Source organism: Carassius carassius, chromosome 25 (genome assembly GCF_963082965.1).
Source record: "Carassius carassius chromosome 25, fCarCar2.1, whole genome shotgun sequence".
In the NCBI taxonomy this organism is placed as follows: Eukaryota; Metazoa; Chordata; class Actinopteri; order Cypriniformes; family Cyprinidae; genus Carassius; species Carassius carassius.
In genome coordinates this window covers 27,692,545-27,764,633 of record NC_081779.1, presented here as the reverse complement: position 1 = coordinate 27,764,633, position 72,089 = coordinate 27,692,545, and the positions used below count along the sequence as shown (strand labels likewise).

The following is a 72,089-nucleotide window of genomic DNA, read 5'->3' as shown; positions in this document are numbered from 1 at the left end:
CGGCCAGGAGGCCCCTCAGGGTGACCTGGCCGGACATCCTTGAAATCCCCTGCAGTGCTGTGCCAGTTCTGATGATCAGCAAGGCTCCCGTAGAAGCCTGTGATCTCGGCCGACTAATACCAGAGCACGAGGCCGGACGGTCGTGCTGACGAGTGTTCGTAAACGCTGTAACTGAGCACTGTAAAGGAAACTCACAGTGAGTTTGTTAGTAGACACATAACCACCAGCAATTTAACCCATAAGTATATACAGAAGGGGTTACATACTCACCCACCCTCCTGTACTGGAGCCCCACTCACGGGGCGCCTCCTTATATTCCGGACCATCAGTAAGGTGGTTACTATGAATATAGTACCAACCAAAAACATCATAGGTCCAGCATAGGAGACTGTTATGTGAGAAATTTTACACCTAACATCGATCAGCTGGAGAGGGGGAATTAGGCAGGGGAGGATAAGAGCAGAAGTTAAAAACACCCAAAGGAAATGAGTGGCTACCTAGGTATCGCTCCAATTCGGACGAGAATGCTGCCTCGTCTGAATCACATCCCTCAGGTCCTGCTTACCTCCTCGTGACCCACGATTCGTCTTGCCCCTGCCCACAGGTGGCCCTCGATGTTAGCATAAACCGATGGATGCGAGAAGAAAACAGCCTCTTCCATTCTATTTTGACTTCTGCATGTAAATCAGGCAAGAATGGAAGGCTCATCTGAGCTGGAGGGCTATGGTCAGACAAACAGCTCATCGAGGCGACCTCGTCGCGTCACTTTGCTGGCACGCTTCCATAGCAAGTCCAACTTTGACCTGGCGCGATCCATAACCTCTAACAGCTACACATACGCAGGGCAGGAGGATTGAGAAGGCTCAGCCTCAGCTTCTTGGCCACCCTCAGACATCTCCTGCTCTTCCTGGGCAGAACCCAGCAGAGCACTAACTGATAACAGTATCAGAAAGTAGGGCTGCTCCGATCACGATCGGCCGATCGTTAATGCGCATCTCGTCAGTAAAGCCGGTTCTCTAATCAGCGGTAAATTTCATCAGGTGCGTGATTTCACATAGAGCAGCTGTTACTACACAGAGCCGTTGTTAACTGAGAAGATGCGCAAATAAACGCTGAAAATGAAAGTGGATTTGTGCATCTTCTCAGTTAACAACGGCTCTGTGTAGTAACAGCTGCTCTATGTGAAATCACGCACCTGATGGAATTTACCGCTGATTAGAGAACCGGCTTTACTGACGAGATGCGCATTATCGATCGGCCGATCAGGATCGGAGCAGCCCTATCAGAAAGGGTTAATGACAACACATCTTCCTCCTGAATTTCACTCTTGTCAGCCACCGAAGAGCGTGAAAGGGAAAGTCCGTCGCTAAACTCCTCAACGAGATCCACCTGTGATCCCCACCAGCTCATTCTCCTCTGTGCCTCAGCTGAACTGTGGGAAGCAGATGGCTGTCCCTCTTTCTTTGAAAAGAGAGACAAACGAGAGCGAAGCTTTTTCATAGAAAAATGCTCACAATGCATGCAGATCGCCCCCTCAAGGACATCGCGCATGTGCTCTTTGCCCAAACAAGTCAAGTCAAGTTAAAGGCAGTTCATCATTGAATTCAGTGATGTCATCTCTGTTCAGTTTAAATAGTGTCTGTGCATTTATTTGCAATCAAGTCAACGATATCGCTGTAGATGAAGTGACCCCAACTAAGCAAGCCAGAGGCGACAGCGGCAAGGAACTCCATCGGTGACAGAATGGAGAAAAAAAACCTTGGGAGAAAACAGGCTCAGTTGGGGGGCCAGTTCTCCTCTGACCAGACGAAACCAGTAGTTCAATTCCAGGCTGCAGCAAAGTCAGATTGTGCAGAAGAATCATCTGTTTCCTGTGGTCTTGTCCTGATGGTCATCTGAGAAAAAACAAGACCAAACAAGAGACACAAAGACTGATTGTGTCATCAAATGTCAAATAATGCAGACACGGATGTACACACTGTTTAAATGCCTTGCTAGTGGATGCCATGATAAACAAAGAAAGATCACTCTTACCATGGTCGTTTCTCAGATGCATGCTTCAAACAAAACGTCAGATAAATGACGTGCTCTCCTGGCGCTAATTTATAGTCGCGCTGGTAGTGACGTCAGAGGCTGGCGCCGGCCAATGCGTTGCTGTTTTCAAAGTATGCTTCAGACACAGGTCAGGACGAGGTGTTCCCCAAAGTGCCCCCTAGAGGACGCAGTTCAAAGTTCCCTTAAAAGGGAACTACTCGTCAAAACCACCTTTTTACTACGGAGGAGACGACTCACGCCATGTCCCGCTGATTGGACTGCTACCAAGATTCCTGAGGTAAGATGTCATGAATGATGTCTTGAAATCATATTTTACTTACATTTATTAACAAAAGCAATATTTCCTGCTGTTATCTTTTAAATACTGTTTTAAATGCATTTACAAACATTTTCTAATTATTATGTTGTGTGTGACGAGTGGGGCGGGGGCCGAGGGACGTGGGAGCGAGGCCGGTGGAGTGATTGGAGATGAGCTACACCTGTTCGACCCGCCGGTCTCGAGGCCCACGGAGGAGATGGAAGGATATAAAACTGGAGCGACGACAGTGAAGGACGAGAGAGGACCAGGCCTGGGCGTTATTTTAGGTTTTGGTTTTATTTTGTGCGCATCAGTCATCCGTGAGGGGCTGGTGCGCTGTTTTGTGTTTATTTTGAATTATTAAAGTTTCATGTTGATTGTCCGCCGGTTCACGCCTCCTTCTTGCCGACGATTACAAAGGTTGTAATTCATTACATTGTGTAATCTATGAATTGATGTGTTCAGTTTTCTGTGCTCATTGGTAAAACTTTGCATGGATAAAGAACAGTTGTAATGTGAAAATTTTGTGTCAGTAACATTAGCTGAAGCACATTCACGTAACTTTAAAATTACGTTACTGTAAATCAATCAGCTTTCTGTTGGTTAGCACGGTGAAAACGCATTGAAAACTGATTTCAAATAGACAATCTTTTCCCACTTTCACTTGAACTTCCCGAGAGTCAAGAGAACTTTAAAAATGACTGAATTTAGGACGCAGGGTTTTGTCTAGCATGGTTAATTAATGTGACCGCACTTTTAGACTATTCTATTTTACTCTCTTTTTGTCACTAAAGAAATGGTGCTAGCAATGCTACTTATTTATTATGTCTAAAGTATTTAAACGTTTGCTGAAATGATTAGCAATATGTTATAAGTGCTGAGCCACTGGTGCAGATCAGATAACATTAACTTACAATCTAAACTTGCTAACATTAACGTTACATTAAATATGTGAAGTCTAACATTATATATATTACACAGCAAATGAATCAATCAGAAGATGGACCGTTTTCTGTGTTCACCATTCAGGTAAGCACTGCAATAAAACTCACACTAAATTATTCATTCATACCAAATCAAGAATTCTTTAGTTTATATTTTAGCATTATTGATATAGATCTTTTATTAGGCAGAAGTCCCATTGCAGTCCCACACGACCAGGAAGGTACCTGATATCAGTGCACAGGTGGATAAACTACTGTAGGAAGGAGAAAGATAACCACAGAGTGATTTCTTGCATGTGTCTTAGTGTGTTTTTTTTCTCTCAAACAGCTACCCCTTCACTGCAGACAAGCTGAAGGCTAAATCCTCAGAGTCTTTCTCTCTATGGATCTCATCATTTTTGGACAGAATTGAGGATATGTAAGTATTAAAGTTAAATCTGCTATAATTTAGTTTACGGTTCAGCTGAAATGTTTGTATATTGACAGGCTGTCACTTACACATATTCTTATATTAGAGAAGAAACGTTTCAAAATGTAGGTTAAAAATAAATTGACTTTAATGTGGAAGTTTTTCCTCTCTCTTTCAGTTTTAATGTAGTATTGTATATTGATCTCCACTGAAGGACTGAGTGCTTTTGTGTTTGTGGACACATACACAGACCAGGGAACATTCAGATCAGGAGCCAGTCTTCAGAGAACTTACGTTATTCCCAGAGGTGGACAAAAGCATTGTGTTGGTTTTTAAAAGGCTATTTTGATAATGACTTTTACTCCTATCCTGTGGAAAAGATGGAGGAGTACAGACATTGATAATAATACAATGTTTTTTAAGCATTAAAGAGACTTCTTTCAAAAGACTTTTGGCCACCAGTGTAATGATTATGAAGGTGAGGTTATGTGTCATGTTATCTAATGAGATGAATAGAAATGTTTTGGCATGTGTTGGACATTTCCCTGGACTGCTTGGACTGTTTAAAATTGTATATATATATATTCTGCAGTTTTATGAATGTAATTCTTGATAATTCATCATAATAAATATTTTGACAATAACCTACACAACCAATGATTTTTCCATTCATTTTGTCAACTGCAAACATTTGGTTTAGAATTTCATGAATGGTTTTTTACAATGTAGTGAAGGACAGCACATAATGTGTAAAATTATACACGTTTACACACCTTTGTGCAAACCTTTCTGACACCTTTACTGTGTTAAAATTATTAACAAAATGAATGAGTTAAAATTAACATGCAAAATGTAACATGCAAGTCCACAAGTTCTGTCTTAACCATCAGAGATAGACTAAACCTCAAAACTGCTTGCCTCAAATTTACATTAGGATGTATTTTATAAAGAAAGATATCTAAATGTCTCCAGAGGCGTCATGCCCATTCGAAGTGAGGGGGCATGTGCCCCCTCAGATTTCTGATCCAAGTGGATTTTAAATGCAGCTTCCAAACGAAAAAAAAAAAATAAATAAATAAATTGGATGAATAATCTTTTTAATATATTTGATACATTATCACACCGGTGTGATTAGATCATTCAGTGCACAGCATCAGCTGCTAAATTCAAATCTGCGTTCGTACAACGCTTCATGATAACCAATCAGAAACATTTCTGTTGCACTTATGACTGCAATGGCCAATCAGAGACGTGCAGAAGAGTCATCACTGAAACACGGTGTTTTGTTCACTTGCTTGCTGACTGAATTATTTAGCGAATTCTCTCATCAGAAACAACAAAAAGTGCAGATGTGCATACGAATGTAAGTAAGATATTCGTTTCAGAATGTAAAGTGCTTCAGTGATTTTAATGGGAGTTTTTGAGAGTGCCTGAACTCTGGCTAGACTGAATGAAAATGTTTTTTGATAATGTACATTTTCTTAACTCTCTGTAAAATAAAAGTGTTAATATAAGTAACTTACAATATTGTTATTAAAATTTACATTAAATTCAAATTCAGTCGTATTAAAAATATTTCATGGCATGATATGGCACTTAAGTAAAAAGTCTGGGTTTTATGTGTAGTTAATAGATTACACTACTTTGCCCAACCCCATATATTGATCAAATAACAATCTATAAAGGTGCAAAACGCGTTAACCTACACATATTTGAGAATCGAGATATTTCCTGATATATTAAGCATGTTTGGAATTCTTTGGATAAATAGGAAAAATAAATAAATAAAACATAAGCCTATATCAGTTATACAGTGCTATCGTAGCTGCTGACATGACACGCATGACTTATATCCCCCTCCATGTGCCCCCTCAAAAATCATGAATGCATTACGCCCCTGAATGTCTCCTTAGTTTTATCAAGTAATATGAACAGATTTGCTGTAAGGCTTTCTTTTCTTCATATAAATGATGTAATGTTGTTTTCCAGGTTAAATAGACAGGTGGCAGTGTTCCCCACATTATTACACAACTTTTCTAGCTATGACACTGACCTTGAAATGTGCTGCCTGCACACTATTCATGCTCTTCTAAGTTAACTTCAACCCAAACTCAGCTAATAAGGCTTGCCTTGACCACCTAAAAACTGTTAGTTTATTGTGAACAACCTTTCAGTTTATAACAACTTAGAGAAAAAGGTCCACAATTAAAGCTAAAACTAATCAAGACTGGCTCTTTAAGACATGGTAAGGAGCCAAATTGCCAAATTGCCTGGATTTCTATAGATGGAATAAAAAGGCTTAAAGTTAACCTAAATAGCATTCCCTCAGCTCATTTTCACAGTAGCCCAGAAGACACATATTGTCCTCTTTAACCCTTATCAGATGATACACTCATTTATACAGGCTCTGATCTGCTGTTGCCACTCTAGAAGAGGTGGAAGTCAAATGTAGAGAAATACAGGGGCAGAGTGATATGAGACTCATGTACTAAGATGAACGCTGGGGTTAGGCTCTTAACTGTACGTGTGGAAAATGGTCACCCAACACAGTCAGAGTAAGCAATAAGACTGTTTTAGTTCATCTCCGACAACAAGGATGATTTAATTAACTCTCCCCCTTTTTACCAGCAGCAGCAGCTCTCTAGTCATTTCCTCTAATTAAAACTCAACCAGAGGAACCATATTCGGAAAGATACAGTCAGACAATCTGACACACTACATCAGTCGTGCACATACTCAACAAAGAGAGCAGTTCTAAACATTGATGAATACAATGATGTCCTCTTTTAAGATACAGTACATCAATCTTGCTGAGATCTAACTTCTAATGCCTTCACAGAGAAATGCTCACTGAAAAAAAAGTTGCTGGAATGAGTTTAGGGAAAATATTAAGTTTACTAATATTTATTCACCGCTGAAAACTATTGATAAAATAGTTAAATCCAATCAAAAATAGCAGCCCAAGCTAATTGGAAAAACATGCCTGAGGTGACGTTTCTGCAGAATGGTATTAAAGTGGTCGTATGATGTGATTTCAAGTTATCCTGTCTCTTTGGAGTGTTACAAGCTGTTTGTGAATAGATAATATCCCTAAAGTTGGGATCAATGCTTTTCAGAAAGGCATGGCACATTTCACTGCTGGTTATATATTCTCTATATAATCAATAAGTCTGTACTGCGTTTGAGCTCCTTCACTATATTCTTTTTATCGACTATTTTTATTTTAAAAATCAATTTTATACACCATTGTTTACATTTCTATAACGTGTGAATATATCCGCTATCGTATTCTACAACAAAAACAATCAGAGCGCCTCGTTATCACTAGTTTTATTTTGATCTCCTGGGTCCACTATTAGCTTATAGCCCGTTAGCATCAGCAGCGTGGTTGCTGCTAACCGCGCTTGCATTGCTAAAACTCTATTTACACACATTACCATTGCTTTACTCACTGTTACTTGCTTTAATGGCGAATGAATTTTGATTTTGATTGCAGGTGAGGACACATTCTAGCTGAATTCAGTGCACCTCGAGCTGGAGGCAGTGGAGAAGCAGATTCGCGGCCTGGAGGTGAGGCAGGCCCAGCTGAGAGAGCGGAGAGCCGCGCTGGAATCATCCCGGGCTGACGCTCAGAGGTCCAGGGTAAGTATACAGCGTGCTTTTAACAGTCCCACCACGTCTACTCAGTGTGTTTCTCTGCACAGGCTTTGTGCACCCAGGACGCGATCTTCCCAGATGTCCTTCACTCCGGCGCCGGGACACCACGGACCCTGGGTGCATCTACAGCGGAGGACGCGAGCCAGGCCTGGGGTGACGACTTCTCCCCCTCCGGTCTACGAGATCTCCATCCGGAACCGCTTCGCTCCCCTCCGCGAGACAGGACGCGACGCTGTGATCATCGGAGACTCCATCGTCCGACACGTCCGTGCTACGTTTGCCGAAGGTAATGTGCACACTGATTGTTTCCCTGGTGCTCGTGTTCTCGATGTTTCTGCGCAGATACCCGCGATCCTGAAGGCCGACGAGAGCCCCAGAGCAGTCGTGCTTCACGCCGGGGTTAACGACACCATGCTGCGGCAGATGGAGACGCTGAAGAGGGACTTCAGCAGCCTGATCGAGACGGTTCGCAGCACAACGCCCACGGCGATGATCATCGTGTCAAGGACCACTGCCCACATATCGACGAGGACACGAAAGGTTTAGTAGACTTTTTGCTTTAAATGAATGGTTGTTGTCATGGTGTAAAGAACAGAAACTGCTATTTGTCAATAATTGGGATCTTTTCTGGGAGCGTCCTAGGCTGTTTCGCGCTGATGGCTTTCACCCCAGCACGACACTTCGCTCCATGTGACTAGTAAGACAATTCTCAAATAACTATTATGATGAGTTTTGTTCCACCCGCTTAAATGATAAAAGTACTTGCGCTGTACAGTCTATTAAGACTGTGTCTGTTCCCTGAATAGTGAGGTCAAAATATAAATTTAATGTAGGATTTAGAAAAAATCTTATCGTGATTAAACCAGAAACATGTAAAGTAAATGAACAAAAACAATTTTTTAAGTTTGGGCTCCTAAATATTAGATCACTCACACCCAAAGCAGTTATTGTAAATGAAATGATCACAGATAATAGTTTTGATGTACTCTGCTTGACTGAAACCTGACTGAAACCAAATGATTATTTTGGTCTAAATGAGTCTACTCCACCAAACTACTGTTATAAGCATGAGCCCCGTCAGACTGGTCGTGGCGGAGGTGTTGCAACAATATATAGTGATATTCTCAATGTTACCCAGAAAACAGGATACAGGTTTAACTCATTCGAAATACTTCTGCTTAATGTTACACTGTCAGACATGCAAAAGAAATCTAATGTATCTCTTGCTCTGGCTACTGTGTATAGACCACCAGGGCCATATACAGTATTCCTAAAAGAATTTGCAGATTTCCTCTCAGACCTTCTGGTTAGAGTTGATAAGGCGCTAATCATGGGAGACTTTAATATTCACGTGGATAATACAAATGATACATTAAGACTTGCGTTTACTGACCTAATAAACTCCTTTGGAGTCGAGCAAAATGTCACCGGGCTCACTCATCATCATACACTAGATTTAATTATATCACATGGAATCGATCTTACTGCTATAGATATCGTACCTCAATGTGATGATATTACACACCATTTACTTGTATCGTGCATGCTGCGTATCACTGATATTAACTAAATGTCTCAGTGTTACCGTCTGGGCAGAACTATTGTTCCAGTCACCAAAGACAGATTCGCAAATAACCTGCCTGATCTATCTCAACTGCTATTTGTACCCAAAAATACACATGAACTAGACGAAATTACTGACAACATGGGCACTATTTTCTCTAATACATTAGAAGCTGTTGCCCCCATCAAATTGAAAAAGGTCAAAAAAAAAACGTACTGTGCCATGGTATAACAGTAGGCTAATACTCAATCTCTCAAGAAAGAAACTTGAACGCAAATGGAGAAAAACTAACTTGGAAGTTTTTAGAATTGCATGGAAAAACAGTATGTCCAGCTATAGACAGGCTCTAAAAACTGCTAGGGCAGAGCATATCTACAAACTCATAGAAAATAACCAAAACAATCCAAGGTTTTTATTTAACACAGTGGCTAAATTAACAAATTACCAGACGCCACCTGAATCAAATATTCCACCAACGTTAAATAGTAATGACTTTATGAATTTCTTCACTGATAAAATAGATAACATTAGAAATACAATAGCGAATGTAGATTCTACAGCGTCTAACACTTCAGTTTCATCCATCGCACCCAAAGATAAACTGCAGTGCTTTACAAATATAGGACAGGAAGAGCTAAATAAACTTATCACTGTATCTAAACCAACGTTTATTAGATCCTGTACCCACTAAATTACTGAAAGAGCTGTTACCTGTAGCCGAAGAACCGCTTCTCAATATCATTAACTCGTCGTTATCTTTAGGTCATGTCCCAAAACCATTCAAGCTGGTGGTTATTAAGCCTCTTATTATGAAACCAAAACTAGATCCTAGTGTACTGGCAAATTATAGGCCTATTTCAAATCTTCCATTTATGTCTCAAATTTTAGGGAAAGTTGTGTCTGCTCAATTGAGCTCCTTCATGCAAAAAAAATGATCTGTATGAAGAATTTCAGTCAGGTTTCAGGCCCCACCATAGCTTGTTAAAATTACAAATGACCTGCTTCTTGCGTCAGATCAAGGCTCCATCTCATTGCTAGTTTTACTTGATCTTAGTGCTGCGTTCGACACCATAGATCAGTGGTTTCCAACCTTTTTCACCTCGCGGCCCACACAACCAAACATATGTTTGCGCGGCCCACTGCAAAAAAAATTAACTGACCTGCTATTGTTGGGTTAATAACTTAGTACTCAGAAGCTAGATTGGTAACTGTATTTACTGAATGAATTATGGCTAAGGGATATTAAAAACAAACAAAAAAAAAACCTATTGTGATTTCTTTGATAAATTTTGAGATTTGGATTTTAATCACAATTTTGACACACACGGATATGCTTTACAGTCATAAATGCCTTCAGGATGATTTTTCATATAACATATTTCCAAAAGAAAACCAAAAGATTAATCAAAAAGTTGTAACATCTCTAGAACAGACATAAGTCAAAATAATCACCATAGTAAAGGTATAACAAAATGTATAGACTTATGGCAAAAAAATTTAAATAAATAAATCCAGATCCAGTGTCCAGGGACTTTTTTTCTTTTTTGCCATGCATTGTTCATAGAGCTCAATAATTGTAGCGGTGCCCAGGGGCGATTCTAGGATTTTGATTTTAGGGGGGCTCAGCCCCCAATAAGAGTATGATTAAAAAAATATTATTTGACTATTAGGGTAGGGTGTTATGCTACTAACCTTACTGCAATCCACTATTCCATTGTATTCCCTGTATTTCATATATGGGAGTAGGAGTACTGAGTGAGCCATATACAACACTGTAATGAAAAAATAATTATTGGATGTGACCACTAGAAAATAGGGAATGACGATTTTTTTTTTATTTCAATGAAGACCTCCTGATTCATTCACTGTACAAACACACGCACACATGTTTCCAGTACAAACACAACATTTTACTGTTTGCATTTCTATGCTCACATACAAACCTCAGATAGGAATTTTTTCCCTTTGATGATACCACTGCTTTTTCTTATAAAATGTACAGGGAAATTGGCAGACAATTAAAACAATGTCAGGGTTCAATGACTGAAATGAATCTTGGGAACACAGTGGTATTGTGTGTGTGAGAGGCTGTCTACGTTCTATTCTCACCTGACTTGTTGCTCATTTGCAGACCTACTCCCGCACGACAAGAAAAAATGTTGTATATCCATCTACAATAAAATATAAATTATTTTAGTTTTTTAGCTTTTTAGCCTTTATAATCAACAATACGGTTGGATATTCATAAAGTCACCCCATGAAAATTGATGCCATTTTAAGTATTTTAACTAACCAGCTAATATTCATTAAGAATATAGACAAACCATGTATTAATGTAATTGTCTATTGGCAATATGATTAAACTGTTCTATATTTATTTCTATTTATTAAAAATAACAACATGAATTATCAATTTGCCACTTCTATAAATCAAGTACAAATCTAGTATAAATAGTATAAATCAAGAAAATCAAAACTCCCTTTACTCTACGCTTACTCTAATTTATGTATCATGACACTCCTCCTGATTCATTATTACTTAATACAAAACTATATTTAATAATACAAAACAAAATAACTCCACATTCTCTCTCTGGGCCATCTAGTGCTTTCAGACAATGATGTGTGTCTTTAATCATTTCTGTGCATGGCTGCATAATGTAATGTCAAAATACATAATAATATGTCTGTAATTTTAAAAAGTAAATGAAAATAAATCATGATCGTTTTCTGAATCTAAAGTATGTTTTCATGGGTGTTAATCACTTCATTTTTGTAGGAATAAAAAACAACTATCTCACAAGGGCTGAAGGTGAACGCAGCGAAACGTATTGGTATTGGATGAGAAACCGAGCCGTCCCGTGTGCTCCCAATGCTCCAGTAACATTACATTATGTAAACTGCAATGCATTTATGACAAAGAACTGCACCGATGCAGATGTAATATCATAGCATTAGCAATCTATCAATAAATGCACGCACACACGACACACACCTTGTGCTCTCTGATGTTCGCTCTGCTCGGCGCCCCTGCAGATTGAAAAATGTGCTAAATCCAAGCAGACTCAGATAAGGGGAGGAGCCGAAACTTGACACAGCTTGCTGCCGTTTCAAATAAGTTTTTTTAAAGGGGACTGAAGCTATCAAAAATGTATTAATCAAATATTTTTTTAGGCTGAAGCCCCCCTAAAAAGAGCCTAGTGGCGCCCCTGGCGGTGCCTCAGGTGCTGAAATATATTTTTTATTATACATTATACCAGGGGCGAGGCTACATAAGGGCCAGGGTTGCACTGGCCCACTCAAACTGACGGCTGGCCCACCCAATCAGAACAGACAAAAAAAAAAAAAAAAAAATGTGGGAAAGCCGAAAAAAAAATCATGCATATGTGACATACTTAACACTTAAACACGTACATTAAGTTTCATAAAACAATAACTACTGTAGAGCGAAAACCTTTTCATATAATTGCGTTACTGCAACAGTCAATCAATAAGCTTATTAGTACTGTTTAGCCAATCGCGTATTGTTGGGGGGGTGGGAAGATGAGTTTACGTCTGCTAGTGAAGTAAACTTTTAACACGCATGACACAAGACGAGCATGTCGAAACAGACATATTTAATTAAATATATATAAAAAAAACAAGAACATAACCTGAAACATCAACATCAACCCGGGCTAATCGTCGAGAAAAGCAACATACCAGCTGATTTATCCACACTTGATGAACCACCTGCTCTGCCCTATTTACGGAGTAATATTGCATTTACGCCAGTTTTCGCGAAAAATAAACGGCAAATCTAGTCTTTTTGCTGCTAAGTGGTACACAAAGTCTTGACGTGTCCCCCACACTTTTAATATCATGGAAATTCGTCCCCCGCACCTTTTCAGAAGGCGAAATGAACATCACGGAGAGCTAAGCTCTCCTGCAATGTGTGTTTCATTCATACTCGAAGCTCGAGCGCGCTCTCGCGCTGAAAGTCATAACGGGAAACTCCTAATATGGACAACAGCGTCCAGCTATCGCTGTATGAAAACAGTTGTTTTCACTGAAAAACAGACACTTTTGGAAACACGAAGACATTTAACATACGACTGCAACAATATATGGTTTTTCAACTCATCTCCAGCAGGTGATAAAGTATATGAACAATGCAGTGCTAATTGACATAGCATTTATTACAGTATAGAAACTATTATAACTTATGTGAAAAAAGTGTTTGTAGTATATAAAAAAATCATTATTATTTGTTATTGTCCAGTAGTTATAGATTTCTAAGACAATTATCAATGCGCATATCCACTACCTGTCAAGTCTCTTCTGTTCACCAAGCCTGTATTTATTTGATCAAAAGTACAGCAAAATAGTAAAATTGTGAAATATTTTTACTAGACTATTTAAAAAACTGTTTTCTATTTGAATATATTTCAAAATGTAATTTATTGAGATTTCAAAGCTGATTTTTTAGCATCATTACTCCAGTAACACGATCCTTCAGAAATAATTCTGATATTCTGATTTGCTACTCAAAAAAAAAAAAAAAATAATAATGATAATGTTGAAAACAGCTGGGTAGATTTTTTTTTCCAGGTTTCTTGGAAAGTTCAGAAGAACAGCATTTATCTGAAATATAATAATTTTGTAAAATGATGTCTTTATCATCACTTTTGATCAATTTAAAGAATCCTTCGTAAATAAAAGTATTCATTTCTATAATATCTTTTCCAAAAAATATAAATTATGCTGACTCTAAGATTTTGAATGATACACTGTATAATGTTGCAAAGTCTTTTTATTTCACATAAATGCTGATCTTTGGATCCTTCTATTCATCAAAGTACACTGAAAAAAATGTACTCAAAGTGTTTTAAATCTTGGTAATCAGCATATTAGAATGATTTGATTTCTGAAGGATGTGACACAGAAAACTGGAGTAATGATGCTGAAAATTCACCTTTGATCACAGGAAAAATTGTAAAATATATTCGAATAGAAAAGTTATTTTAAATAGTAAAAATATTTCACAATATTACCTTTTTTTTAGATGTACTTTGGATCAAATAAATGCAGGCTTGGTGAGCAGAAGAGACTTCTATAAAAACATAAAAAATCTTACTCTTCAAAAACTGTTGACTAGTAGGCTATATAGATTACAGAAATGTTATATTGTAATGTTTTATATATATATGTAATTTCTGTCCCCCTCACGTTTGAAAAGATGGTTACGCCCCTGAATGTAAGCAACATCTGATCGCTCTCAAAGTATAATGCTGTCAGAAATTTGGCCGTGGCACAGTAAGTTAGTGAACCAGGTTATTCCAGTTTAAAATGAACACAATTACTGAACACTGATGTCTTGCTACAGTGGTCATATAGCAGTACAATATCTATATTTGTCTTCCTTGTAGCTGCTTGTTATAAATGTATTTTGTTGTATATTCATGAATTTGTTGGCTAACAACAATCAATCACATTTAACTTATCTGAACTGTATAGGGATTTTATCCTATATTGTAAAATTTGTGTAATTTGAGAGTAGTCATTCAGGTCCACCCTATTCCACCAAGGTCCACTCAGTTTAAAATTTCTGACCTCGCCACTGCATTATACAGGTTCACACGTACTCCGTTTGCAGTCTGTGTAAGCGGTGCAGAAGCAGCAACGAGAGCACGTTATTATAACGGGAGAGCACATTAAAATAATGCGTGAGCGCGAATCTCTCCGTTCGCACGCAGATTTCCTTTGCTCTGTCACAAAACCAGATGTATACTTGCTCAGATACACGCTGCTCTGCGCGGAGATAGTGCTAGCACTTAAAACGTGTCTCCTCTCACTTAAATTGCGTCCTGTGCACTCACAACTCTCTCTATTCTCATGTGCTAGATATTAATTTTTTTTTGTTTCTAGCCTTTTATCGCGTGCAATGTGACGCTCTGATCCGTTAACATGGACCTAATGGAATTATTCCTTAGTTACAGTTTAATATTTATTTTTTTGTTAATTAATTATGTTATGACTTAGACATTTTTACATATATTAACAATAATATTATTTCTTTGAATAGTAATTGGTGGCCCACCTGCAATACCAACGCGACCCACTAGGCCCACAGGTTGAAAACCACTGCCATAGATCATGACGTACTCATAGATCGTTTACAAAACTATACCGGTATTCAAGGGCATGCTGGTTAAGATCCTACCTGTCCGATCCCTACCATTTTGTTTATTTAAATAGGGAGTCATCTCATTTATCACCAGTAAAATATGGAGTGCCACAAGGATCCGTCCTAGGTCCCCTTCTATTTTCAATATACATGTTGCCCCTTGGTAATATTATTAGAAAATACGGAATTAGCTTCCGCTGTTATGCTGATGATACTTAGCTATATATCTCAACGAGACCAGATGAAACCTAAGATAACAGAGTGTGTTACAAATTTTAAATATTGGATGACCAATAATTTTCTCCTATTAAATTCGGATAAAACAGAGATATTAATTATTGGACCAAAAAACAGTACACAGAATCTTGTAGATTACAATTTGCAACTAGACGGATGTACTGTTACTTCCTCTACAGTCAAAAATCTGGGTGTTATATTAGACAGTAACTTGTCTTTTGAAAATCATATTTCCCATGTTACAAAAACTGCATTCTTCCATCTTAGAAACATTGCCAAGCTATGAAACATGTTATCTGTTTCTGATGCAGAAAAGCTAGTTCATGCATTCATGACCTCTAGACTGGACTATTGTAATGCACTTCTAGGTGGTTGTCCTGCTTCGTCAATAAACAAGCTACAGGTAGTCCAAAATGCAGCAGCTAGAGTCCTTGAGTCCTAGAGTCCCAAATGCGCATTCTTATTCTTTAGCTTGGGTTAAACTAATTAATTTTACTTTGTTGGAACAGCAGCTATGCTAATGATGTCTCTATTTGTTTCTCTGTTTTGCCACGGTATGTAACTAGGATTTACACAAGCTCCAGTCTGAATCCAGGACACCTGAGAAGAGATGATGCTGACCCTCAGAGGACCTCAGATGATGCTAACCCTGAATCAACAACAGAACTAACAATTATTGCTACAAGTGTGACTGCATCATATAATAATTGCTGTTTATAATGTTCATCATCTGGCTGACTACATCTTGTATACATTTTTCTGAAAAATCCTGTCATACGTGCATAAACTGACAGTCACCACTTATAAGCTACTACTAAATATTGTAGAAACTTAATTTTCTGTAAAGTTGCTTTGTAACGATTTGTATTGTAAAAAGTGCTATACAAATAAACTTTAATTGAATTGAATTGAATGAATGTACATTATGTGGAAAATAATGTGTTTTTTAACTTTAAACCACATAAAAGCATTTCATTACACCAAATAAACAAAATGTTTTTTCTTTTCTTTATGTATATCAACTTCATATGACCTCTTTAAATTGCTTCTTTCAACACTTTAAAATTTCGAAGTTAAATATCAAGCGAGTTGCACTATAAGTGCATTCAGTTATATCCAAACCAATTAGATGTGAATCTGCCAGTTTAATTTTGCTTATTGTTATTTACATAGCACACAAGTTTAGTTATTATGTTTCTGGAGAGTGGCACTAAAATGTGAATGCTGTAGCACATTGGAAAAACTATACTAAACCTAAAACTAACCTAACCTAACCGATAGTGTTAACAAAAGATAACACGATATAAAAAGCATTTGATGAAGAAACCATGCCATTTTAACTTGCTTCTTACAAGAATTTAAGATCTTTTATCAAGTGACTTGTGACAAGTGCTCCAGATCATAAGTGAAACACTGTACCAAGTGAGCTACCGGGCAAGTTTACTACAACAAAAAAGTTTATGTGATGCAAACATCAACATGTAGTTGACAAATCATGCTCTACAGTTAAAGTGTTTTGAGTTATGCATATCGTTTTTTTTCCATTTATTTATTTTTTTTGCTTATTAGGGTTTTGCTTCATTAACTTACCTGTTAACAATCTGCTAAAGTCAAACTCTTTTGGAATCACCTGCAAACAGAAAAATCCTTTGTGTGAGAAGTGCTATTTTATGGTGCACAGAGATGAGTAATAACAATAGGTTACGAATTTGTATTATATACAAGTAACAACTCTATTAACTTGCCTCACCATCAATATTTTAAATACATTTGATGAGCGAGTATTTGTAATTTGTTACAAAATACATTTTGATGTATTTGTGCCCATCTCTGTTCAAATGCATGGGAATGCAGGAGAACAAAAATGCCAGCTCATACAGAGAAGTTTTGCATTTTGCTGCGTTCCCACGATCACGTTTGGTTCAACTCTGACCTGGGAATTGGTATCATGTGAAACCATGTGACCAGTAGATGATTGATACATCATGAATTAGAAGAACATCAGTTTAAAACTGCACCACTGCAGAAAAGTAGTAGCAGTAGACTGTATGTTTTTTTTTTTTTTTTACATTTTGCATTTATCACATTTATGTTTTGAATTCGAGTCCAAATGTTTCGAGTCCAAGTCAAGACCGAGTCCAAATAAGAGAAAAAAAGGATCCTCTTCAAGACTTACTGATAATGTATGTGATGCGAGAGACAGCATATCTCCTATGAAAATAATTTTACATTATTATTTGTAATGATCAAAAGCATGTGCAAGTAACAACTTTGTAGGACAGGGGTCTCCGAACTAAATCCTGGAGGGCCAATGCCCTGCAGAGTTTAGCTCCAACTGGCCTTAACACACCTATCTGGAAGATTAGAGTGTGTCTAATAAGAGCTTGATTAGCTGGTTCAAGTGTGTTTAATTAGGGTCGGAGCTTAACTCTAAAGGACACTGGCCCTCATCGAGTTTGAAGCTGTAGGATAAAATAATTTTTTATTTACTTTATTTACATTCTATTTACTTTATAATGCTGATGTTGCTGACATTATGTCTGTGGTCAAAAATTAAAATGACTGATGTCTTGGCGCAGCGCACACACACACATGCAAAGCTCGGGATATGACGCATGCGTGCGGTTAAGGCTAGAAGGGAGACGTTTGGCTCTACTGGACATGCGCAAATAAATACAGTGAAATTGTGTCATACTGTACTAGGGTTTGCATAGAGTAGTCGAGCGCTGTCGGAAACAATCAATAATTAGGGTTGTGCCTGAAGCCAAATACCTTATTCGGAATGGCACGGATAATGGCTTCAAAACGAATAACAGACAAGTAATAATTCTGCTTGAATACTCGGCTGAAGCTGGCACAGTCTGGTGTTTGCTATATAACAGTTGAGTCATGGGATCAGCACATTATTATAAACAGACCTCTAAGGTCACGACGAGTGTGAAGTGAATGAATGAGTGAAAAGAGCGCAAATCAAACACTGCATTGCTGTTGCCTCTCCGTGCATCTCTCATGCTTGCAAAATAAATATTATTTTAGAAATTAGTTTAACACGACATAGCAGCCATCGCTTCTATTGCATCACACATAATTAATGGCAACTAGAATAAAACAAAAACAACAATTAAATTCTAATGAATAGCTGCTATATACAGTCACAGTTTAATGACTATTGTATATTGTGGCCTAATGTTCTCAGGACTGAAGTGCCCTTAAACAAGACACCAAATTTAAAGTTCACTTTACTTTAATAAAGTTTCAACTAAAATTTATAAGTTTAAATAACATTAAGTGTTGCAAGTTTCATTATGAGATTACTTGTATTTCCGACTCTCAAAAGTGACTGTGAGTGAATCACGACCTTTATAATGAAGGTGCAATAATGGAGTAGAGAGACACTGTATTTGACAGTGTTACATTGTCATAGCTGTCATTTATATTAGATTTTTAGCTCCATTTAACTTGTCAAATACAGAAAACCTAAAATACAAAACTTGAATATTGGGAAAACGTATAACATATACTGTTTATGAGTATAAGTGTTGATTAATGCTGTACACTCAAAAAAAACGCTGGGTTGTTTTTTCAACCCAAATACTGGGTTGAGACCGCTGCGTAGGACATTGGGTTGTTTTAACCCAAGTTTGGGTTGAAAATTGGTCTGGATTATAACCCAGCATTGCTGGGTTGGGAACGTGGACGTGAAGGAGAGCACGCACGTCACATTAAGATTGTACGTCTCCAGTGCGAGTAGCCGCCATTTTCTCAGTGTGAAAGAAGCGTGTGAAAGACATTATGGTATGTAAAGATTCAAAATGTAAATTTATTGTTTATTGTTTACCCGGTTTTATGAAAGGCGTAAGGTTTTATTAAAGGCAGAAACAAAAGAGCTTAACATTATATAGAAAAATATGCGGACGCGGTTTTCGCCTCAGAAACGGAGGTCTTAACGGCCTCCTTTAACGTTACTGAACGGAAGAGGTACTTTTAATATAACGTCGGTGAGTGTCTTATGTCATATTTTCATATTTTACAATATCTGCACTTTTTGAGGTGTTAATAGACAGTTATGGTTACGGTTACACGTTAATTTATCTTTACGATATATACCGCCACCTACTGGGTTACTACACAGGATTGTATAAAAGGACATTGGTAACTGACATATTAAATCATAAAATCATAAAATAATAGCAAAACCAAACCCCCACCCCCCTCAAAAAAAAAAAAGAATTTTCTGCAACTGAATGTTTTTACTTCTGTCTTAGTTGATAAAATTTCTTACATCTAAATAAAACATGGGTCACATCCTCCAAGACTTTACATTCAGAGCATATTCCATTACTTTTCCCTTTTAATGATAAAGTGGAATTCAGGCCTGTGTGGCCCAACCTCAATCTGGTTATAATACCTTCTTCGTGCCTATTAAAACCCAATGAAATGATTATTTTCCCTCCAACAGAGTTCTAGTTCCTATAATAGTGTCTGGCATTACTCTCTGAATCCCATTCATCTTGCCATTTTAGTATAATCTGTGATGTAATTAAAGCTTTACTATCTCCTTTACCCAATGGAATGTAAATTTATACTTGGTCTAATTTCAGACTTTTTTTTAGCTACGGTAACTTATCAGCAATTTCATTGCCATCTATTACATAATGGCCTGGAATCCAACAGAACTGCACCGCTAGTCCAAGGCTTATGATATTTAGAAGAAGATGCTTTACTTCTAATACCAAATATTCACGTATAGCATTATCTAAATGGCCACTCACTCTATACCCATATCTTTTTTTCAAAATCTGGTATATATATACCAATACTACAATGACCTTTGGGTTCTTTAGAGCCATCTGTAAATATTTTTAAATATACATAATATGAAGTATTTAAATAACTTAAGCAGGCTTCAGTAAAACTTTGCTTAGTGTGATGTTCACCTTTTCCCGCTAATAAATCAATATTTACCTCTGGAACTGGAAACAGCCATGGAGGAACACAACTTAAAGCTAATGCTGGGCCATACTTCAACTCTTTTAATCCATAATGAATCACTAAATTGTCAATATTCCAACCAAATCCACTGGACTTTGTAGAATATTCCCAACAATCTCTAAGTACTGACAGAGCTGGGTTATTAGACTTCCTTTTAACCTTACCCAATAAGTTAGTGACAATTTCTCATACATTAAATTAATAGGGGTTTCCTTAGATTCAACTAATAAAGCACTTGTATGAGTTGTTTTAAAAGCACCAAGGGCAATCCTCAAAACCTTAAACTGCATTCTTTCAGTTTTCTTAAGGGATGTCTTACATGCTGAGCTATACATTATACAACCATAATCAATAGTTGATCTTATCAGTGCTTTATATATGTTAATCAGAGACAGCCTGTCAGCTCCCCAACTATGCCCGATGACCATTCTCATAAGGTTAATTACCTTTTTACCTAATTACCTAACGATTCAGTTCGATTTGGTGAACTGGTTCAAACATTTCCGGTTACATCGAATGATTCATTCACGAACCGGATACCACAAACTGCTTTGTTTTGAACCCTCTCACAACAGACACGGAAGAGAAGACAATGCTGAATAAAGTCTTCTTCGATGCTTCAAAAAATTCTAACTGACCCTCTGATGTCACATGGACTACTTTGATGATGTTTTTCTTACCTTTCTGGACATGGACAGTTTACCGTTTACACAGCTTCAATGGAGGGACTGAGAGCTCTCGGACTAAATCTAAAATATCTTAAACTGTGTTCCAAAGATGAACGGAGGTCTCAATGGTTTGGAACGACATGAGGGTGAGTTATTAATGACTTTTGATTTTTGGATCAACTATCCCTTTAAACTCAATTCGTGGTGGCACTCCGTGAGTTCATTTTCTTCCAGCAGGAGGCGCTAAGAGTGAAAGAGGTAAGGGTTTCTCCGGTAACGGCTGCGAAACAGCACTGAGCTCACAAACGCTGCTTTATCAAGCATTACATGCAAAATGAAATCGAACATTTTCTAAATACAGTCGGTTTCCTTCTGAAATACAGTGATAAAAAACACCCACTCTGGTTTTTGAAACCCTGCAATGTAGTAATTTTAAACCACAAAAAAGCAACCCAGCATGCTGGGTTAAACACAATAACCCAACTGGTTGGGTTAAAATAACCCAGCGTTGGGTAGTCCCTTTATGACCCAGCGCTGGGTTGCCAAAATAACCCAAATTGGATTGTTTTCAACCCAGCGGTTTTTAGAGTGTATTATTGATATATTTGATGTTGATGTCTGGTCTTTTTCTCATGATTCACGTGATTCTCACGTTATAGTCACTTTAGAAACACTCTAATTTTTTTTATTTAATTTGATTTTCAAAGATCCTATAATGAGTGATTATTGTCCAGTTTTTCAGGTTGACATTTCTTTTGAAACAAGAAGTTTTGGTGCAACATGTCACAGGGCTATTGAATATCCAGTAGTGTTTGTTTATGTCACAGCATTATACATGAACTGCAACTTTGCTACTTGTTAGTGAGTGTCAGGCGGTTTAGGGGAGGGACTTTCTCACTCTTCAGAGCATCTGATTGGACAGAAATCTGTGTATCATCACATTGTGGATATTTGTGGCCCTTTTTCTCAGAAGTGAAAGTGTTTATAAATGCATATTGTTTCAAAGGAGTTCAGTAGCACTAGAAGGGTTGATAGACATGAACTAAAAGCAAATAAGTTCTGTTTTGAGCTAATTCGATCTTTAATAAAACCATCTTAATTTTCTAAAGAACGTTACATCATTTGAATATCAATTCAGATTGGTCTGTTTTGTAATGAGAGAGTTTATACTGTAAACCTCCTCCAGCATTCTACAATAATCAAAACATGTCTGGGCTTCAACAAATACATTTTATTTGTTTCCAGGTTCTGCATGGATCACCTTCTGTTCTCTAATGGACCGTCAGTGCTATACAGAATCACGTGACACAATAACAGATATCCAGGAGACAGATAAAAGACTTTTGAAAGAGTAGACTGTCAAAATGAATGACTTATTTTACTGTAAATATGGCCCTTGATTGACAATTACACATTAATTCAAGTTTATTTGTATAGCACTTTTTACAATACTAATCATTAAGCAACTTTACAGTAAATTACATTTCTACAATATTTAGTAGTAGCTTATAAGTGGTGACTGTCAGTTTGTGCACGAATGACAGGATTTTTCTGAAAAATGTATACAAGATGTAGTCAGCCAGACGATGAACATTATTAACAGCAATTATTATATGATGCAGTCACACTTGTATCAATATTTGTTAGTTCTGTTGTTGATTCAGGGTTAGCATCATCTGGGGTCCTCTGAGGGTCAGCATCATCTCTTCTCAGGGGGTTCTGGATCCAGACTGGAGCATCCTTGTGTAAATGTAAATCCCGTGGCAAAACATAGAAACAAATAGAGACATCATTAGCATAGCTGCTATTCCAACAAAGTAAAATTAATTAGTGTAACCCAAGCTAAAGAATAAGAATGCGCATTTTGATCAGATGCAACTACAACTACTATCTTTGCTTAGATAATTTAGAAGTTGAATCTGGTCTCGTTGGGATATATAGCTGAGTATAATCAGCATAACAGTGGAAACTAATCCCATATTTTCTAATAATATTACAAAGGGGCAACATGTATATTGAAAATAGAAGGGGACCTAGGATGGATCCTTGTGGCACTCCATATTATACTGGTGATAAATGAGATGACTCCCCATTTAAATAAACAAAATGGTAGCGATCGGACAGGTAGCATCTAAACCATCTTAGAGTCTGCCCTTGAATACTTGTATAGTTTTGTAATCGATCTAGGAGTATGACATGATCTATGGTGTCGAACGCAGCCCTAAGATCAAGTAAAACTAGCAATGAGATGCAGCCTTGATCTGACGCAAGAAGCAGGTAATTTGTAATTTTAACAAGTGCAGTTTCTGTGCTATGGTGGGGCCTGAAACCTGACTGAAATTCTTCATACAGATAATTTTTTTGCAGGAAGGAGCTCATTTGAGCATACACAACTTTTTTTTAAAATTTGAGACATAAATGGAAGATTTGAAATAGGCCTATAATTTGCCAGTTCACTAGGATCTAGTTTTGGTTTCTTAATAAGAGGCTTAATAACCACCAGCTTAAATGGTTTTGGGACATGACCTAAAGAAAACGACAAGTTAATGATATTGAGAAGCGGTTCTTCGGCTACAGGTAACAGCTCTTTTAGTAATTTAGTGGGTACAGGATCTAATAAACATGTTGTTGCTTTAGATACAGTGATAAGTTTATTTAGCTCTTCCTGTCCTATAGTTGTAAAGCACTGCAGTTTATCTTTGGGTGCGATGGATGAAACTGAAGTGTTAGACGCTGTAGAATCTACATTTACTATTGTATTTCTAATGTTATCTATTTTATCAGTGAAGAAATTCATAAAGTCATTACTATTAAACATTGATGGAATATTTTAATCAGGTGGCGTCTGGTAATTTGTTAATTTAGCCACTGTGTTAAATAAAAACCTTGGATTGTTTTGGTTATTTTCTATGAGTTTGTAGATATGCTCTGCCCTAGCAGTTTTTAGAGCCTGTCTATAGCTGGACATACTGTTTTTCCATGCAATTCTAAAAACTTCCAAGTTAGTTTTTCTCCATTTGCGTTCAAGACTACGAGTTACTTTCTTGAGAGAGTGAGTATTACTGTTATACCATGGCACAGTAGATTTTTCTTTAACCTTTTTCAATTTGATGGGGGCAACAGCTTCTAATGTATTAGAGAAAATAGTGCCCATGTTGTCAGTCATTTCGTCTAGTTCATGTGTATTTTTGGGTATGAATAGCAGTTGAGATAGATCAGGCAGGTTATTTGTGAATCTGTCTTTGGTGACTGGAACAATAGTTCTGCCCAGACGGTAACACTGAGACATTTAGTTAATATCAGTGATACGCAGCATGCACGATACAAGGAAATGATAGGTTACATCATCACTTTGAGGTACGATATCTATATCAGTAAGATCGATTCCATGCGATATAATTAGATCTAGTGTATGATTAAAATGATGAGTGGGCCCGGTGACATTTTGATTGACTCCAAAAGAGTTTATTAGGTCAGTAAACACAAGTCCTAATGCATCATTTGAATTATCAACGTGAATATTAAAATCTCCCATGATTAGCGCCTTATCAACTGTAACTAGAAGGTCTGAGAGGAAATCTGCAAATTCTTTTAGGAATTCTGTATACGGCCCTGGTGGTCTATACACAGTAGCCAGAGCAAGAGATACATTAGATTTCTTTTGCATGTCTGACAGTGTAACATTAAGCAGAAGTATTTCGAATGAGTTAAACCTGTATCCTGTTTTCTGGGTAACATTGAGAATATCACTATATATTGTTGCAACACCTCCTCCACGACCAGTCTGACGGGGCTCATGCTTATAACAGTAGTTTGGTGGAGTAGACTCATTTAGACCAAAATAATCATTTGGTTTCAGTCAGGTTTCAGTCAAGCAGAGTACATCAAAACTATTATCTGTGATCATTTCATTTACAATAACTGCTTTGGGTGTGAGTCATCTAATATTTAAGAGCCCAAACTTTAAAGATTGTTTTTGTTCATTTACTTTACATGTTTCTGGTTTAATCACGATAATATTTTTTCTAGATCCTACATTAAATTTATATTTTGACCTTACTATTCGGGCACAGTCTTAATAGATTGTGCAATGCAAGTACTTTTATCATTTAAGCGGGTGGAACAAAAGTCATCATAATAGTTATTAGAGAATTGTCTTACTAGTCACATGTAGCGAAGTGTCCTGGAGATGTTGTCAGAGAGCAGCTCCGCTCCGATTCTGCTGGGGTGCAGGCCATCAGCGCGAAACAGTCCAGGACGCTCCCAGAAAAGATCCCAATTATTAACAAATAGCCTTTTCTGTTCTTTACACCATGACAACAACTATTCATTTAAAGCAACAAGTCTACTAAACATTAGATAATATTACAACTAAAGTCTGGTTACACAGTCCAAAATATATTTTGGAAATGTGTTTAAATTAAACATGCCTATGTTACTGTTATTGTTTTGTACATTTGCATTCAGTGATGTTATTTTCTTGTTGAAGAAGGGAACTTCAACTATTTCCACTGCCGGGCATTAAAATAGTGTTAACCAAACCAAGTCCATCATCCTAGAGCTAAAAGTGCATGTGATAAAACAGTCAGTCATGACTGCTGCTGATCTGATAAGCTTCAACACGGTAAGACAAACGCACTCATACTTCAATGAAAACTGAGGATTATTGCTCATATAACATGCGAGTCTTAACGTGAGAAATGTTAAGAATAGGGAGATGTACATGTACTGTTCATGAGTGTATAAGTGCTGATTAATGCTGTATTATAGATATATTTGACGCTGATGTCAGTCAGAATGGCTCCTCGTCTTCCTCTGATCTTTCTGCTCATGATTCACGGTGAGTCTCTGATACATTCACATTACAAACTCTGATGGTTTTATTTAATTGTATTATCAAAGATAACAATTTAGGCTTTGTGGACAGATTATTCATATTGTTTAGCTCAACTAAAGCCACAAAATTAATAAAATTTAATAAAAGCAGCTTTCAGTCTTGTTTTTAATTTAATTAGTATTATTTTTTTTATTATTATTATTTAAAAGTGCAGCTTGTTATTTGTGGCTGATTTCTTTGCTCTGGTTTCACTTCGGTTTCTGTGTGTTTGTTTCTGTATTATCCGCCATGAAAAATTAAGAAGTCATTCACACTAAGATAATTTGAAAAAATGTATAGATTCTGAAAAAATTATAATATAATATAATATAATATAATATAATATAATATAATATAATATAATATAATATAATATAATATAATATAATATAATATAATATAATGTTTTCTGTAATGACCACTGTTTTCAAGTTTCAAAAATGTACAGTATTCACATGCTTTCCGGAGTTTCATATTCCAGTGTACAGTGTTGATAAAACAACATTTTCCTCCTGATGAATTCTGTGTTTCAGGGGTTTCTAGTGCTGATTGGGGTGTGAGTTACAGTCATTCACGCATCTGTGCACTAAAGAACTCATCAGTTATAATGAGCTGCACTTATACATACCCTACTGGATATAAGATTGAGAAAGTGTTCTGGACAAATAGCTATTCATTTCCAGACCCTCCTGATCTCTTCATGGACCCTGAATACAGTCAGAGGCTTCAGTATCTGGGAGACAAACAGCAGAACTGCACCATCAGACTGAGTCATGTGACACAGAAGGACCAACACATGTACTATTTCAGATTCATCACTGATAAACCTGATGGAAAATGGATTGGTCATCCAGGGGTGACTCTTACTGTCACAGGTCACTTTTATGAGACTGAGCTCTATATAAAAAAAAAAAACACTTAATTCACATTGCATTTTTCATATTGTTGCTCAGATTTGATTCGTATGTGTAGCTGTTTACATTATTTTCTACAACTTTTTAATTCTGGCAATATCAGATTTGAGTGTGAAATGCACAGAATCCTCAGAATTAAACACAACACTGTTTCATGGTTATTTTAACACTCTGTAGATGGGGACGATGTATAATTGTCAAAAACTGCTAGGAGACCCAAAGGTTGAGGATCCACAAACAGTTCATTGTAATAATCCAGAAACATATTCAGCTAAACAGAAAATAGTTTAAAACACATAGGCAAGCAATAAAAAAAACCAAACAAAAAAACAAACAAACAAAAACACCAGGAAAGAGACTTTGTAATGAGTGAGAAGAGATAACCAGACATATACAGTGAGCAAGGCACCAAACACTCTACTGCTCCCCGGTAGAGGCTGACATTTTTTTGGGATTCCCTTAGGATTGGGATCAAAATCACTATTAATCACGGGATTGGGACGGGACAGGAAAAAATGTCAGCAGGAGTGGGTGGGACCGGGAATACACTATGATTCCCAACTTTATACACAAATATACCCTACCTTTTATATAAATAAACTATAAACTAGGGGTGTGCGATATGACGATTCTTGATCGTGGACGATAAAAATGTCTCCACGATCTGCTCTTGAAGAAATATGGTAGTATTGTGCTGCAGCGCACGTTCTATCGATTACAGTTCTGGAGCCTCCGTCATATACTGAACAACACCACATGCATTCACAGCAGTGTTAACTCAGCACTAGAGTTACTCTCTCATTTACATGTGCTTTTAAATGTTTCATTCGCATGCTGCTCTGACCTGTGCTTTTTCTGAGCACCGCATTCACCCGACCAGAGTATGTGAGTGGAACGGTGTGATTCTGACTGGAGCGAGGAGCAGATTTTTTTTAAAGTCGGAGCGTCGCGGTTCTCACTCGCTCCATCGTGTGTGCAATGGGATCTCTCCGATCTGAAGGTTATAATGACGGCAATAACTGAGCATGAAGTTAAAGGCTAGTTCTCAAGGAGTTTGTCTGTTCCTTTTACTGAATATTTTTGGGTTAAAGCATGATTTAAACAGATTCAGCACATTCATATGCAGTCGTTTTCGCAAGAATGTATTAAAAAAAGTAATCTATAGTGCTGTTTCATCTGTATCTGATTTTGAATGAGCAGAAATCTGTAAGAAATGCATCGATCTGTAGATAACATAACTGAAGAAAATTTACTGTTATTTTCATTACAAACTAAATTTGCACAGCAGAAAGCAGGAATTATAGCCTACCTTTTAATGCTGACTATGTTATTAGTTTGGCGTATGGTAGGAAAAAAAATTTGTACACAATCCACCTTTTTCCTCAACGTGGAAGTAAGTCTATGGGTGAGACTTCCGTTTCATTAGCCGCCATAGGTAAATAATGAGGAGAATTAGTGATGGGAAGATCGGTTCTTTTCCGCAAACCGGTTCTTTTGGACGGATCAATTCAATAAACCGGTTGAAAAAAATGGTTCACCGGTTCTTTTACGCTCGACATAATGACTGTAATGGTGTCGTCTATCAAACAATCAAATAAATAAAGTCATTAATCATAACTTTAGTCAGTTAAAAACCTCATAATCATGAAAAGTTTACAATTAAGTTTTGCAACAATGCACCCAAATACAGTAACAGAATTAATGTGCATACAAGGATTTAAGTCTTGAAGATGTAAAGTAAATAAATGAGATGTCATCAGCGCAGAAACCATGATCCACTTACTATACATATTCCATTGCGATGTATTTGTTATTAAATAAACTTACGTTTCGCCAGATTGCCCTTCATTTAAGCCCTCATTAGCATTAGCAACATTAGCACAGAATCGAGAATCAATCACCAAAAGAATCAGTTTGGTTCAGACGCCCTGTGTGTCAGTCTGCCTCACACTGAATCACGTATGCGCAGTATCATCAGCTCCTCGGTTCTCAAATCTGACGCGTCTGAAAGAAACGGTTTTCGGTTCAGTGTACTGATCATCCGAAAACTGATGCAACCGGTTCTTGACTCGAGAACGAGAACCGCTCCAGCAGTGAGCATGTACGTTCGTTATCTGGCTCGGCTTGGTGTTCATCTTCATTTGTCTCTTCACAACAGTTCAGTCAGTGTACTGTTTGAGTAAATAAATTTCACCGGGATATTGGTTTATTGTGACTTGGACGGCGTGTCAGTCACAATAAAAAAGTTAACAGCTTAATTAATTTGTGGATTAACGCTTCTTGGAGACGCGAACCATTTCAAACGATTTTGGTGAACGGGTTCAACCGGTTCACTAAGAAGAACCGGTTAAATCGAACGATTAATTTACGAATCGGACAACGCTAAGGAGAATAACAATGTGCAGTAAACTGTAAAACCGTTTGCAGTACAAACAAGTGTATTCTTAATTAAGATAACAGATTAAAATAATATGATAGGACACATCAATTGTCAATATCAAGCAGCAAAACTACTGTAACTGTTTACTACAGCTAAAAATAGCTGGATGCAAATTAGACCGGAAGCTTTACCCATATGATTTACAAATGGCGGCACCCATTTTTATGTCAGGAAAAAGGTGGATAGCCTAATCCACTTATTCTCCTGTTATTTTCTTTTTTTTTTTTTTTTTAATATAGGCTACGTTATGAACATATCATTGAAATACAAACATACTGAAATACTTTATCCACGGAAGTGAAGGCAGAGCGGTGTTTCTGGTATCAGTGCAGAGTGATTATTAAATGCTCAGAGTGCAGAGGGAAATTGTTGTTACAATACTCCTGTTGTTATAGAGCTGTCACTTGAGTCGCAATGAGTCGAAAAATGTGCAGAAAAAAAATACAAAAATGCATTTGGGCCGCTTTCACCTGCAGTCTGAATGTAAACACTAAGACTTAAATGAATGTTATTCATCTTTACAATTGCAGTACTTTAGAAATATATAAAAACGATTTAAACAATATATGTTATTAAACTTAAATATATTTACAAAAGCTGTATGTGTTCTTTTGTGCCTAGCACTGTTACTAATTTTTATAATGAAAACGTACTCGGTTACTAACGTAACCTCAGTTCTCTCTAGAAGAGGGAACGAGTACTGCGTCTTAGCTAAGACGCTATGGGAAAAGTCTCTTTTCACGAAATACTGAAGCAAAAAATTATCCTTAATTTTGAATTGTTGTAAAGCGCATTTGCAGCAGCACGCAGCCATAGGCGAGACGGCTCGCTCGCTCATTGGCTGCTCTGCGGCAACTGCACAAGCCTATCGAGCGCAGGCTGATGCAACATCAGACCAATGAGCGCTTCGCGCCCTCCATGCCACTTCCCGCCGAAACGGGTGTGGCCTAGCCCTATAAAGGGAGCCCGAAAAGGCTGACTCACCTGATTTATTTCATCGCCGAAGCGAACCAGAGTGAATCGTGCGCACGGCAGAGAACGCAGTACTCGTTCCCTCTTCTAGAGAGAACCGAGGTTACGTTAGTAACCGAGTACATTCTCTTACGAGAGTTCTCTCGTACTGCGTCTTAGCTAAGATGCTACGGGAACCCCATGTAAAGTGCCGTGCGCGCAGGGATCACACACCAATAAACCTGGAAACAACGCCCAGGAATTACAGTGCACAGTCACCAGAGGGACTCACAGAGAGTCCAGAACAGGGGGGGGGGGACCCTCCGTCCCATATCTAGCAGCGTCCATAGGCATGGCAATATGACATCACACAGTCAAGGCAAGGCCTGACCAATGTGGTAACGCGGGTCTTATGCAATACTGCCCATATAACAGTCGGCAGCGCATAGCGCTTGCGATCTCAGAGTTCCAATCAGGGCCCTGATTCGACTATACCGACAGCAGCCCTGCTTGCAGGGCGGGAACCTCCAGGTTATAGAACCTGATAAATGTAGACGGCGAGGCCCATCCTGCCGCCATACATATATCCTGTAAGGAGATCCCACTAGACCACGCCCACAACGAGGCGACGCCTCTTGTGGAGTGTGCTCTGACGCCCAGTGGGCACTGAAGGCCCCTGGAAGCGTAAGCTAACGCTATGGCGTCAACTATCCATCTGGATAGGCTCTGTCTCGAAACAGCCATTCCCTTGGAACGTCCACTGAACGAGACAAACAGCTGCTCAGTCTGTCTAAAAACAGCGGAGCGAGACACATAAGCTCTTAAAGCCCTAACGGGGCAAAGAAGACTCGAGTCTCCATCCTCTCCTGACACCGACAGGGCAGACAGGGAAATAACCTGAGCCCGAAACGGCGTGTTGAGGGATTACGGCACATAACCGTGCCTAGGTTTGAGTATGACCCTTGAGTCATTAGGCCCAAACTCCAAGCACGTCTGGCTCATCGAGAGCGCGTGCAGGTCACCCACACGCTTCACTGAAGCAAGAGCCAACAAGAACACTGTCTTGAACGACAGATGCTTGAGGCCAAACCAGGAGGCGTTCTGCCAACCTGTACAGGTTTCGGGACCTGAGACCGCCCTGGCGATTTATGTAGGACACCACAGACATGTTGTCCGAATGGCCTAAGACGTGGTGGCCTTTGATTCGGGGACAAAAGCGCGTCAGCGCGTTCTCCACTGCCAGCATTTCCAGACAGTTGATATGTTGGAGCTTTTCCCGTTCTGACCACAGGCCAAAGGACGGTCTGCCCTCGAGCAGCGCTCCCCATCCCGAAGTGGAGGCGTCTGTCGACACCATCTTACACGTCCCCAGGCTTACACCTGATTGGTACCAGTCCTTCGCTGTCCAGGGTTTCAGGGCTGTAACACAGCTCTGATTGACCCTGAGACGCAACCGACCTGATATCCACGCTCCGCGCGGTTCTCGCGCTTTCAGCCAGAACTGCAGGGGGCGCATGCGGAGCAGGCCCAACTGAAGAATTGGAGATGCTGAGGCCATGAGACCTAGCATCTTCTGAAATTCTTCTGAAATTGAAGCGGAGAGAGCTCGCTGCGCACTGAATGCCCAACACGCGCTGTGGCGACAGCCGCGCCGTCATGGAACGTGAGTCCAGAGCTATACCCAAAAACAGTATCGTCTGACTAGGGTTCAGCGAACTCTTCGTCCAGTTGACACTGAGACCGAGTTTCTCGAGGTGATCGAGTAAAATGGCCCCGTGTTTCACTAGTTCTGAACGTGATTGAGCCAGAATCAGCCAGGCGTCCAAATAGTTCAGCACTCGGATGCCTCTGAGTCTGAAAGGAGCGAGCGCTGCGTCCATGCACCTCGTAAACGGCAGGACTGTACACTGGTATGTCTGGCCCTCGAAGGCAAATCTCAAGTATCGGCTGTGACGTGACGCTATCTGTATTTGAAAATACGCGTCCTTCAGATCCATCGACATGAACCAGTCTCCTCTGGGAATATGCGCGAGGAGTTTCCTGGTCGTAAGCATTCTGAAACTGTGTTTCACCAATGCCTTGTTCAGCTGTCTTAGATCCAGTATGGGCCTGAGACCCCCGTCTTTCTTGGGCACTAGAAAGTATCTGCTGTACAGCCCCCCTTCGCTTTGAGCTTGAGATACAGGCTCCACAGCCCCTTTGCTCAACAGTTTTGATATTTCGGCCCGAAGTAGGTGTGCTACTTCTGTTTTGACCGTAGTTTCGACGCACGCTAAAAAGCGCGGAGGGCGTCGAAAAAACTGTAGCGAGTAGCCTCTCTTTATAATGTCTAGCACCCAATCCGAAACCCCTGGAAGCGCTGACCATGCATCTGCATGAATGGATAAGGGTTGGATGCGAAGCGCGCTCTGTTGACTGGGCAACGGCGGCGTTTCGATGTGCTGCAACATGGGCGTTATGCCTGTGGCGTTTGAGGCAGGGAGCGCGCTGATCACAGTGGGCAGATCGCTCTTCCTCGACCCCGCCACGGTGCTTAACCAAGTGAGGGAGGGCTGAGCGGGTCCCGTAGGACTCGTGATGTCTGCGAGTAACTGTGGGCTGTAAGCGTGCACATTTACTGCTTTCGACTCGCTGTCTGCCTGGGCAGAGCGTACGTGCACGGGTTTCATTTTTACAGAAACCACGCGCCGTGTGTGACATAGTGTTTGTGGGCACTGAGGAGTGGGCACGTTTACTATGTAGTGCGCGCGATCGATCTGAGTCGATCTTATGGGCGCGAGCCCTGTGTGCAGGGCTGTGCTTATATGTGGAGATGGGCACTGAGGAGTGGGCATCGTCACTACATTTATAGCACCATCGGCCGTGGCCGGGACACCAGAAATTACACTCTTTTCGGGAAATATCTGGGTAGCTGTGATAACGGCTTTTGTGTGCAGGCAAGCGGGCAACTGTGCAGGCTTGCACGTTGCAGAAAACGCTGAGACAGTCACAATTCCTGGAACTGAAACAGCGGCGCGCTTGGGTGAGAGCTCGGCCACAGCGTAACTCGTACACCGGCGCTTTCCTAGAAGTGCTAGGATGACTTCGGGGCTTCCGGCTTCACCGTAATCCTCTGCCGTGTCTCCCGCGGCGCGGGGCGACGGCTGGTAGAGCGAAAACGGGGTCCCGAGCTGCGTTGCTGGCGCTGTCGCGATGTAGCAGCTGGAGGCGCGGGGCGTGACTGAGAGCTTTGCGGGGCCGGTCTAGCGCGACTCAGAGCGCTTCGGCAAGAAGTGCTTAAAAGCTTGCGACGCTTTCTGGTCCTCGACGAATCTCTCAACAAACTCGTTGACAGACGATCCGAAGAGGCCAGCAGGAGTCAGCGGTGCGTCGAGGAACGCAGTGCACTCAGACTCTGCCATGTCTGAAAGCGTTAGCCATAAATGTCTCTCAGCCACAGTAGCGGAAGCCATAACCGTCTCATGGCCTGTGCAGCGGACTTAGTAGCGAGGAGGGAGAGATCCGAAGCACTCCTCAGATCCGCGAGACAGATAGCTTCAGGTCCCATCTCATTCAGCTTGCGGAGGAGATCACCCTGGAAAATCTGCAGCGTGGCCATGGTGTGTAACGCAGACGCAGCCTGCCCAGCAGCAGAAAAGATCAGTGCGAGCAGAGATGACGTCATGCGGCAGGCTTTCGATGGCAACGCCGCTTTCGTCCGCCGTCCAGCAGAGTGCGAGCAAAGGTGCGTGGCTATAGCCTGTTCCACCGGCAGAAGTGACTGGTAGCCTCTGTTTTTAGCATCGTCCAGTGTGGAGAATGCTGGCGAAACAGACGAACGAGTTCGCGCCGAGTATGGAGCGTTACAAGCTTTCGCCACTTCTTCGTGAAGCTCAGGAAGAAACGGGGCGGGCTTTGAGCTAGGAGAAGTACGCTCATCCGGAAGAAAGCTACCATCCAGCCGGGAACGAGAGGGGGGCGCTGGTGCAGACCACTCGAGGCCGAGGCTCGTCGCGGCCAGCGTGAGCACTCGCATCAGCTCCTTCTCGATATCAGCCCGTCTGCTGGGCCTCAGAGCAGAAGGCGCGAGATCCCCGGAGCTCGCCCAACCCTCACTGCCCGAAGCTAGCAGAGAGCACGTGTCCTCTTCCCCCGACGCGGCCCTGAGATCCACTTCCTAGGAGGACGCGGCAGCAGACAGCGGGCGCTGACCATCGGGAACCGATGCAGGGGAGGCCGGTGAAGCAGGGAGAAGCGCGGGGGTGCGAAGCGCCCTCATTGGTCTGATGTTACATCAGCCTGCGCTCGATAGGCTTGTGCAGTTGCCGCAGAGCAGCCAATGAGCGAGCGAGCCGTCTCGCCTATGCCTGCGTGCTGCTGCAAATGCGCTTTACAACAATTCAAAATTAAGGATAATTTTTTGCTTCAGTATTTCGTGAAAAGAGACTTAGCTAAGACGCAGTACGAGAGAACTCTCGTAAGAGAACCGTGAAACCAGTCACATATAAATACTCATTGAACTGTAAATACTGACACCTGTAGATCCTCCAGAGAATCCTGTGATCTTCATCAGTCCACCAGAAATAGTGGAGGGAGATTCAGTGACTCTGAACTGCAGCAGTGATTCAAACCCTCCTGCAGAAATCAGCTGGTTTCAAGGAAGAACGTTTGTAGGATCTGGAAGAATCTACAGCATCTCAAAGATCAGCTCTGATCACAGTGAAGAATACAAGTGTAGATCCATCAATGAACATGGAGAGAAATACTCTGATGCTGTGACTTTAAACATCATGTGTGAGTAAATGATCACCTGCACTTGTCAATCATAGACTTATAATATTTAGTGTGAATTTTCATATTTGTCATTTTTAGATCCTCCTAGAAACGTCTCGGTGTCTATAAATGGATCTGGTGTAATAGTGGAGGGAGATTCAGTGACTCTGATCTGCAGCAGTGATTCAAACCCTCCTGCAGAAATCAGTTGGTTTAAAGAGAATCAAAACTCCTCTTTTGGATATGGACAGAGTTTCAGTGCACCACAGGGTGGACGCTTTTACTGTGAGGCTCACAATCAACATGGATCTCAGAGATCAGACGCTGTTACTGTCACTGTTAAAGGTAGCAGCTCATATATTTATATTACTCTTTCTGAAGTGAATTCAATTAAATTAAATTCAAGTTTATTTGTATAGAGCTTTTTACAATACAAATCGTTACAAAGCAACTTTACAGAAAATTACGTTTCTACAATATTTAGTAGTAGCTTGTGGTGACTGTCAGTTTGTGCACGTATGACAGGATTGTTCAGAAAAATGAATACAAGACGTAGTCAGCCAGACGATGAACATTATTAACAGCAATTATTATATGATGCAGTCACACTTGTAGCAATATTTGTTAGTTCTGTTTGTTGATTCAGGGTTAGCATCATCTGGGGTCCTCATCTCTTCTCAGGTGTTCTGGATCCAGACTGGAGCTTGTGTAAATCGTAGTTACCACGGGATGTAAATAGTGTGGCAAAACATAGAAACAAATAGAGACATTATTAGCATAGCTGCTGTTCCAACAAAGTAAAATTAATTAGTTTAACCCAAGCTAAAGAATAAGAATGCGCATATAATTAGATGCAACTACACTCACAATTTAAGAGATACATTATTCGAATGCTTGGTGAAAGAGATACATTTTTAATCTAGATTTAAAAAGAGAGAGTGTGTCTGAACCCCGAACATTATCAGGAAGGCTATTCCAGAGTTTGGGAGCCAAATGTGAAAAAGCTTTACCTCCTTTAGTGTACTTTGCTATCCTAGGAACTACCAAGAGTCCAGCGTTTTGTGACCTTAGGGAGCGTGATGGATTGTAACGTGGTAGAAGGCTATTTAGGTTCGCAGGAGCTAAACCATTTAGGGCCTTATACACTCAGCTAAAGGATTTTTAGGAACACCTGTTCAGTTTCTCATTAATGCAATTATCTAATCAACCAATCACATGGCAGTTGCTTCAGTGCATTTAGGGGTGTGGTCCTGGTCAAGACAATTTCCTGAACTCCAAACTGAATGTCAGAATGGGAAAAAAGGTGATTTAAACAATTTTGAGCATGGCATGGTTGTTGGTGCAAGACGGGCCGGTCTGAGTATTTCACAATCTGCTAAGTTACTGAGATTTTCATGCACAACCATTTCTAGGGTTTACAAAGAATGGTGTGAAAAGGGAAAAATATCCAGTATGTGGCAGTCCTGTGGGGCGAAAATGCCCTGTTGCTGCTAGTCAGAGGAGAATGGGCTGACTGAATCAAACTGATAGAAGAGCAACTTTGACTGAAATAACCACTCATTACAACCTATGTATGCAGCAAAGCATTTGTGAAGCCACAACACGCACAACCTTGAGGCGGATGGGCTACAACAGCAGAAGACCCCACCGGGTACCACTTATCTCCACTACAAATAGGAAAAAGAGTCTACAATTTGCACGAGCTCAGCAAAATTGGACAGTTGAAGACTGGAAAAATGTTGCCTGGTCTAATGAGCCTCAATTTCTATTGAGACATTCAGATGGTAGAGTCAGAATTTGGCATAGACATGAGAACATGGATCCATCATGCCTTGTTACCACTGTGCAGGCTGGTGGTGGTGGTGGTGTAATGGTGTGGGGGATGTTTTCTTGGCACAGTTTAGGCCCCTTAGTGCCAATTGGGCATCGTTTAAATGTCACGGCCTCCCTGAGCATTGTTTCTGACCATGTCCATCCCTTTATGAACACCATGTACCCATCCTCTGATGGCTACTTCAGCAGGATAATGCACCATGTCACAAAGCTCAAATCATTTCAAATTGGTTTCTTGAACATGACAATGAGTTCACTGTACTAAAATAGCGCCCCCACAGTCACCAGATCTCAACCCAATAGAGCATCTTTGGGATGTGGTGGAATGGGAGCTTCGTGCCCTGGATGTGCATCCCACAAATCTCCATCAACTGCAAGATGCTATCCTATCAATATGGGCCAACATTTCTAAAGAATGCTTTCAGCACCTTGTTGAATCAATGCCACATAGAATTAAGGCAGTTCTGAAGGTGAAAGGAGGTCAAACACAGTATTAGTATGGTATAGTATGCAGTCTTTGTAACATGGGAAATATGATTATCAAAAGACAAGTTGCGGTCTAATACAACACCCAGATTTTTGACTGTAGAGGAAGTAACAGTACATCCATCTAGTTGCAAATTGTAATCTACAAGGTTCTGTGTACTGTTTTTGGTCCAATAATTAATATCTCTCTCTTACCCAAATTTAATAGGAGAAAATTATTGGTCATCCAATCTTTTACATTTTTAACACACTCTGTTAGCTTAGATAATTTAGAAGTTTCATCTGGTCTCGTTGAGATATATAGCTGAGTATCATCAGCATAACAGTGGAAACTAATTCCGTATTTTCTAATAATATTACCAAGGGGCAACATGTATATTGAAAATAGAAGGGGACCTAGGACGGATCCTTGTGGCACTCCATATTTTACTGGTGATAAATGAGATGCCTCCCGATTTAAATAAACAAAATAGTAGCGATCAGACAGGTAGGATCTAATCTTCAGCCTGCCCTTGAATACCTGTATAGTTTTGTAATTGATCTATGAGTATGTCATGATCTATGGTGTCGAACGCAGCACCAAGATCAAGTAAATCTAGCAATGAGATGCAGCCTTGATCTGACACAAGAAGCAGGTCATTTGTAATTTTAACAAGCTATGAGGGGGCCTGAAACCTGGCTGAAATTCTTCATACAGATAATTTTTTTGCAGGAAGGAGCTCAATTGAGCAGACACAACTTTTTCTAAAATTTGAGACATAAATGGAAGATTTGAAATAGGCCTATAATTTGCCTATTATAGGCCTATTGGGTACATGATCTAATAAACATGTTGTTGGTTTAGATACAGTGATAAGTTTATTAAGCTCTTCCTGTCCTATAGTTGTAAAGCACTGCAGTTTATCTTTGGGTGCGATGGATGAAACTGAAGAATCTACACTCACTATTGTATTTCTAATGTTATCTATTTTATCAGTGAACGTTTATTAAACGTTGATGGAATATTTGAAACAGGTGGCATCTGGTAATTTGTTAATTTAGCCACTGTGCTTAATAAAAACCTTGGATTGTTTTGGTTATTTTCTATGAGTTGGTAGATATGCTCTGCCCTGGCAGTTTTTAGAGCCTGTATATAGCTGGACATACTGTTTTTCCATGCAATTCTAAAAACTTCCAAGTTAGTTTTTCTCCATTTGCGTTCAAGACTACGAGTTTCTTTCTTGAGAATGAAGTATTACTGTTATACCATGGCATAGTATGTTTTTCTCTAACCTTTTTCAATTTGATGGGGGCAATAGTTTCTAATGTATTACAGAAAATATTACCCTTGTTGCTCATTTCGTCTAGTTCATGTGTAGTTTTGGGTATGAATAGCAGTTGAGATAGATCAGGCAGGTTATTTGCGAATCTGTCTTTGGTGACTGGAACAATAGTTCTGCCCAGACGGTAACGCTGAGACATTTAGTTAATATCAGTGATACGCAGCATGCACGATACAAGGAAATGGTTTATAACATCATCACTTTGAGGTACGATATCTATATCAGTAAGATCGATTCCATGCGATATAATTAAATCTAGTGTGTGATTAAAATGATGAGTGAGCCCGGTGACATTTTGCTTGACTCCAAAAGAGTTTATTAGGTCAGTAAACGCAAGTCCTAATGCATAATTTGTATTATCAACGTGAATATTAAAATCTCCCATGATTAGAGCCTTATCAACTGTAACCAGAAGGTCTGAAAGGAAATCTGCAAATTCTTTTAAGAATTCTGTATACGGCCCTGGTGGTCTATACACAGTAGCCAGAGCAAGAGATACATTAGATTTCTTTTGCATGTCTGACAGTGTAACATTAAGCAGAAGTATTTTGAATTAGTTAAACCTGTATCCTGTTTTCTGGTTAACATTGAGAATATCACTATATATTGTTGCAACACCTCCCCCACGACCAGTCTGACGGGGCTCATGCTTATAACAGTAGTTTGGTGGAGTAGACTCATTTAGACCAAAATAATCATTTGGTTTCAGTCAGGTTTCAGTCAAGCAGAGTACATCAATTTCATTTAATTTACAATAACTGCTTTGGGTGTGAGTGATCTAATATTTATGAGCCCAAACTTTAAAAATTGTTTTAGTTCATTAACTTTAAAGTCGTGGCCAAAAGTTTTGAGAATTACATAAATATTGGAAATTAGAAAAGTTGCTGCTTAAGTTTTGATAATAGCAATTTGCATATACTCCAGAATGTTATGAAGAGTGATCAGATGAATTGCATAGTCCTTCTTTGCCATGAAAATTAACTTAATCCCAAAAAAAACCTATCCACTGCATTTCATTGCTGTCATTAAAGGACCTGCTGAGATCATTTCAGTAATCGTCTTGTTAACTCAGGTGAGAATGTTGACGAGCACAAGGCTGGAGATCATTATGTCAGGCTGATTGGGTTAGAATGGCAGACTTGACATGTTAAAAGGAGGGTAATGCTTGAAATCATTGTTCTTCAATTGTTAACCATGGTGACCTGCAAAGAAATGCGTGCAGCCATCATTGCGTTGCATAAAAATGGCTTCACAGGCAAGGATATTGTGGCTACTAAGATTGCACCTAAATCAACAATTTATAGAATCATCAAGAACTTCAAGGAAAGAGGTTCAATTCTTGTAAAGAAGGCTTCAGGGCGTCCAAGAAAGTCCAGCAAGGGCCAGGATCGTCTCCTAAAGAGGATTCAGCTGCGAGATCGGAGTGCCACCAGTGCAGAGCTTGCTCAGTAATGGCAGCAGGCAGGTGTGAGCGCATCTGCACGCACAGTGAGGCGAAGACTTTTGGAAGATGGCCTGGTGTCAAGAAGGGCAGCAAAGAAGCCACTTCTCTCCAAAAAAACATCAGGGACAGATTGATCTTCTGCAGAAAGTATAGTGAATGGATGCTGAAGACTGGGGCAAAGTCATATTCTCCGATGAAGCCCCTTTCCGATTGTTTGGGGCATCTGGAAAAAGGCTTGTCCTGAGAAGAAAAGGTGAGCGCTACCATCAGTCCTGTGTCATGCCAACAGTAAAGCATCCTGACACCATTCATGTGTGGGGTTGCTTCTCATCCAAGGGAGTGGGCTCACTCGCAATTCTGCCCAAAAACACAGCCATGAATAAAGAATGGTACCAAAACACCCTCCAACAGCAACTTCTTCCAACAATCCAACAACAGTTTGGTGAAGAACAATGCATTTTCCAGCACGATGGAGCACTGTACCATAAGGCAAAAGTGATAACTAAGTGGCTCGGGGACCAGAATTTTGAAATTTTGGGTCCATGGCCTGGAAACTCCCCAGATCTTAATCCCATTGAGAACTTGTGGTCAATCCTCAAGAGGCGGGTGGACAAACAAAAAACCACTAATTCTGACAAACTCCAAAAAGGGATTATGAAAGAATGGGTTGCTATCAGTCAGGATTTGGCCCAGAAGTTGATTGAGAGCATGCCCAGTCGAATTGCAGAGGTCCTGAAAAAGAAGGGCCAACACTGCAAATACTGACTCTTTGCATAAATGTCATGTAATTGTCGATAAAAGCCTTTGAAACGTATGAAGTGCTTGTAATTATATTTCAGTACATCATAGAAACAACTGAAACAAAGATCTAAAAGCAGTTTAGCAGCAAACTTTTTGAAAACTAATATTTATGTAATTCTCAAAACTTTTAGCCATGACTGTACATGTTTCTGGTTTAATCACGATAATATTTTTTCTAGATCCTACATTAAATTTATATTTTGACCTCACTATTCGGGGAACAGACACAGTCTTAATAGATTGTACAGCGTAAGTGCTTTTATCATTTAAGCGGGTGGAACAAAAGTCATCATAATAGTTATTTGAGAATTGTCTTACTAGTCACATGGAGCGAAGTATCCTGGAGATGTTGTCATCTGAACAGATTCAATATCTGAATCTGTTCAGATATTTTACCCTTTTGTCTCTGTTGTAGGACGTCTCGTGATTTTGTACATATCTGCTGGAGTCGTTTGTGGAGCTGCAGTAATCATAACAATATTGCTGATTTGGTAAGATGCGTGTGTGTTTGTGTGTGTGAGAGATACTGATCACACGTCTAAACTAACATCAAATAAGCTGTGATTGGCTGTAATTGTGTCAAATCATTGTCTTTAAAGGTGGGTGAAAAAGAGAAATAAAACTCAGGTATGGATATTCATTTAATTATTAGTAATTTACTGATCAGGTAATTGAACTCAAGACTGAAAGTCTGAATTTGTGGCTTTATCTATTGAGATTAATACATGCATTATATACTCTCTGTCTTTTTTTTTTAATGGCAAAGGTGAATCATTCCGGACCTCATCATGACCGGCACAAAACTTGCAATGATGAATTGAATGAACCTGTATATGCAAATGAAATGGTAGGTGTTTTAGATGAAGTTTTCCTACAAAAGACTAAACTCTCTTCACTTGTAGCCAAAGGAAATAAAACACTCTTCTATGTCATTGTGAAAATAGCAAATGTCTTATAACTTAGTGTACGGACATTTCTATAACACAGTTCTGATTTTATGTTGTCTCTTCATTCATAAAGGCTGCTCAAGGTGGCCCTGATATTTGTAAACCTGAACTGAACTCTCCAGTGTATGAAAATATTCCAGTAAGTAAGAACACAGGGCTCTGGCCTTCGAGGTCCCCTTTCCTGCAGAGGTTTAGCTCCAATCCTAATCAAACAAACCTGAACAAGTTCATCCAGCTCTTCAGGATCAATAGAAAGTTACTGGCAGTGGGTTTGATCAAGATTGGGTTGGAGCTGAACTCAAGTAGAGAACCCCTGCACTAGATAATGAAAAATACACAACATATTAGCCTTTGCTCATGACTAATGTTCTTGTTGAAATATATTAAATATATCATCATTAACGTTTTCTCTTTTTCTTTCTTTCTCTTTCTTTTTTCAAACTCAACATAAAAAGAAGAGGATGTAGTTTTTTGGACACAAAGCAAACATTTTACATATCGGTTTGTGGGTGGAGACCTGAATGATTGATAAGTGTGTTTGACTGATCATTTTATATATAATTGAGTGAAAATGGAAGTAAAGAGTTAATTGATAAAATGGTGTAATCCCTTAAGTGTGTTTTCTCTTTACACTTTATACAATCTTTTAAGCTTGCTGTATTTAGATTTTTAATGTTTTTAACCTGTCCATTGATAACTACCAACGGTCTGATCAAGTTACTGTATGCTACTACGTTGTATCTGAATGCAGATACGAAAAATCTTATGATTGTTACAGATACTGGCGGTTACATGGAAATTTAAATATGTAATGTCATAATTATAATTTTTTTTTATTTACATATGTAATTGTTGCAGAAGGCTATAAATTAATAAGCATTTATTAATAAAAAAAATATATATTTAATGTGTTTTCATTTACAATAGCATGAACCACGAGTAGTTGAGTAACTCAAGAATTTTTTTAAATAAAAATCAACTAATAGGAATCAGTAGTCTTGCAACCCCTTTACTGTACAACATTAACTAGTATTTCATTATTGTAAAGGGTAAGTTTAAGGCTATCTAGATGTAGACGAAAATTAAACACAATCTAACAGGAAGAAAATTAAGTTAGAAACATCTAAACTTTCAGAACGCAGCAAGTGCACCACTGGTCAAGCGCATCTTTTCCTGTAACAAAATTGAAAGCGAAGCCAAAATGGAGAAACAGATGATCATAGCTGTACAAGGATAGCCATTTTTTTTATTAATTCATCAGCAGACCTACTGCAAGGGGTTTTTAGTGCTGCAAATCCATTTATTCTTTGCTGAAACTTCTGCGCCTTCATGGAGAGCGGGTCATGGCTGCCTAACAACAGCAGACGCCACTGGAGCGTGAGCAGAGAGCGCAGGAGTGCTTTGGAAAAAAGGAGAAAGTGCAGGCCTAGCGTTTTCCACACGTTTTCAGTTGCGACATCATGTTTTGTTTTGAAGGAGAATTTTTTTTTTTTTTTTGCTGGACTCGGTCAAGACCAACGAGAACATTTGGCAAGTCCAATGACCAAGCCCCAGACAAGTCCAAGTGCAAACACCAACGAGTCTGAGACAAGTCCGAGACGATAGAAAAATGTCTCGAGTCCAGACTGGAGTCCAAGACCGGACTCGAGTACTACAGCCCTAACTATTTATATAGTTAAATATTTTGCCAGTGACTAACAGGCAACAAAGATTGTCAAAGTAGAACTTATATTGTGGTCTTGTTTTTTCATATTTTTTTTTGCAAGTGGTAGATCTTGGTTTACATTTGGACTTTTGATGTGATCTTAAGCTTGAAAAGGTTGGTGACCACTGCCTAAGAGGATTTCATTAGCTTAAATGCATGATTGCATTTTTTACACAGATTATCTTTAGTATTTTATTGCCCTCTTGCCTGCACTCCATTGCTGTCATGTATCTCATTATGCAGAACAGATGACATTTGAGCAGGCGTTCTACACTGTAAGCTATCTTCATGTTATCTTGGTGTCTCGCTGAGCACAGAGTCCTCACCTCCACGCAGACATCAGCTAATTGTATTCTCTCTCTCTCTCTCTCTCTCTCTCTCTCTTCACAGCGATTTAGAGGCAGCTGGTGCTTTTCCTGCAGCTTAGATACTGAGAAACATGAATTAGTCTCTCCCTCTTCTTTCTCTTGCAGGTTAAGTACTCCTATAATTATTCTCTCACTTGTCAGTTATACATTAAAGTGTCATTCTGAGTGAAAAATGAATGTGAAGACAACAAGAATACAGATTTTTTTTCAAATATAAAGTGAATATTGATTGTATGAATATGCAAATACAGTGTGCCACATGATCGATTTTAATAATTGCTATGACAATGTCCCCATGTAGGTCCTCTCTGGATGTTAAAAGTCAATGTATATGTATTAAAAAATTATAAAAGAAAACAAAATATTATGATGTCTTCAAGACAGTATGGTAATCATATGTTTAATATTAATGAGCCAGCAACATATAGGAGAGAGATTAAACAGGAAACTGAAAGAAGGAGATGGATTTACTTTTTTTTGAGAAAACCAAATAGAAAAGAAAAAATTATTTGTACACAAGCACATAGAAAATGTTTCTTTTTGTCAGTTTTGTAAGCACTATAATTTTATAAACATAATAGCATAATGTGTTTGTTGGTCTTTGAGTGACCTTTGGTGGCAGGATGAAGATAAGACACCAATATTATTAGCTATTATTTTCCTATTTTTCCTCCAGTAAAAACAATTAATATACCAGGGCTTTATGTTAACTTGTAGCACACTGGTGCTACATACACTGAATGTTTTTACATTAATATCCTGTACAGGGCACACCGGTGCGACAGACACTGATTTTTTTACATTTATGTTTTGTACAGGGCACACGGGTGCTGCAGATGCTGAATGTTTTTTACCTTAAGGTCCTGTACAAGGCACACTGGTGCTGCAGACACTGAATGTCCTGTACAGGGCACAATGGTGCTGCAGACACAGAATGTCCTGTTCAGGGAACACTGGTACTGCAGACGCTGAATGTTTTTTTTTTACATTAATGTCCTGTACAGGGCACACTGGTGCTGCAGACACTGAATGTTTTTACATTAAACAGTGTCTAGAACACTGTTGCTGCAGACACTGAATGCTTTTACTTTAATGTCCTGTATAGGGCATACTGGTGCTGCAGACGAATTAATGTCCTGTACAGGCGAAGAGCGCCCCCTAGCAGAAACTCCATAAGTGAGACTCACTGATAGACATTTTACTGATTAAACATGATGGAAATAAACACTGATTGTGACAATATATGCTTTTTTATTCCTGCTCTTCAAGCCATCTTGCGTATTTTTATAAGAATAAAGTTTAAAATGCAATCCTAATGCAAATTTATTCTGCGTCTTGTATTACCATGTGGACTCTCATTGGATGGTGGAGGTGGAGGGTACTCATGTTTATGTAATGATCCGTTTAAAGGAAGATATCTCCAAATACATTCTCACTAGTTCTTTATGAGGTTGAAGATATCTCCAAAAGAACAGGGACTGGTAGTTATTCTGTTTTTGAAATCATCTTTTAATATCTTACTAGTAAATATTGCAATAGGAACTAGTATCTATTTAAATATTACTAGTAAGTATTCATTAGATACTAGTACTTATTTTTTAGATACTGGTACTTATTCATTAGACACTAGTTCTTATTTGCATGTCCTGTAGAGCGCACACTGGTGCTGCAGACACTGAAGATTTTTACATTAATGTCCTGTACAGGGCACACTGGTGCTGCAGATGCTAAATGTTTTTACATTAATGTCCTGTACAGGGCACACTGGTGCTGCAGATGCTGAATGTTTTTACATTAATATCCTGTACAGAGCACACTGGCACTGCAGACACTGAATGTCCTTTACAGGGCACACTGGTCCTGCGGACGCTGAATGTCTTTACACTAACGTTCTGTGCAGGGCACACTGGTGCTGCAGACGCCTCATGTTTTTACATTAACGTCCTGTACAGGGCACACTGGAGCTGCAGACATTGAATGTTTTTACATTAACGTCCTGTACAGGGCACATTGGTGCTGCAGACGCTGAATGTTTTTACATTAACGTCCTGTACAGGGCACACTGGTGCTGCAGACACTGAATGTTTTTACATTAATGTCCTGTACAGAGCACACTGGTGCTGCAGACACTGAATGTTTTGACATTAAAATCCTGTAAAGGGCACACTGGTGCTGCAGACACTGAATGTTTTGACATTAATGTCCTGTTCAGGGAACACTGGTGGTGCAGACGCTGAATGTTTTTACAATAATATCCTGTACAGTGCACACTGGTGCTGCAGACACATTAATGTCCTGTACAGGCAAAACTCCATAAGTGAGACTCACTGATAGACGTTTTACTGATGAAACATGATGAAAATAATCAATGATTGTGACAATATATGCTTTTATCTTTGCTCTTCAAGCCATCTTGTGTATTTTTATAAGAATAAAGTTTAAAATGCAATCCTAATGCAAATTTATTTTGCGTATTGTATTACCATGTGGACTCTGATTGGACGGTGGAGAGGTACTCATGTTTATGTAATGATCTGTTTAAAGGAAGATATCTCTAAATACATTCTCACTAGTTCTTTATGAGGTTGAAGATATCTCCAAAAGAACAAGTACTGGTATTTATTCTGTTTTTGAAATCTTTTAATATCTGACTAGAAATTATAGCAATAGTAACTAGTATCTATTTAAATATTAATAGTAAGTATTCATTAGATACTAGTACTTATTTTTAGATACTGGTACTTATTCATTATATACTAGTTCTTATTTAATATACTCTAGTATCTTTTGTTATTACTACTAGTAACTATTCTTATCTTACTAGTCAGATCTGCTTTTTTACTCGTCTTATGTTATGACGAGTCCAAATGGCTACAGTAGAGTTCACTTAAAGAATTTACTAGTAAAAAAAAAAAATCATACTAGTAACATTTCAAATAATTACTAGTATCTAATAAATGTGTAGTAGTATCTATTATATAAGTACAAGTATTTATTTAATAGGTACTAGTATCTAATGAATGAGTACTAGTTTTTAATAAATAAGCACTAGTACCTAATGAATAAGTACTAGTATCTAATGAATAAGCACTAGTATCTAATAATAAATACTAGTATCTAATGAATAAATACTAGTGTCTATTTAATAGTGTCAGGACATAGCCGAGAGCCAGAGGTAAATGAATCCAAGCACAGTTCTTTATTTAAACGATACTGAGAGTCGGGTAGACAGTAGACAGTGTTTTTCAAGTGCAGGTTCAGTGCAGATCACACAGTGCAAGGTGTACGAAGGTGAGTAAGTCTTTTGCAGAGTTGTCAATGCCACTCACAGTTCGCTAATCCTGGTCTCTTTTACAGATCGCTCTAAGAACCGGAGGATAACATGCAAACACAGGAGATTCTGGGAATCGTTGGATTTCAGGCCACGGGGTAGTGCTCAGGAATCCTGGAGGCAGTAGAATAATGACACAGGGGTTAGTGTTTTAAAGGTAAGTATACTTTATGTCAAAGGATCTGCGGTGCATCGGTTGATAGCGAGACCGCATTCGATGGTCCGTTCCTGTTGTAGGTTTGACACTGAACTGGGGCTGTGGTGAGTGAATTATACTGTTCTGTGATGAGGTTGCAGATTGTAAACAGGTGCGGGTGATTAATTTTCAGGTGAACGGTGATTAATTTCCCCCCCCCCCCTCCAGCGTCCGACGTCTTGGGGGTCTGCCGCGGGGTCGTGGAGCTGGTTTCTCTGGATACTGAGTATGGAAATTGGTGAGCATATTATGATCAAAGAAATCATGACGAGGTATACAACATCTTTCTTCAGGACCATAACCCTCCCAGTCTACCAGATACCAGATCTAGACTACTAGAGTCGACCGCCATGACGTCGGGAGTCCAGTATCTCCTTTACCGTGTAGATGGCTTGGCTTTTACGGGTGGTTTTCATCAGGGACTGAGTCTGCAGAGGGAACAGAAACAGGTGAGTAATGGGGTTTTAACAGGGAGATATGAAAGGTGGGGTGTATCCGTTACTGGGCAGGTAAGCGAAGCCGTTAAGTGACTGGGTTGATTTGTTCTTCTATTGGGAAGGGACCGATGTACTTTGGACTTAGCTTACGGCAGGGTTGCTTCAATCGAATTTCATGGGTGGAGAGCCATACCAATTGCCCAGGTTGGTCAGTGGGTGTTTGGCGACGGTGAGCATCAGCGGATGGCCGGTGGCGGTTTATTGCCTGTTGAAGGTGGTGGTGTGCCTGATTCCAAACCATTTCACGGTCTTGCATTCAGGTATTTATGGCGGGGACTTCAGAGGGTTCACCGGACCAGGGAAACAGTGGGGGCTGAAAACCTAGGATACACTGGAATGGAGTCATGTTTGTGGATGCTTGCTGGATGGAATTTTGAGCATATTCCGCCCAGGCTAAGTAGCGGCTCCAGAGATTTTGGTTGGAATGGCAGAACATTCTGAGGAACCAACTGACGTCCTGGATTTTTCGCTCCATTTGTCTGTTTGCCTGCGGGTGGTAACCAGAAGTTAAACTAATTGTGACATTATGGAGAGAGAAGAATGCTCGCCATACCCGAGAGATAAATTGGGGGCCCTCTGTCGGACACAATGTCTTCAGGAATGCCAAAATTGCGGAATACATGTTCAAAGGGTAATTTAGCTGTGTCAAAGGAGGTATGCTGGGCTTTCAGGAGGATCATTTTACATGCTTTGGAGAATCGGTCGATGGCTACGAGGATACATGCGTTTCCGTCTGAAACTGGAAGGTCAGTGACAAGGTCGATTCAGATGTGGGACCAGAGGTGGTGAGGGATGGGTAACGGACAAGTTTTCCGGAGGGTAATTGGCATGGTACCTTGCTTATGGCGCAGAGTGTGCATCCCCGAATAAATGTCTTGATTAATTTTTAGGGTATTGTGACAGGATGGTCCCAACGCCTCATTGAAGCATCCAATTCTACATTAATTTTTTCTCAGGATCTGGATGCTGGAGCAGCAGAGCGGTTTTGAGCACTTGAAATGCATGTTCAGCTTCAGGGTTCCAGTGGAGGGTTTTTGGTTTTCCTTTCAGGAGTAATGTTAACAGGGCTGTGATCATGCTGGACTTGTTTATGAATTGATGGTAACCTCTGTTTCCTGGAACCACAATGCCTCTGCCCACCATAACGCTGCCCCGGAAAGCTGCTGGATTATGAATGAGATCTTGCATCTTTACGTGGGATATTGATGAGTGTGTTGTTCGAGAGCGAGCGAACATTGCAGCAGAAACCCGTTGCAGTCCTCCGCTCGGCCAGAGAAGGGCACTGGTCGAAAGACGTTGTCCGTGGCATACATCAGCGTGGGAGCGGGGTTTGCGGAAGCACCGTCTTCACAATGTATCGGATTCATTGCTGTGTTCAGTCAAGCCTTCTGTCAGGACATAGATGAGAGCCAGAGGTAAATGAATCTAAGTACAGTTCTTTATTTACAAGATAGTGAGAGTCAGGTAAGTAGACAGTGTTTTTCAGGTGCAGGTTCGGTGTAGATCACACTGCGAAGTGTAGGAAGGTGAGGAAGTCTTTTGCAGAGTTGTCAATGCCACTCAGTCACAGTTCGTTAATCCTTGTCTCTTTCACAGATAGTTCTAAGAACTGGAGGATATCAGGCAAACAAAAGAGATTCGAGGATTTCAGGCCCCAGGGTAGTGCTCAGGAATCCTTGTGGCAGTAGAATAATGACACAGAGGTTAGTGTTTAAAAGGTAAGTATACTTTACGTCAAAGGATCTGCGGTGCATCGGTTGATAGCGAGACCACATTCGATGGTCCGTTCCTGTTGGAGGCTTCACACTGAACTGGGGCTGTGGTGAGTGATTTATACTGTTTTGTGATGAGGTTGCGTATTGTGAACAGGCGCGGGTGATTAATATTCAGGTGAACGTGATCGTTGGGAGATGGATGGGACCGGGCTTGACTGGTCCCTGACAAATATGTACTAGTATCTAATTAATGAATACTAGTATCTATAAAATACATACTAGTATCCAATGAATAACTACTAGTACATCAAAATTTAGTATACTAGACGCTAATAGAATACATACTATTCAAATCTGAACAGTTGGTATCTCAATGATGGATCCTCATAGAAGTCAATAGCAAAAAAAATTAATTTGTTACTAGTAACAATATAAAAGGTACTAGTCACTATTGATTTAAGTGCTAGTATCTAATGAATAAGTACTAGGATCTAATAAATAAGTACTAGTATCTAATAATAAGTACTAGTATTTGATCAATAAGTACTAGTATCTAATTAATAGATACTAGTACCAAATAAGTACTAGTCTCTAATGAATAAGTACAGTACCTATTAAATAAGTAGTAGTATCTAATGAATAAGTACAGTACCTATTAAATAAGTAGTAGTATCTAATGAATAAGTACAGTACCTAATAAATAAGTACTGGTATCTAATGAATAAGTACCTAATAAATAAGCACTAGTACCTAAAAATAAACACTAGTATCTAAAAATAAGTACTAGAAACATGAAAAAAGATACTAGTACGGCTTATAGTTTAAATGTTACAATGGCTTTCCATAAAAGTGCCACTTGTGGTTGGATTGGATGAGTTTGTCAAATTTAAAGAACACTTTGATTGACAGCAGTGGTCCTATAGGCAAAGTTGCTCAGAATGAGATCTTACGATACGAAGATATAGTGTATGAATGAATATGAACATTTTCTGCAATTTGAGGTAATTTACTGTAGGAAATATTGTTTTTTTAAAAGCCTTTTTGACTGTTTAGTGCCACTAATGGTCCTATCTCTGTGTAACTTTGCATGCTTGTTAAAGGGTTAGTTCACCGAAAAATGAAAATTATGTCATTAATAACTCACCCTCATGTCGTTCCAAACCCCTAAGACCTAGGATATTTTAGATTTAGTCTGAGAGCGCTCAGTCCCTCCATTGAAACTGTGTACACGGTATACTGTCCATGTCCAGAAAGGTAATAAAAACGTCTTCAAAGTAGTCCATGTGACATCAGAAGGTCAGTTAGAATTTTTTGAAGCATCGAAAATACATTTTGGTACAAAAATAGCAAAAACTACGACTTTATTTAGCTTTAGTCTTCTCTTCCGTGTCTTTTGTGAGCGAGTTCAAAACAGTTCAATGATATCCGATTCGCGAACGAATCACTCGATGTAACTGGATCTTCTTGAACCAGTTCACCAAATCGAACTGAATCGTTTGAAACGGTTCGCGTCTCCAATATGCATTAATCCACAAATGACTTAAGCTGTTAACTTTTTTAATGTGGCTGTTACTCCCTCTGAGTAAAAAAAACCTATATCCTGGAGTAATTCATTTACTCAAACAGTACACTGACTGAACTGCTGTGAAGAGAGAACTGAAGATGAACACCGAGCCGAGCCAGATAATGAACAAAAGATCGATTCAAGAACTGAATGCATTGGTTTTCGGATCACCAGTAGTGATGGGAGGTTTGGTTCTTTTCCGTGAACCGATTCTTCCAGACAGTTCGATTCAATAAACTGGTTGAAGAAAATGGTTCACCAGTTCTTTTGCGCTTGACGTAATGACGTCATTGGCGATGATTGCCCTTCATTCAAGCCTTCGGTTTACCCCTGCTCATAACATTAGCACAGAATCAGTTCAGAATCAATCACCAAAAGAACCAGTTCAGTTCAGATGCAACCAGTTCAGTTCAGACGCTCTGTGTGTCAGTCTGCTTCACGCTGAATCACAGATGCGCAGTATCATCAGCTCCTCGGTTCTCGAATCGGACGCGTCCGACAGAAACGGTTCTTGACTCGAGAACGAGTCAGTCTATTGTTCGTTATCTGGCTCGGCTCGGTGTTCATCTTCAGTTCTCTCTTCACAGTAGTTCAGTCAGTGTACTGTTTGAGTAAATGAATTACTCCGGGATATTGGTTTGTTTGAACTCAGAAGGAGTGTCAGCCACATTAAAAAAGTTAACAGCTTAAGTCATTTGCCGATTAATGCTTATTGGAGACGTGAACCGTTTTAAACGATTCAGTTCGATTTGGTGAACTGGTTCAAGAAGATCCGGTTACATCGAATGATACTTTCGCGAACCGGATATCTCTACACTGTTGTGTTTTGAACTCTCTCACAACAGACACGGAAGAGAAGAAAATGAATAAAGTCGTAGTTTTTGCTATTTTTGGACCAAAATGTATTTTCGATGCTTCAAAAAATTCTAACTGACCCTCTGATGTCACATGGACTACTTTGACGATATTTTTCTTACCTTTCTGGACATGGACAGTATACCATACACACACACTTTCAATGGAGGGACTGACAGCTCTTGGACTAAATCTAAAATATCTTAAACTGTGTTCTGAAGATAAACGGAGGTATTACAGGTTTGGAACGACATGAGGGTGAGTTATTAATGACATAATTTTCATTTTTCGGTTAACTAACCCTTTAAGTATCATGTGTCTCATGCTCACCTAGTTTTCGTTAAGACTTTATGGGCTTTTGGGTATTTTTGGACACGCCCCTTTTCTTAATTGTAATGTTCTGCCTGAGTTTCCCTGGTTTCACCACTGGATGGCGTACTTTCAACCCCAGATCACCTCTTTATTAGAGACTTGTAGCACATCTGTATTGAATCTCTCCTAATTGCCCACCCTATTTAGATTCCTCACTGTCTATTGTTCTTGTTCATTCCTAAAGTCTGTTTGAGAATGATGCTGCCAAGGATTTTGGTTTGAGAATTTTGCTGTCTTCGGTTGAGCGTTGCTTTGGATTTCTCTCTTGCCTGACATTTATTATTATTACCATCATAATTTTACATAATTTGCAATCAGAAATTTATTATTTCAGAAAGTTGATAAAAATCATATTCCCTTAAGAATGTTAATATCCTAATATCATAATATTTTAATAAGATTTTTAACAAACAAATGCCAGGGCTGTTGTAAGTCTTTGAGCACCAAGCTTAATATATCTTTTCTTATTTCAGTTGGATAAAACTGAATAAATGTTGGCAATAATATCAGTACACTAAGCTAGCAGGCAGCTGATGGTATTCAAAACTACATGGCTAACAATTAGCTGGCAAGCTGACTGAAGAAAGAAAAGAAAAAAGAAAATATTTTTTTTTCCAGTCAAAACACATTTTTAAATGATTTTTGCCATTACCTGTCATATTGACACAGACAATAAAACGTTATAAACTTAATAAAGCAACTTTGTAGACTCACCAGAAGAAGCTAAGCTATGGGTAATGTATGGGTAAGGTAATGTGCTATTCCCTACAATGTGGTGTTGTATTTTAAGCATTTGGACAAATGCAGTATATAATTGCAGTTGACTGGTTGACAACATAGCAAGCTGATATCTGGAAAATGTGGGAATTTGAGATTAATTCATCAAGTTTTTAACTTGAATTGCAAGACACGGCCAGACAACACTGCAGCCATCAGGAAAGAGCACCGCTGAAGTCATCATCTCATGTAAGCACATCAGTTTAAAGTGTGGAAAATATTAACTCATGCATCTTTAAAGGGATCCTTACACTGCCACCAGCGACCAAGTAAAAAAATACAGGAACTAAACAGTGGCTGTGCTCTGTATGGAAGTGTGGTTAGCATGTACCACAGCAGGAACAGACAGTGATCTTCCAGGGTAATGCATTCACTGAAGATTAGGAACTGAAGCTGTGTCTATTGAATCTGTAACCTTCAACCAATCAGACGAGACGACCTGGAATGTTGAGAATTCCATGTTGAGACCTGGAATGTTGTGACATTCCACTGGCAGGGCTACAGAAAAAAGAGATGCAAGAAGAATAGGCTTTATCAGTGGGCTGCACTTACACACAGTACAGACAGAAGAAAAAAAAACACTCTGATAAGGCTGAAGATCATGTTGTGAGCAGTGAGCACAGGGATTTCCTAATAACACTTTACAATAAGAACTCATTATCTTACTTTAGTTAATGCATTAACTAACATTAACAAACAATGAACAATACATTTTTACAGGATTTTTTGTGAATGCTACTTAATAAGAAACTGTTCATTGTTGGTTAGCTTCTATCCATTAAGTAACATTAACTGACACAAGAGATACAATATCACATCATGTAGTCTATATGTTATTTATGTTAGCAAATGACTGTAATTTCTGTTGCCGAACAAAGTCTCTTCATGTAATGTTAACACAAAATGATTTTCTCATCAAACCCATAGGGATTCTCAAGGGAACTCTTGGCTCGATAAATACTAATTCTCCCCAGAGCTTTATGGCCTTAATTAACTGAGCACTGTTTAGAAAATAATATATTATTTCAGCTTTATCATAGTGTAAATTTAGCAGTTGGATAACAAAATTGACAGTTAATCAAAGGGATAGTTCACCCAAAAATGAAATTTCACCCTCATGTCATTCCTAACCCGAGTGCATTTATTTGTAATGTGGAAAGACAAGATAAACTATTTTGAAGAATGTCGGTAACTAATTTGTCACCATACAGATTTGAAATGACCCATGGGAGAATGATTTACATTTTACATTTACATTTAATCATTTAGCAGACGCTTTTATCCAAAGCGACTTACAAATGAGAACAATAGAAGCAGTCAGGTCAATAAGAGAACAACAACAGTATACAAGTGCCATGACAAGTCTCAGTTGGTCTAGTATAGAACACATAGGTAGGTTTTTTTTTTATTTATTTTAATTTATTTTTTTATTAAAAGACAAGTAAAGGAAAAGTGCTAGTGTTAGTTGGTTAAGTGCAGGCGAAAAAGATGAGTCTTTAGCTGTTTCTTGAAAATGAGTAAAGACTCAGCTGTACGAATTGAGATTGGGAGGTCATTCCACCAGCTGGGCACAGTCCAGGAAAAGGTCCTTGAGAGTGATTTTGAACTTCTTTGGGATGGTACCACAAGGCATCGATCACTTGCAGAGCGCAAACTTCTGGAGGGCACATAAGATTTAACCAATGAGTTTAGGTAAGTTGGTGCCGTGCCAGTGGTCGTCTTGTAGGCTACCATCAGTACCTTGAATTTGATACGAGCAGCTACTGGTAGCCAGTGTAACCTGATGAAGAGCGGAGTAACGTGAGCTTTTTTTGGCTCATTGAAGACAACCCTCGCTGCTGCATTCTGGATCAATTGCAGAGGCTTGACAGTACATGCAGGAAGGCCCGCCAGGAGAGCATTACAATAGTCCAGTCTGGAGAGAACAAGAGCTTGGACAAGAAATTGGGTTGCTTGCCCTGACAGGAAGGGTCTAATCTTCCTAATGTTGTATAAGGCAAACCTGCAGGACCGGGTAGTTGTAGCAATGTGGTCTATGAAGCTTAACTGATGATCCATCACAACTCCTAGGTTTCTAGCTGTCCTCGAAGGAGTAATGGTTGATGAGCCCAGCTGTATAGAGAAGTTGTGATGAAGCAATGGGTTAACTGGAATCACCAGGAGTTCTGTCTTCGTAAGGTTAAGCTGAAGGTGATGGTCATTCATCCAGCTAGAGATGTCACTCAGACAGGCTGAAATGCGAGCAGCTACCATCGGATCATCTGGTTGGAATGAGAGGTAGAGTTGGGTGTCATCAGCGTAGCAGTGATAAGAAAAGCCATGCTTCTGAATGACAGATCCTAATGATGTCATGTAGATTGAGAAGAGAAGTGGTCCAAGTACTGAGCCTTGAGGAACCCCAGTAGCAAGGTGGTGTGACTTTGAAACATCACCCCTCCAAGACACACTGAAGGATCTGTCAGAGAGGTAGGACTTAACCCACAGGAGTGCTGTTCCAGAGATGCCCATCTTTCTGAGGGTGGACAGGAGAATCTGGTGATTAACAGTGTCAAAAGCAGCAGAAAGGTCCAGTAAGATGAGTACCGAGGATTTTGAAGCTGCTCTTGCTAGTCGCAGGGCTTCAGTAACCGAGAGCAGAGCAGTCTCAGTTGAGTGGCCACTTTTGAAGCCAGATTGGTTGCTGTCCAGGAGGTTGTTCTGTACAAGGAACATAGAAAACTGGTTGAACATCGCTCGCTCAAGTGTCTTTGCAATGAATGGAAGAAGGGATACCGGTCTGTAGTTTTCAAGAAGCGCTGGATTTAGAGATGGTTTCTTGAGCAGTGGGCTTACCCGAGCCTGCTTGAATGCTGAGGGAAATGTTCCAGAGTGAAGAGAGGAGTTGATAACGTGAGTAAGCGAAGGTATGACTGAAGAAGAGATCGCTTGAAGGAGGTTAGTGGGGATCGGATCAAGTAGTAGGATGATTGGACAGGAGAAGTTCGGAGACGTCCATCTCTGAGAGTGGGGAGAAGGAGGAGAAAGAGTGTGCATCAGTCATTGTGAAGTTGTCCTCAGTCTGCGGTGTGGAGAATTGGCCGCTGATGGATCTCGTCTTATTTGTGAAGAAAACTGCAAAGTCGTCCGCTGTAAGAGTCGATGGAGGAGGTGGTGGCGGCGGATTAAGAAGAGAAGAGAAAGTCTTGAAGAGTGTCCGAGCGTCACAACAGCTGTTAATTTTGTTGTGGTAGTAGGATGTTTTAGCCATGAAGACATTTGCAGAGAAGGAAGAGAGGAGAGACTGATACACACTGAGGTCTGTAGAGTTTCTTGATTTCTGCCATTTCCTCTCTGCAGGGGCAAAACAGTGGGCAAAAGTTGTCCAAGCAAGATGTTAAAGTGGAGCAAAGAGTGTCCGTAGCGCTGTTCGTGTCCAGAACAGAGAACTGAGAGAGTGCAGGAAGCGAGGATGAAACCACAAAAGATAGGAGAGATGGAGAGAGTGAGCATAGGTTCCGTCGAAAGGTGACCTGCGTTGGAGTGTGAGGCACTTCAGGAGTAAGTGCTAGGTTAGCAGTAATGAGGAAGTGGTCTGAGGTGTGCAGTGGAGCAACTGAAGAGTTGTCCACAGAGCAACAGCGCGTGTAGATGAGGTCCAGTTGGTTGCCTGATTTGTGAGTCGCTGTAGTAGACACTAGCTTGAGCTCAAATGAGGCGAGCAGAGTTTTGAAGTCAGCAGCCTGGGGTTTATCTAGGTGGATGTTGAAGTCACCAAGCAGTACCAGAGGAGTACCATCTTCAGGAAAGTTTGATAGCATCACATCCAACTCCTCCAAGAAGTTTCCCAATTGACCTGGGGGACGATAAATGACCACAAAGTGGATTTTAACAGGGTGGGTTACAGTAATGGCATGTGATTCAAATGAACCAGTACCTGTAGGTGATGGTTGAAGATCAAATTTCCATTCTTTTGATATAAGGAGACCTGTCCCTCCACCCCTCCCAGTGGTACGAGGAGTGTGGGAACAAGTGAAATTAGTGGAGAGGGCTGCAGGGGTGGCAGTATCTTCAGGTTTGATCCAAGTCTCTGTCAGTGCCATGAGGTTGAGACTGGAATGAGTAGCAAGAGAAGAAATGAAGTCTGCTTTGTTAACTGCAGACGGGCAGTTCCAGAGACCAACTGGAATAGAGAGCGTAGTAGTAGAGGTCAGAGGGACAGGCCGTAGGTTTGTCAGACAGGCCTTCCTGCGACGTCCATAGCGTGCTCTCCGAGTGTTAGTAGTGATAGTAGAGATCTGAAAGCACATAGTGACTACAAGTGTAAGATATTTGAGAACAAGGTATACAAAAAGTAACGTAAGAGGAGAAAAGCAATACTCAAGTGCCCTGTCGGTGTCCTTGCTCGTTGGAGTCGCGCAGGTAGAGTCGATTGTCTTTACACTCGTCCGTCTTCACACGAGGGCTGCCGCGACCGCTGCCGCGGTGAAACTTAGCACTTTTGTATTAGCCTGATTACCTGTGATTGAAGTCAGCTGGCCACGCCTCACTATTTAGCAGATCGAAACCAGGCAGTCCCGCGATAGGCAAACGCGAAACCAAGCGCCACTTTCAGCACGTATTAACCAGGGTAAGACACACACAATTTAAACCAAAAACTTTCCTAGCAATGACGATCACACACTAGTCTGATGAGAAAACAAGGCAAAACACTCACAAGCTGCTGTCCTTCTCTGTAGCTCGACTGTTTCTTCTGACAAGTGCTTTCTAAACAGCTAATTAAGTACTTTCACTGGCTTTGGCCACGCCTCACTATTTAGCAGATCGAAACCAGGCAGTCCCGCGATAGGCAAACGCAAAACCAAGCGCCACTTTCAGCACGTATTAACCAGGGTAAGACACACACAATTTAAACCAAAAACTTTCCTAGCAATGACGATCACACACTAGTCTGATGAGAAAACAAGGCAAAACACTCACAAGCTGCTGTCCTTCTCTGTAGCTCGACTGTTTCTTCTGACAAGTGCTTTCTAAACAGCTAAATAAGTACTTTCACTGGCTTTGGCCACGCCTCACTATTTAGCAGATCGAAACCAGGCAGTCCCGCGATAGGCAAACGCAAAACCAAGCGCCACTTTCAGCACGTATTAACCAGGGTAAGACACACACAATTTAAACCAAAAACTTTCCTAGCAATGACGATCACACACTAGTCTGATGAGAAAACAAGGCAAAACACTCACAAGCTGCTGTCCTTCTCTGTAGCTCGAATGTTTCTTCTGACAAGTGCTTTCTAAACAGCTAATTAAGTACTTTCACTGGCTTTGGCCATGCCTCACTATTTAGCAGATCGAAACCAGGCAGTCCCGCGATAGGCAAACGCAAAATCAAGCGCCACTTTCAGCACGTATTAACCAGGGTAAGACACACACAATTTAAACCAAAAACTTTCCTAGCAATGACGATCACACACACTAGTCTGATGAGAAAACAAGGCAAAACACTCACAAGCTGCTGTCCTTCTCTGTAGCTCGACTGTTTCAGATGACAAACATTTAGGTTCTCTGTAGCTCGACTGTTTCAGATGACAAACATTTAGGTGAATAATGCTTTTAAGCTTGGTTTATGTAATTTTAAAACAGTAATTTCATTCTTAAAAATAAAGACTCTTTACAGGTCTGTGGTTCCATGAAGAACCTATTGCAAAAGAATGCTCTTTAAACTTAAAAACTGTCAGATATCAAGGGCACTTCATCTGGTTATTGTGACAAAAATATTCTACACCATTAGAAAAAAATCAAAAATGGGATCACTGTGTAAACCCATTTTTGAAACATTTATTTTCAAGAGGGTTTAGCATTAACCAACCTAATGTAACGACTGGGACACAGGAGACGAGAGATCCAAGAGCAGTGTGAGTTTAATGGGTAATCCAAAATCAGAATCAAACAAGCAGGGGGTCAAAACCAAAAAATCAGTCCAAAACACAAACAAACAGGAACAGGACTCGAAATACAAGGAACGCAAGGAAACCAGGTGACGGAAAATAAGGTCTCCATGAAACAGACAGAAAACAGATCGGTTTATATAGACTGGATAAATGACTATGAAAGTGAAGACACCTGAGTGCAATTAACAGGTGTGCAATTACCGTGATGAAGGGACAAGGCTTTGTGGGAAATGAAGTGCCTGAGGTGAGGTGCCTATGGGGAAGTGAGACCACTAGTGGACACCCGGGGAAACACAGACCAGACACTGTGACCTTACCCCTCCCCTAGCGAGCAGCTACCAGATGCTCCACCCGAACACAATAACAAACCAAGGAACACAGAGACCAGGAGGGAGGTGGACCGGCGGAGGACCAGGGGGAGGGATGGAGGGCCAGGCAACAGGGGGGAAACAGAGACAGGAAGTGCAAAAAACAAAAACAAAAAACAAAACACATGCCAGGAGAGAACAGAATGTTCAGGGGCCCAGGGCAGAGCCAACAGAGCAGGAATCCAGGGTGGAGCAAGGTGGAACTGGAGCCATGCGGTCGAGACAGAAACCCACCAGGGCGGCGCAGAAGACCACCACAGCCATGCGGTCGAGACAGGAGCCCACCAGGGCGGCGCCAAAGACCACCACAGTGGGATCGATGACACAGGAGAGCAAGTCTGGTTAGGCAAGTCTGAAACAGAGAACATGAACAGGCTCTGGTAGTTTAGCAGAGACGTGGAGAGGCTCTGGTAGTTCAGCAGAGACGTGGAGAGGCTCTGGTAGTTCAGCAGAGACGTGGAGAGGCTCTGGTAGTTCAGCAGAGACGTGGAGAGGCTCTGGAACTTCAGCAGAGACGTGGAGAGGCTCTGGTAGTTCAGCAGAGACGTGGAGAGGCTCTGGTAGTTCAGCAGAGACGTGGAGAGGCTCTGGTAGTTCAGCAGAGACGTGGAGAGGCTCTGGTAGATCCGATGGCGCTGGCGGCCATCTTGCGCTGTGGCGCTGGGCTGTCCCACCGGGAGAGACAGGTGTGGCTGGCGTATCCCACTGAGACCGATGTTGTAGGTACAGAATGAACACCCAAAAATCAAAGGCTTCCAGCTTATCCATTTCCCTTTCTGGCACAGGGTTATCCAGACTGGATCAAAAGGTCTTTTAGGGCCGCATCATTATATCCCATTTCTACCGCCAGGGTCCAGAATACCTGTGCCACACCACCCACCTCATTCCCCTCTTGACGGAGGGTGGTTAATTTGAGGAATCTCGCCCTCCGCTCCTCCATGCTGGCTGGGGAACGGATATGAAGTCCCACACCGCTGGATCTAGACATGATGGAGTCCTTCTGTAACGACTGGGACACAGGAGACAAGTTGCCTGTGGCGAAGTGAGACCCCTAGTGGACACCCGGGGAAACACAGACCAGACACCGTGACACCTAGCCTGCACTAATTTCACACTAAAACTCAAAACAGTATTTTATTCTACAAAATGACCGAAACTACTGTTCAATCTTCAAAATGTGTACTTTTTAAAGAGGATTTCAGTTCTTCTTTTTTAATCACATTTTCCTCTCATGCTGTTTTTCAGTTCATTATGCTAATGATGTGGCATGATTGGGTTTGATTCTTAGCAGCTTGATTGAGCTCATCCCTGGTGAATGTGTCTCTCCTCCCTCTTTCTTCAGCTCTCTCTCTCTTTCTCTCTTCACATCGCTGATTGCAGGTGAAATAAGATTAAAGTGAAGACTCAGCTGTTCAGAGTTGAACTGACAAAACAGAAAACATAATCATCTGTCCTGCTCTCTAAGTTTTACTGTCACTCTTCTCTCATCGCCTGAGCCAAAAGCCTGAGGAAAATATATTTATTCATGTTTTTTTCACTTTTAATTTAGTCTCTCTCTTATCTCCCGATGAGCTTCATCAAAGAGCTCAACGGCTCCCAAAGTAAAAATATCTGTAAGATAGATTTGTAGAAATAATGCATCAAAGTCGCTGTTACAATGAACACAGGAATCACTGCAAAACCCCCAGCTGTCACGTACAGTGTTACAGGAAACACAGGAGAGGGAACCAATTGCAGGTAAGTCCTTTATTAAAGGGTAATCCAAAAGGGGTAAACAGTCCAGGCAAGGTCAAAACCAAAACATCCATCCAAACATAAACCAAACAAGAAGACAAGGCAAGGGCAAGAACTGACGGACATGAATTAACATTAACATTAAACTAGGACTCCGTGACACATACACAGACAGACCGGGTATAAATACACAGAAGGTGAATGAGGGAACTGGAGACAGGCGGGGAATAATCAATTAACTCAAACAAGGAGGAAGGTGACCAAATAAGGGAACAGACAGTTAATAAGGTGACAGACACCATGGGAAAGGAGGACATATAGTGGAAACCCAGGGACACAACCCAGACACTGTGACACCAGCTGTGAGATTTGCAGACAAACGCCTAGCTGTGAAATATTAGTTTACTTTAGTTATCTACCATAACCACCAAATTATTTACGGTGAACAGATTTCTGAAACCGAATATTTCCTATTTGAGTGATCAAAATAGCACTGAACCCTAATTTATTAATTGACTATTAATTAAAATAACTGATACAATATATCAGTTTTTTTTATTTATTTTTAATTGTTTTGGGTTTCCCTATATTATTATGAACATAAACATTTATTATGTTGCTTAGTTTGATTATTAGGATTTTTGGTCTGTTTTTAATTTAATTCTCCAAAAGTTATAATGTGAAAACAGTTAATAGCAAGCAGTTAAAATATTATGTTTATATATATATATATATATATATATATAAAGATCACTTTAGGGGAAAAAAATTACAAAAATAAACTAAATATAGATCAGATGAAGCTGTGATTATTATTATTTTTATTTATTTATTATTTTTATTAATATTTTCATTTTTACAAAACAATTATACTATATACAGCAATTACATCCTTTTTAACTTTTCAAATGTTTTGTCATTTTTGTGTTTGGTGATGATACATGAGGCAACTTTTTGAGAAATGTTGCTGTCACGATCAACCAGGGGCCTGTTCTTCGTACCTCGCTTACTCAGTTAGCTGGATTTGACTGTTGATGATTTGGCATTATCTTGGATTATTTGGTTCTTCGAAGCTCATCCCGGAGTTGCTTTCATGGCATCAGGTCCGTAAACTTAAACCTGCTTGGGAGCAGGCTTATTTCATGTAAACATGATTAGATTGCAGAATTGATACTCAAAATATGTCAGACTGTCACCGCTACTTTATTACAAGATTATCCAACTAATCCAAGGAACAATAATTTAATATAATAATCATTTAAACATTAATTTAAAGATGCTATTATAATGTTGTGTAGTATAGACAGCCAGTTTTACACATAGACATATATATTTGTCATAAAATAATTACTTAATAATTGTATTCGAGTCTTACACATGCTTTACAGATAATGTGGAGTCGTGCATTAATTGATGACAGCATTTCCTTTAATGGGGGGCTATTTTGTGAACTATGCTGTTTGTCTGTGCAGTGCTTGTGCTGATTTACCCCATTTGTATGCTTAGAGAGAGATTGTTTGGATTGTGTTGTTTTGTAATGGTCCTCTGACTTACTCGACCCTTGCCTGTTGTACGATTTTGATTTTGGATTATCTTTCTCAACTTGATGTTTCTTTGTAAATATTTATTGAGAATATTGTCAATAGTTTTTGGGAGTCAGACACCATCTTTGGATTAGGTAGTTAGGTTATATAATTTTTTTTTTTTTTTTTTGGATAGGTAATTTAGATTGTTAATTTAGACCTAGACGGGGAGTAACAGTATCTAGATAGAAATTTGTTGCCCATTCTCAATGGGAAAGTGGCCAAGCAACATTGCCTAATAAAGTTGCTCCTTGGTATCATCACCTTTACTACCTGTAATTAGGCTTATTATAAGGCTCACAGCACAAAGCATGTGTTTTCTCTTAAGGTGATGACACACAGGTCAACTTTATTGAGCAATGTTGCTTGGGCACTTTCCCATTGAGAATGGGCATCAAATTTCTATCTGGATACTTTAGATTGTTTGTGGGCCCTGTGTCTCACCTGGTTGCCTGTTGATGGCAACATTGCTTAAAAAGTGTCCTCATGTATCATTACACAGAGCCCATGGCCGTTCTAAAGTATCCAAATAGAAAATTTCATTACCTTTACAGTGTAATTGTTGTGTAAATTATAATTGTTTATTTGTTTATTTATTTAGTTATTTATTTTTCATATCTGGATGTAGCTTCACCATGTGATATAGATAAGATGTGTGTGTGGAAAATGGGATGCATTGTGATGGTAACTAACTAACAAACTAACAGAAAGCTCCTTGGATTGAAAGTGAATTCTGTGTGAACTGTGTTTCATACATTGTTATACTACTGACAATAAACTGTGGACATTTCAAATTTTTCTTCAATTTAGCTAATGTGAGCACGCCATTAAAATGGTTATTTATTCCACAGTAACAACAACATAATCTTGGAATCTGTGATGTCCAGTTAATGAACAAATCACTATTTTGAATTGTTTTTTTTTAGTAAACTAGGTGAACCAGTTAATCAAAATCAGACTGAACAGTTTGAAACAGTGTGCCTCAACTCAACGCAGATTATTGTTTACAGAATATTATTTACCCACAGATAGTGATGGGAAATAATTTTTTTTTACATCACATAATGAGGTCACATACACAATTCTATTATCAAATCGCCATATACCTGCTTTTTACATAAACCATGTGTTACAATAAAGTATCTGACATTTTGCCCCCATTCGAGTCAACTTATCCAACATGCACGCCACTATAATGGTGACACTTCAACACTTCAACTAAGTAGCTTACAGTAGCTCAGCTGCTTTAAGAACAAGCAGCTTGTTCCAACGATATATGGTGTAGTGCAACGATATTAATATTTTTTATGTCATATTTGTTTTTCAAACAACAAACAACCACATTTTTTTTGCTCTCTCTAATGCTAGTAAATCAGATTTATTCTATTGAATCTGATTGTCCTAAATGGTCCGCTGTAGCTTTGAATAGTTTGATTCATTATACAAAGTAGGGTCATTCTAAACGCTCCGCTCTCTAGTATGTAGCATTGGAAAGTCTGATTCATTCTAGTGAATCAGTTCATCTTAAATGGACTCATCTCCTATGTGTAGCTTTGGAAAGTCTGATTCAGTCTAGTGTATCGTTTTATTAGAACGGTTCTTGTAAATGAACAGATCACAAAAAGTAATTAATTTCCTCAAAAAAGACACAGTATTGTCCATTTGTCTTTCTCCTCCTCCTTTTGGCCTTAGTGATATTATACATGCTTACGTATACTGTAGCTATGAGGTTGTAAAGTGATGATATATGCTTTTGTATATAACAATCACTGAACACCTCTTTCATTCTGATCCTGTTATCCCATAATGCGGTGAAAGTAATGGCTGCTCTGGGATATGTACTTTATGACTGTTATATAAAGAAGCTCAGTGAACGACAAATACTACAGTTAATTACGTCCATGTAATTTCAATACTGTTTTGATGTTTAATAATCTAGAAAGCGATAGAGATAAAATGTGTTAATGACTGACTGCTGATTGTACTGAAAAAGACAATTTAGATCAAGCTCAATGGGAAAAGCTCCCATGAAACCAATTATTCCACCTGAAAACATATTCCTCAGTAAATAATCAGAAATAATCTAGAAAACACTCAGTTTATCAAAGTCAGATTTTGTTGATTCAGTGATGTCATCGTCCAGCTCAGTTCAGTTCTCTTCCAGTAGTCTCTGTGCAGTCAAGTCAACAATGTTACCAGAAATTGTGTCCCCAACTAAGCAAGCCAAAGGCGACAGTGGCAAGGATCCAGAATGACAGAAATGGAGTAAAAAACCTTGGGTAAAACCAAGCTCAGTGAGGGGGCCAGTTCTCCTCTGGCTGATGAGGTCTTTGCAGGGGATCTGTCTCTAGAGTTCGTCTAGTTGTCAAGGTCTCCGATGACCTTCAGGGTGGTTGAAGTTATCTCTAAGTGGTGATCCACCATCTGATCTGGATATGGACTGGATCCGTGTAGTTATGGTGACCTCAGGAATAATAATAAAATAGACCAATATTAGTGTAGATGCCATTCATCTTATGGTGTACCGAGTACATCAGGTGTTATGGGAAGTGTTCCCGGTTCCGGTTGACCTAAGTAATGCAGCCTAAAAATCCTTTAACAGATTTGAATTATAAAAATATGTTAGTGTGTTATGTGTATGCCAGAGATGGGTCTTTAATCTAGTTTAAAACTGACACAATGTGTCTGCCTTCTGAATAATGTTAGGTAGATTGTTTTGGAATTTGGGTGCTAAATAGGAAAAGGATCTGCCACCCGCAGTTGATTTTGATATTCTAGTTATTATCAAATGGCCAGAATTTTGAGATTGATAAATGCGATAAGAGCTCAGTCAAGTACTGAGGAAGTAAACCATTCAGGGCTTTATAAGTAATTAGCAAGATCTTAAAATGTATTTGATGTTCAATCAGGAGCCAGTGCAGTGTTGACAAAATCGGGATAATATGATCATAGTTCATGGTTCTAATAAGAACTCTGCAAAATAGCTGCTGCATTTTTGGACCAGCTGGAGTGTGTTTATTAAACACACAGAGACACCAACCAATAAAGCATTACAATAATCTAACCTTGAGGTCAGGAATGCATGAATTAACATTTCTGCATTTGACATTGTGAGCATAGGTCATAATTAATATATATTTTTAAGATTACAGATGAGATTAACAAAGATTTACAAATGCTAGAAACATGGTTTTCAAAAGAAAAAAAATTGCCATCAAATAGCACACCTAGGTTCCTAACTGATGACAAAGAATTAACAAAGTAGCCGTCAAGTGTAAGACCAGAGGTTTTGGTCTGATAATTAACACCTCTGTTTTTTCAGAATTTAGTAGTAGGAAATTACTAGTCATCGAATATTTTTTTATATCAACTATGCATTCTGTTAGTTTTGCGAATCTGTATGCTTTAAAGAAATATAGAGCTGAGTATCATCAGCATAAAAGTGAAAGCTAACACCATGTTTCTTGATGATATCCCCCAAAGGTAACATGTAAAGTGTGAAAAGCAACAGTCCTAGTACTGAGCCATGTGGTACTCCATATTGCACTTGTGATCGATATGATACCTCATCATTAACTGCTAAGAATTGATGACGATCAGATACATATGATTTGAACCATGAAAATGCAATTCCACTAATGCCAACATTATTTTTTTTAGTCTATTAAAAAGAATGTTTAGGTCGATAGTGTCAAACTCAGCACTACTATCCAGTAGCACTAACAGAGAAATACAACTTTGATCGGATGATCCGAGCAGGTCATTTGTAACTCTGATGAGAGCAGTCTTAGTACTATGATACGGTTTAAATCTTGACTGGAAATCCTCAAAGATGATAATATTAAATTATTAATAGTATAATAATAAATTAATAATATTCAGAAGAAGATGTATGACTTCTGGAAGCTCCTCTTTTAGGAGCTTAAATGGTATAGGGTCTAACATACATATGTAGTTTCAGATGATTTGACAAGTTTATACAATTCTTCCATTCCTATAGCAGATATACACTACTGAGCTGCTGGGAAATATCTGCGCCTGCAGATGCTTTATTTTTTGTTAATTTAGCCACTGTATTGAATAAATACCTGAACTTGTATTTGTTTTATCTAAAAGAGATAAAAAAAGTACTGTAAGTAGATCTAGTTGTTTTCAAAGATTTTCTGTATGTAGAAGTACTTTCCCTCCATGCAATATAAAATACCTCTAATTTTTTTTTCTTTCAGCTGTGTTTCATTTTTGATAGAAAATGGGAAGATAGTGTTCCAGTGTAACATGAGTCATTTTATGGAGTTCATATAAAAACAGAGAGTAGGAAGCATTATCATACACCGTGTCATTATTTCATTTATTATTTAAACAGCATATAGGACATTTTCTCAATTATTTTTTCTGCTTATCTCTCAGCAGGAGAAAATGTCCATCTTTTAGTTTAAAATAAACAGATTCACGGCACAGCATGAGTTTGCAAGCATCATTACAGGGTAAACTGATGGACATACAGTAACACACCTGAAACAGAATAATGAATACAGTAATAAACACAGTAATGTGGGATTCCACACAGTGCACACATCAACATATCTCTGCATGAGAAGTTTATTTGACAGCAGAAAGGGCGTGGCCTCAAAATTAAAGGTGAATGACACAACTTAATGCCAGCAGGGGTCACTCATAATTCATTACATAAATGAAACAGTTCATTTTGATAAAAGATATAATATATGGAAAAGTTTTGTTTGTATTACTAAGGGTAGTTGCTAGTGATACACAGGACCACTGAGTGAAGTGGTCATAGCCGTGTGATTAATTGTGATTATAAATAAGTGGTCTTTATTGTGAATAAAACACAGCTGAACCAATCAGAATCAGAGATAAGAAGTATTTTAGTTGTTACGCAGTCATTGTTCTTCTGTTCTTTTTCTGACTTCCTCTTTTTTATTATTATTATTAATTTTTTTTACATTATCTAAAAAAAAGAGCCTGTTTGTTGCCTTTGGCTTTTGTTAAGCGAGTGCTCTTTTAATAGGGACCACAGCAGCTGCGAGAGACAGGCAGCTCTGTTGTCATCACAGGTAGACACAGTAGCTTTCGGTGGCAGCACCAGAATGCAACCAGACAGGGTCACGACATCCCGCAGAAGTCCTACGTGCACTCTGCTACATGCAGCGTGCTGATTTGATGTGTTTTGTTTTGGAGGGTATTGCTGTAAGCGATCTGTGAGTGAACGTTTGTTAAAAAAATGTTTAATCTTTACAATTACAATTGTTCTTACAATTTTTGTTTTTCTCTGATCTCATTTTGGTGTCTCTTCAGCTTTGGTGTCCACAGACAGAATTTGGCTACATTTTCATTCTTCTCTTGAGGAAACCCAGGAGTGCTGCTGTGGCAGGCAAATTATCACTGGAAAGGGAATTCCATGCAGGTTCCTCCATCAAACTGGGTCAGAAAAGACTGACTACATCCTTCCACAACACCCATAAAAACACAAGCAAATGTAGTCAAATAAGGATTGCCTCCATCTGGACTTAGCTTGATAATGTAATGCCAGGAGCACTCCTGTTTTGTTTCAGAAAACACTCCATTACACTGGGCAAACTTAACTGAACATGCTTTTGCATGAACTTTAATAGGACCCCAACACAAGGTAAGACAGCAATGTAGATAAATAAAACTGTAGCATCATAGCAGCAAAAGAGTTCAACTGGTATGTTTACACTTATTTTGTTGAGTCAGAATCCAGTCTGATTTCAGATTCAGAAAGTTCTTTTCATCTGAACCATAGATGTCACAATCCATGTAATATATTCCTTTATATACAGACATGCTTGAATGTGTAGAAGAAACAGATAATAAGAAATAAAAATATTTGAATAAATGCACGTGTGTGTGTGTGTTTTATTCATATATTTTTTGAAGAAGGAGAACATTTAACTGTTCATCAGATGGATTGCCAGGGGGAAGAAACTTTTCCTGTGCCTGGCAGACCTTGGCCCGTGTTCATGAAAAGAGTTGCTCCTAGTGACAAAATCCAAAAAATAAATTCTTAGAAATGTGGCCATTTCCACGTAAAATTAAAGGAAAGATCCTAGTAAAAAGTGAAGTAATTCAGAAAGCATCTTAACCCTTAAAAGAGCTCTTAAGGTCCAAAAAGAGTTAGGAGTATTGACAAGTTTTAGACAGAATGTAAGTTAATGTTGCTTTCTGATGCTGCAATTAAAACCGAACATGTATTTTTGACAATCAAAATGCCACTTCTAATGTGAAATTAAAATGAGAGTGTCGTAATCGGTCAAATACATGATATTCAATCAGATTACCTCGCTTTCAAAACAAAAAAGCATCAAAAAAGCATCAAAACTGACGGTATCCACAAAAGCATTGTGCATGTGATGGGTTGCCTGTGGAATGTGCTGTTTAGCAAATCGCGCTGCTGATCAATGTAACTTTATAGTAGATCTTCACTTAATAGCATGAAGAGCAAATACCCGACAAACATTTGGACGTCTTTTGACCGTTGAAAAGATGTCCGTCCTCTCATGGTTGAAACTTGAAAAATAGTTCCAAAATGAATGTTGAACCGACATCTTTGACATTTCTGAGAATGCGTTCATGTTTTCTACTAGAATGTTAAAAGATGGTTTCTTTTTATCATGTCTTTATTAACTTACACAGTTGTTTAATAACAACTTTGTAACCAAGCAGATCTCACAATCCATTAACTGCCATTGTAGGAAAAATTATTATGATCGTCAAGATCTGCTTGGTTACAAACATTCTTACAAATAGCTTTGTGTTCAGCAGAACATAGAAAGTTGTACAGGTTTGAAACATGAGAGTGAGAAAATGATGACTATTTTCATTGTTGGGTGAACTATCGCTTAAACACATTACAGTAGTTTGGCTCATTTCTTGTAACCTCTACCCTCAGCTCTTCCTGGAGCGTGCTTCGGGTGTTCTGCCATCGCTGCCTCCACTTCAGAGTCTCCACCTCTTCACAGCAGCTGAGGGAAGAGAATATATTTCTTTTTAAAATAAATAAAAGAAAAAATTTGAGATAAATGACATGCACTTATTTTCAAAATATCTTTATGGTCTACAGCTAAAAAAAAGAAAACTTGGACCAAGATGAATGAATCATGAATGAAACATTAAAAAAAGATAAACAACTTGCATTAGATTTCATTTGTATTGTATTAAAGATGTTGTGTTTTAATGTGGTGCCCTTGAGAAAGACCCTTAACTAGGTGTGTAACTGTGAGAAAGTGAACAGGACATTTCTGATAAGACAGGTGGGCTGTGATGTCCCCTGAATAATTAATTAAAGCACGCCAATAAAAATTACATCAATTTAAGTAACTTTTAGCCTTCTTACGTAAGCTACTTTTAGCCATACTCAGTGAATCTCAGTTGACAATGTGGGCATCATTTCTCTCGGTTCCTTTGTGTTAAACAAGTAAAACTCAAGCACGTTAATCAAATAATATAAAATGTACTTACCCAACAGTAGATTTTATATAATATATATCGATACATCTCCCTCCTCGAGTCCTCTCCTCTCCTCGTGGTTGCTCAATGCTCCTGAAGAACGCAAAATAATCTATCCTATCACGGGATTTTGTAATATCACGAAATATATTACTATGTTTTGTGTCTACATCTTGGCAGCACCGTTTTGGCAATCACATCCAACTCAGACCGAAATGGTGACCGGATATATATCTGTTTTACATGTAAATGCATAGATTCCATAAAAATAATAACAACGAATACATAAAACAGGTTGAAATAATGACTAAATAGCAGAATGGCTTTACAATCACTTACTGTAACCACACTGGGCACTTTGTGATTATAATTTATTTAAACAAGATAAAGTAAATATATTAACTTTGTATATAATTTTTTTATCTGCTAGTCTTGCTTGGACGTCTTTTCACAACCGTGACGAGACGTGTAAAAGACGTCAGTGGACAACTATTCACAACCTCTTTAAAACCTCTTAAAAACGACTTGCTGCACTTAAATTATTTATTGCAGTATTAATCAAGGTGTAAACAGAGCTTTTGCATATTTCACATTGATTTCACAGAGGGTCATGATGGATGTGTAATGCACGTGTAAAAGACGTCACCTAGTGATGTCCTCTCACAACCGATTCACAACACGGGTAAATATTAGACTACACTAGAGACAATAGGCTTGTTTGAGATGAGCAAAATCTGCGCAGAATCGATCACCAGTGATCACCGCGAGATGCATGCCAGTTAGAAAAGTGTCCGAATTACGTCCGCCTTGCTCTGATGTCATGCTGGCATGTGCCAAAAAATTCTAGCGACGGCGAGGCGGCTGTGTCGGATTGAGCTGTCGAGTGCAGCTGCTCTCCACCGACTGCGCTGATCAAAAGCATGATGGGAAAGGACTGACTGACGACACAGCTTCATACTCATTGGCTGAGAATGTCAACTGCTACATTTTCTCTTTGTTCTAAGAATTAGATTACCCATTTATTCATTTATATTTACATGCAAACTAAACAAAAACAAAACATGCCTAGTGAAGTTAAGAATTAGGATATTGCGTTTATTTTATTTATCTTCATTAGAATTCTTCCTTGTTGTAATTTTCACTTTATTCTATTGTACGTTTGTGTGAATTAAATCAATCCATTAAAAATATACATGCACACATACATATCTAAATGGACTGTTTAGCCATTATGCCTCATCTTTGTGTGGTTTCATCTGAGAAGTGTCAGGGTCTGGCTTAAACCAAGGGAAGAAATTATGAAGAATGTTTGCTACAAAACAGCTATGTGAATTACATAGTATATGATCACATCCACTTCGTCTGCGATAAAAAACGCGAACGAGATCTCCTCCACTGCTGACGTTTGCAGACGACAAAACAGCGAGATTCAGGAAGTGTCCGACTTCAAAGGTCTTTTTTGACCCCTCCCCTTACTGCAGATGCCTACTCTGGCCTACATTTCAGGCGAAGCAAGGCGCATCTCAAACAAGCCTAATTTATAAAAGGACTTTGACTACACGTAGCTAAAAGTCAAAGTAACATTTATACATGCAACCCCATAGAACTATAGACATGTACAAACATATCTGAATGCATTTTTAGGAAATGTTCTGTGTTACATATTTCTACCGATTGATGCCGTCATACCACGACTATTGACCTCAATGTTTGCTGGGTATTGACATGGACTGTGATTGATTTAAACTCTGTTAAGTACAGACACACTCTGTGCGTGTTATTGTTTTCATGTTTAAAATACGAGCAATAATGCAAATTGCCCTGAATATTCAAACTATGGCAAATGTGCCATTA

The 72,089-nt window shown here is 39.3% G+C and overlaps 1 protein-coding gene across 1 annotated transcript; it reads left to right on the top strand.

The window, feature by feature from the left end:
- The first annotated feature begins 25,388 nt into the window (after window positions 1–25,388).
- LOC132104574 (B-cell receptor CD22-like) lies at window positions 25,389–42,450 on the top strand. The gene is made up of 10 exons (XM_059510141.1): window positions 25,389–25,614; window positions 25,761–25,830; window positions 26,400–26,741; window positions 34,693–34,944; window positions 35,023–35,268; window positions 41,225–41,300; window positions 41,409–41,436; window positions 41,576–41,656; window positions 41,830–41,895; window positions 42,212–42,450. The coding sequence occupies exons 1-10, from the start codon at window positions 25,582–25,584 to the stop codon at window positions 42,221–42,223; spliced, it is 1,206 nt and encodes a 401-aa protein (XP_059366124.1). The 5' UTR covers window positions 25,389–25,581; the 3' UTR covers window positions 42,224–42,450.
- The last annotated feature ends 29,639 nt before the right edge of the window (window positions 42,451–72,089 follow it).

Bases quoted from the DNA above. Each gene is read 5' to 3' on its own strand.
- LOC132104574 (XM_059510141.1), top strand. From the start codon at position 25,582: ATGACTGCTGCTGATCTGATAAGCTTCAACACG. The intron at 34,945-35,022 runs GTGAGTAAATGA...TGTCATTTTTAG, and splicing joins TGTGACTTTAAACATCATGT to ATCCTCCTAGAAACGTCTCG. The intron at 41,301-41,408 runs GTAAGATGCGTG...TTGTCTTTAAAG, and splicing joins ATAACAATATTGCTGATTTG to GTGGGTGAAAAAGAGAAATA.